Genomic DNA, 71,588 nt, shown 5'->3' with positions numbered 1-71,588 from the left:
TTCTGTTGGTATTTTAAAATCAAGAATAGTGATGCTACCCTGTTTCCTGCAAACATATAGTTAGTTTTCCTCTTTGCTTGATAAAAAGGTCAAGGGAATGGCTGCTCCTTTAAGTACTTTTTAAGAATACCGAGATACACATTCATAAGTACCTCCCTGCTGGCATTTTTTTTTTCCTGGTTCTATGGTAACATTTTCCCCTTAAGCACTTTTGTTAAGAAACATCAAATTATTTTGCTTAATCAATTTCTAGTCATCAGGGCTAAGAGTACATGCAAAGACTTTGAGAATGAGGTTTTTCAGTTGGGAAGAGCTAAAAAACCTACTTTAATTTGTGTGATCCCTTTAGCTAAATGTAGAACATCTAAACCCACATCACAGGAGATGCTATATGCAGCAGAATTCACTGCTGAAGAAAGTCAGTGATTCATAGCATGACAGATTCTTAAAGAAGTGTACTGAATAACACTTGCAATTATCAAGGTAAGCAACTATTTCATGGAGAATCAGGAAGTATTTTTTCCCCTGATTACAATACTGTATAATTTGACAGGTCATTAAGGAGAACATTCACTTTCTTTCTGTGGCTTTATGGAAGCCATTTATGGAACCGATGGATGCAGAATACAGAAAGCAGTGCTTTAGGAAGAATTATACTACTTCACTGCATCACAGTTTCTAGAAATCTACAAAACAGAACAAATGCACATTTTTGTTCTGTGAGAACACAAGGCCATTACATAGAAAAGAACAAAGGTAATAGCTTTATATAGCTAGATCAATCAGTAGTGCTTGAATTCAGGATATTGAATGTAACAGATCTCTAAGAACACTAAATCAATTTCAAATTAGGAATTTGTCAGCATTTAGGATAATATCCTGATACTGCTATATCGTTCCTTGAGTATTGTAGTACTCCAAATTCCAACACTTTTACATTTCAAATGTTTAAGGGAAGTATTCCTCATCCTCCTCAACTTCTTTTTTCTAGCTCCCAGGATGTACAAGCTTTGCCACTGTGTAGGGTGGAATAACTGGTTGAAGAGACCCAGGGCTCCATGCCTGAAATTCCTTTCATGTGTGACCGACTTCTCAATGACAAGGCCAGAGGGCATTTCTACATAAAGAAAAGTAACTTTCCTTTCAGCTGAAAATAGTGACTACATCATCACCTCTGCTGAACTACTACATGAGCAGAGTTATTATTCAGTATTGATCTGCATACATGATATCTGGCTTTCTTGAAGTGCTTTAGAAACAGAAGCATGGTTAATCTGGTGGTAAGCCCATAAAATAAATACAAGTCATTTTACAGGCTAGTGAAGTGAGTTCTGGAAAACTCCAGATACCGCAAAGCAACTTAGTGGTGGATTGAAACATGACCATTTGATAACTATTGCCAGATTTATAGAAGAAAATATTTTTAACCCTGTGGTCTAGAAGACAGCCTTACTTAACCATGTAAACACATAATGAAAAGAGATGCCCCCCTCCCTTGTATTCTCATGCTGTTTCATTGTCTGTAGGAGCTCACCTGTATGTAAGGATGACATGCTTCCTTTTTATTATTGCCCTTCTCTGCAAAGAAATATTGCCAATGCAGCATTTAGAGATGTGAAGCACTTGTTTGACTTCAGAAACTGTAATTTAAAAGGAAGCAATTACCAAATTGCTTAGAATGCTCCAGCTATGTGATTTGCATCTTCATCTGTTAATACAACCTATTTCAAATTAAATTCTCATCATCAAATTGTTCTCAGACTTTGCTCATATAGTTTTATCACTTTCACTCCACACTCTTCTCTCACACACATGAAGTTTTCCCCTGCTTATTTTGAAAATGACAGAGATAATGGGTTTGGCTTAACAAATACCAGGTATGGCTCACAGCATAGTTATGCTTAATTATTAATATAAAATACACCTTCTTGATTTACTAATATAAAATATTTCTTATTGAATTTGTAATATAAAACCTCATCTATCAAAATGGATCACTTATCTCAAGGATGGCAAAACACCAGGTTTCCAACCACCCAAAATAAACTCCAGTGCCTGTAATTGAAGTATTACAATATTATGTTTACAGATGGGGGGGGGGAAGGGGGGGAATAAGCTTCAGGAAAACCCTATCACCACAAACCAATGTCAAGTCTTCACACAAGGACTTCCTCTGACAATCTGCTGCAAACCACCTGGACTTCCCTGTGGCTCTGAAAGGGGAGGTGGTGTTAACCTAAGGGTTGCAATTATACAGTTCAATTATTTAAAATGCAACATGAACTCAAGCCATTATATCAGGAAAAACTAAGCTGACCTCAAATTGTCCTTCAGCACCTGAAACTTCATTTAGAATAACACCTGTGGGAGATAAGACAAAAAAAATAATGCTGTATGGATGGGGACAACCTCAATATTAAACTGCATTTGGTGTCTTTGGGTCAGATGGAGGACAACCTGAACATTCAGCTCCAGAAAGATACTAGCAATTTTACAAGTTTGGTATTACAACATAAAGCAAACTAGCTTGGCATAAAAAGAGGAGGACAACCATGTCATTTATTACTCTGTCTAAATTAAAGGATTTCAGGCAATTTTATTATTTCCAACACTGCCAGGTCCTTCTTATGAAACCAGGGGCCTTATTGTGAGCTTATTCTGATTTAACAGCAATTAGCATGCAACCGAAGAAGCTCAGTTATGATGCAAGACACTGTTTACTGAAGAATTTACAGTACAGTTTTTCCTCTGCGGCTCTTTTCTATTAAACACATTTGATACTACTTATTCACAGAAGTGTTACACCAAATTATTTACTGGAGATGAAGATCAGACCTTGTGCGTAAGCAAGGGGGGATGCTGTGGATACTTGGGTCAGAATAACCAGAACTCATGGAAACACTGAGATGTAGTTCTGTCTCCTGCCAGTAATGACTAGAATAGAGACATGTGATTTAGTCTTTTGATTTCCAAGTGTCAAGTGTCATGTGTTGTTCTTCTAATATCCTACCTTACTCAGTTTGTCCCCAAAACTATCCAAAATAGCAATAAACATTATTTCTCCATCATATAACTCCCTAGACCTAATTCAACTCATTCTTCAATATAAACTCCCACAATCCAAAGCACTAAGTTAATCTTGCAGTTAAGACAAGGAAGGAAGAGAAAAAGCCCATTATGGTCAGAGTGTTGCAAAGAGTTAATATTTCATAATTATACTATAAATATGCAAACAAATACTTAAACGGAAGGCATAACTTCCTTTTGGCTTTGTCCAGATACTGTAAGAAAGATACCTCTTCACTTGCTGTCATAATGCATTAACCACCATCATGCTATTATGTAATTCTTGTTCCAAGTGTCCTCTAAATTTAATAGTTTGCACTGAAAATGTTTCAAGCCGCATTTTCTCCTCTTCTTCCATGTACTAAAGACTGCTTGAAGTAAATTAAGCACAATTTGAAGGTTCGTACATTCAATAAGTTAATTGTTCACAATATTTTTTTAGATCTTTAATTCTTTGTAGTCTAGTGATGCAAACTTTTGCTAGTCCATTAGGGACAATGCTAAGCCAGTAACATACTGCATGTAAGATTGAATTTAGCTCTTGCCAAACTCTTACCTTTTAACTTCTTATAGCTATAAGCAATGTCAGAAGGTCTCATTGGGCAATATACTGCCCACAAGCTGCATGGGTTTGGGGTCTTCTGGTGTAGCCCATTTAGTATGTGCTTAAGCAGGAGACACAGGAAGTTTAGATATAGGGAGGTAACTGTGGACTACTATGAAATAACAAACCACCATGACTGGGGTTGCTTTAGCGTCTATGGTGTTAGTATCTATAGAGCACACAGTGCATACTTACATAATCTTGTTGCCACCACCTTAGAGCCTGCAAACCAGCCATGCAGCTGTCGAGCAGTTCTGTAAGTGACTTTTCTTACCTAAGCAGCCTGAAATACTTCAGAATCAAAGTGGTACTTCTCTGGAGTTCAAAGGAGAAATTGCTGCTTCAGGAGAATAGTTAAGTCTTCAAAACCAAAACTGGAAAAGCAGACATCATACACACAAACACAGTAGTTGTTCAACCACAAGCCTCAGAGCAAAGAGAACAGATGGGTGGTAGACTGCAAACATAGAGCAGAGCAGAGAGGCAGGTACATGAACAGTCTTCAAATTACTCTTTATCCGTAAGTGCATGAAATTTCTGAATTCTAAGTTCAAAGATTTGCACTTTTGGAATGCAGTTTTGTCTTTTTAGCGTTGATTTACAAACAAGTCCAGTTGCATCATTCATGCAGAGGTGCCCTAAGAAGACAGAAGCAGAAAGGATCAAGTCTAAAGCTTTGTTATATGGTGCAAAAGAAATAATGATGGGGAGAGAGTTCCCTCATATTTATTTGAGAAGATTACCACTGCAGACAGGATATTTAACTCTTATGAAATAAACCCCATTAATGACAACTAGTAATTCTACTTCTAGTTGGTGAAACTAATTTTATTTCTGCTGTAGTGGGATAATTTTGTTGTTTTGTTAATTTAGTCTAACATTAAGACTGCTCAAAGGCAAAGGTTGCTCAATGATAGAAATACTGAAAGCATAGAAATTTGAGACTTGTCTCCAGAAAATATGACTTTTAGGAGGGAAAGGGAGAAGAATGTAAATACTGAATATGCTTAGTAAGGCTTGCTGACTGAAACGAAACACTTCCTTTAAGAATGAGAAACCTAGTAAGTAAATCATTTAACAAAGAAAACATTTCTAACTTTAAATAAAAAATATTTGCTTTTTAACATCTTCTGACTGTTGCATTGTAAGTACTTAAGAATATTTTTGTGTGTTGACATTTTTGAAATAGGGAAAAGTATAAACATTGAAAATACAAACTATTAACAGAATTTGAAACATAATTCAAAATCAGACTTTGCAGTGCAAACAGAGAAGAGGCAAAGGAACAGAAAATGGAATCACTGTAAAGATAACAGCACAGTACTGAGAAATGAGAGCAATGGTACTGCCTCACATTAGGGACACGAGTATCAGGTCTTTCAGTACACCAGCGTAAAAACCTTCACCTCACTGTGGTCCTGACCTGCCAAGCACTTTTATTATAGCAACCTGCAACAAGAGCCTGATCCCTACCAGCAAGAGGCTGCGAACAGCAGCAGCTTTCATCAGCTTCAGGCGTACCTAAAGCTGACCTTGTACATACTTAGCACTGTGCCAGACATGGGCTGGCCCCAGAGCAATTGAGTGAGCCACTGAGGTTAGTTTCCACGCTCTGTGCTGGGCTTTAAACTTTTGCTATTATCAAGGGAATGATTTCATATTAAAAGGTTCTGGATTTTTTACAAGACCTCCAAGTGGAACTCACACTTCTCAACCTAACATGCTCAAAGGCAGATATAAAATAGGGCAGTTCAGTTTTGCCCTTTCATCTTATATTATGTTGCCCAAAAATAGAGCCAGTGAGTAAAATAACTGCATCCAAGAAAAGCTTAGATAAGCTTCAGTTCAATGTCTTCAACATTTTTCATGATCTCAATAATTTCTGGGGTAACATTTTACAAAACATCTTAATAGCCTTTCTGGGATGCTACTCTTTTAAATCTGACAAATATGAACAAGCACAAACCTCAAATAGCTAGTTTAAAACAAGCGTATTTACCATTTCTCCTCATCCAGCATGAAAGTTGTTTTTTTCCTTTGACAAAAAAGGTGTGCCTATTTTAACAATAACAACATATAGATAGGAAGCTACTTACTTCTTGTTCTAGGTTATACTCCAGACACTTATGAATACTTTTACACTTATTTATGACAAATTATAAGAAATACAACAACTATTACATAGTTTCAAGCAACTAAATTGTATTTGTATTAACCCATGTTTTTATGTTTAAATACCAGTTATTATCCTCCTGGTTCTGTTTGGTACCATCTTTTACAAGCAACCCAGCCAAATGTCTTCTCTATAACATACAAAAGTAGATAAATGCAGATGCAGAACTGGTTGTTCTAAAAATGAATGTGGCTGTCTTGCTTACCCGGAATTGAGAACTGTGGTATTCACTCAGGAAACAGGCAAAGCTTGAAAAGTCAGCACACATCTTACTTACGCTGGTCTGGTGACTATTTAAATTTCTTCTCAAAGGTTTTGAAGTGAAGCAGGCATGGAGAGTTAGCAGAATACTGTGGCATCTTTGGTAAAAGAGTAACCTAACAGCACAAAATGGTTATTTAAATAATTGCTTGTCTTTAGACACCACAACCTGTTCGAGATTCCATTTAGCCTAGGTTTAATATTTAATTCATTCATACACGATGTTCTGGTTTATACATATTGCATGTATGTGTATTTTATATATCTGCACAAAAATTACAGTTTCTGTTTGTGACTTGAAGGATTCTTAAATTGGTAGATTAACCTGTTCTATTTTCATTATATCCTAAAAGTATGTTTTCAGCCTTAAGTAATTAAAGAATCTGATGTCTGTAACAAAGTAGCAAAACTAAGTTTTTGCATAAAAGCTTAAGGTGTGGTTCAAAGTACAGGTTTGCTCTGAAAAATTACTGTAAAAGCTATGCAAAAAAAAGAAAAACCATGTTTGTTGCACCTTGGTTCTGACACACCAGATACACTTTTTGTAGTTGTTGTCTTTTAGTTTGGGTACCCCCTCCCAGGCCCACAACCCAACCTTGGCTCCTGCTGTCACCCAGCATTATTTCTTACTCACTGTCTCACTTCCTGTAACTAAAGTTCTCCCTGTGAAACTGTCCTCATTACAGTTGTGTAATCCCAGTTTTTAAAAGTGATGCCCTCAGTGACACCTGTGCAAGCTGAGCTGAGGTTGTGTAAGTAACCAACTGGCTCTCTTAAATGGGTGCTAATAAACAAGTCTGCACAAGAAGCTATAATCCAGTTTGCGTGTGCTCGTTCTCTCTTTTTTAGCTGAGCTGGTCGGAATAATTAATAAGTGTACAAAATATCCAGGCATGAATCATCACAAAAGTTACTGGATCTCCTCTTGAATGCTGCAGAAATGTTGAGCAAGACTGTCACTCTTCAGAATTAAATCATGCCTGAAAGCAGAATTGGCCAGTGTATATTTGGAGTGACATCTTCTTGCTTTTATGCCACTTGTACCTTTACTCAGCCTAGACAAAGTAGAAGAGAGACTCTTTCCTTGCATTAACTATAGATTTGTTTACTCTATTTGAAACAGTTTGACTTTTGCTAATACAATTCAAGAAGTCTCATAGAGTTGCATAGGTATCACACATAGGTGTAATTTAGGACATCCTTTAACAATCATGATTATATATGCATGATCATCTTAAAACCCCCTAAAAAGGCAACCCAAACCCCTAGAAATTGCAAATAAACTTTTCTTGTTCATACATCAAATCCAGAATTCTACAATATTAAAGGATTTTTTAGATCAGAACTGTGTATCACATACATAAATACTTGCTTTTTATTCCTTCTAGGTCTCAAAGCTTGAGGTGCCACAACCCTTGGAAGACACAATATGAAGTCCACATAGAGACAAATTTGCTACGAAATCTAAGTAATTCTATGTTCAAGCTATAAAATGCAATGTACATTTAAAGCAATATTATAAATTTCACTTAGCTTAATTTGTTTAAATATTTTCAAATTATATATCCACTTTTCAGTTTGGCTGGTTCTAGTGCTACATCTGGACATACGGAGTCTTACAGTAGCTTACTCTCTAGCTTAATAAAAGTCTGAAAAGTGATATGCTCTACCAAAATCCTGTATACAGCAAGTTATTAAGGACAAACGTCAACAGATTAGATTTGAAGACATATAAGACATGGCTTCAACTGTATTTTATTTAAATGAATTAAATATTACAAACATTTATGTAAAATTTTCACATTTTTCATCTTCCTCATTGTTTTCTAGTAGTTGAATTCCAGTAATGTAGTATTTCTGTAAAATATCACAAATAGAAACTCACCTTATAAAACAACCAACTGCATTCGTAGAGTATAACAGTCCTACAATTTCAAGTGTTGGAGCTGTTACCTGCTCTAGTCACAACATGGCAAAGCTGGTTTTGCCCTAGATCTTTAGGTATATGTACCTTATAGAAAAACATTACTGAATTCCCAGGCTTCTGATTTTCCATTCAGTTAATAGAATTAAACCAAATCTGCTTAATTTGAACAGTTTGTTTCTCTCGCAGTGCTGAGCATCCATAGCTGCCATTGACTGAAGTGGCAGTGTCTGCTCATGAGCTGTAAAAATAAACTGACCAAAAGCAATGGTGATGAAGTCTACAAATAAGATACCATTGATTAGCTTCTCTGAGCAATATGCAGATTTGACACTCTCTTAAAGTAAAGCTCAGCCTGACATTTAAATTCCTGTGTCATTTGTTTCTCCCATTTAACTGCACTTGTATGAAGGAAAGTACGACCCTCATGAAGCTGCATGGCCCTCAGCTTCAAATACTGATGCAAATTAACATCAGACATACACTAACAGGGAAGGAGCACACTTGAAGCAGCGAGCAGCACCAAGCAGCAGCAAGCAGCATAGAGGCTTGATACTGCTGGAAAAGAAGCCTCTCTCTGACTTTCAGTTATCCCATTTGGTCCTTTTTCACAGAGGGTTAACTTTGTTGCTAGAGAAAATTAGAAAGTAGCTCAGAGAAAGCCATTTGTCTTACATGGAGAATGTGCACTTGACATTGAAGAGAATTGTAAAGTAGTGGTTCCTTCAGTAGGAAGCAAAAATAAAAGCATATTTTAATTATACTTTCTAAAGAAGACAAAAAGATCAGAGTGAATGTCTTATTTATATGAATATATGAATATGTTCAACTCTGTATACTGGTGGGAACACTGTAGTAGGTGAAGATAATTTGGGTGTGGGGATAGCAGGGATAAGAGAGTTCTGATAAACATCCATCAGATTTTAGTGTGTTAAAAAATCTGTATCGAAAAGGCATATTTAAACTTTATATTCTATGACATTTCTACATGAAAAAAAACGGACATCAGAAAACTAAGAAAACATGAGTACAAACTAAAAGATCCACATTTGCGCACTTGTGCTTAATATAGACACTGCGCCTTAGTTTTGCAAATTCAACACAAGTGCATAAAAGTGTGAAGTGATTTCCTCTACATGGCTTGTGTATCATCAGTAAAATCCATCAGCATTTACACAATCCCTTTTGGGGGACATATAACACAGAAAAAATAGATCATGACATCAGGCTGAGTTTTCATGAATGATATTTAGCACAGGAAATTATCAATATTTCTATATATATCAAATGGAACGTAAAGACATGTAGAAGTACATTTATCAGGTCTATAAGGACGATACTTGGATCTTGTTTTTACAAGAGAGTAACAATGAAAAGCTCTGTGAAAATTAAATACAGAATCATAGACAATAATGATAAATAATGACTGCTATGTTAAACCAATCAAGTCTCCATCACTAAACAAATGCCCCAACTAAGCAAAAGAGTTTGAGACACACCTTTTCAGAGAAAAGGGAAAGGAGTGAGTAAATCAACAGGTTCTATTAGGTATGTCAAAGAATCTGTATTAACCTACTGTACACAAAAAATAACAATGTACAGAAAAAATATTTAAAGGAAGATTCAATGATCATTCATTTATTTATTTTCAGCAGAAACTATTAAGGCAAGATTTAGAGTAGCTTCAGTAAGAATCTGTTCAAGGCAGACTCATTTAATCGCATATTTTGCAACTGCACCCATTTCACAGCAGAAGTTCAAACATAACCTTCGTTTTCTGGCTTCTGATTAAAGGTTTATAATGGAATTGTATCTAACTTGACTGTTTAACTACTCAATGATGCTGAACTTGGAATTTCACTGTGACATCCAGTACCACTGTCTGTAGTAACTGCTAAGCACTGCTTTTCAGTCAAGTGAACAATTGTTCTTTCAAGGGGAAAAAAAAATGCCTGTCTGCTCTAAAGGAGATTGTGTCTTAAAGAATATCGTGCAGCCTATGGTATAAAAAGACTGAACTTATGCAAATACCAACACTTCATCAGAGAATAACATACAAATGATTGAAAACATTTCCCCTTTATGTAACAGATAATCAATCATCCGACACAGACCTGTGTCATCCCAGATTTCAGAAGGTTCCAAACAAACCATCCACTCAAGAGGGAACAAATGACCTCGCCTTCCAGCTAGACCAAACCAAAATGGCTCACGATGCTTTTAATGAAGACTTCTCATAAAGTCAAAAAAATCAGCAGATGGTTGCTTCTGTAAGAAAATACTTCAAATAAAGATGTCGGTTGTAGCACTTTTAGTTTTTTGGTCTTTCCTAATAATATTCTATGAGAAATTTCCTATTTCATCTCCCAGCAGTGAGAACATTATTTACAACACAGAAATTAACATGATGTTAAAAATAAGCATGGTGAGGCTATGCTGTATGATCAACTGAGGAAAGAGACTGAGACAGTACAGGATTTCTTAGACACAAAGTTATAAAATACTAACAAAACTAAGCAAAGTTGTTTTATAACAGAATTAATTCACTTGCATGTCCCTTTATGCACATCCACTTGAGCTTATTTTAGTAAAACATTTGACCTCTGCCAAGGGCTCTGGTGAATGCCCGTGAGTCCTACCACTGGGCTTTTAAATTTAACAGTGCTTTTTTTGTTCCAGTGTGAGTTCTACCATACAAAATGCAGTCTCTGGACCTCTTATCATCTTTATGTTCTTACAGTTCTTACTCAGTGACTGGGGTATCGAAAAGCAAATGACTACAGATCTGATCTGAAGCCTGCTTCACAGCAGTCTCACCAATACTTTCATGCCCATTAGAATCATAGAATCAACGAGGTTGGAAAAGACCTTTAAGATCATCAAGTCCAACCGTTCCCAAGCACTGCGAAGGCCACTGCTAAACAGTATCACTAAGTGCCTCATCTACAGTTCATGAACACTTGCAGGGACGGTGACCCCACCATTGCCCTGGAAAGCCTGTTTGAATGCTTGAGCACTCTCTCTGTGAAGAAATTTTTCCTAATAGCCAATCTAAACCTCCCCTGGCACAGTCTGAGGCTGTTTCCCATTGTCCCATCACTTGTTGCTTAACTTACTTGTTGGCTCTTATGTATAACTGGAATAAACTTACTGGTAATTTCTTCAGGTATGTTATCCTGAGGAATTAGGATACTAGGTTGCATTTGTATTTTAATAGTTCTTAAGTCGGGTCGCATTTGTACCAGATAAGGCGTCAATACTTGCGCGATATTTTCACACACACATCCAGCCTGGCACCCATCCACGTAAGCTTCCAGTGCCAGGTGAACACCGCACTGGGGACCTGCAGCGGGAAGTGCAGCCTGGCGGGGCTCGCAGGGTGCGCGGCGGTTTCCACTCCGGTTCTGTGAAGGCGGCTGCAGCCTCCGGCGGCTCTCGCTGCGCAACGCCACTCGATAAAATCAACCCTCAGCTAAAACCGAGCAGCAAACGCAAAGGAGAAGGTCGCGGACCTACCTCGCCCCACCACAGCGGTGAGTCAGCCGGCCTACCCAGTGATAAGGCGGGCCGAGACGGAGATCTGGCCGCCGGCGGGCGCCATCACTCTTCTCACCAAAAATCACGACCCCCTCCCTGCACTGCCTACTGAGGAATACAGAACAGGGAAAAAGAAGCACGTCTGTCCTCCGGCACCGCATTTAACGGGGTCCGCCGCGGCCGCACCTCTCCTCAGCAGTAAAGCCCCCTCAAGACACAACGCCCTCTTCCCCATACCACAGCCCGCCAGCGCCCCGCGGCCGCACCCGCCCGCCCCGCGCATGCGCGCCCACCGCCCGCTCGCCCCTTCCTCCCTGGCGGCGAGCCCCACGCCTGCGCAATGCGGCTCCCTGGCCTGCTTGAGGGCCGGTGCCGGTGTCCGTGTGCCTTTTCTCGCCGCCCGCTCTCCCTTTTCTCGGTGCCGACTCCGTCCTCCTCGGCTCCGAATTAACCACTGCTTCCAACCGCGTTTTTGGTGCAGCGGTAACCGCCCAGCATTGAAGGGGAGGAGGCAAAAGCGCGGGGCGGGGGAGGAGGAGGGCGGCCTGGAGCGGTGCGGCTCATCTTTGCCAAAGCTCCGGTCCCTGCGGCCCCTGTCGGGGAAGGGGCGGGAGGGTGAAGAAAGGCAGCAGCTGCCTTGCTGCGGCCTCTGGATGGTCCGTGCCCGGCGGGCACCGCGCTCACCCTGGGGCGGCTTCTACCTCCTTTCCTTGGACTCTGGGCGTGGGGAGTGAGGGAAGGAAGGAGCCTGCGGCGGTTCCTGGACCCGCGAGTCCTTCGCACCCGTGTAAGGCGGGGAGGGGAGAAGGAAACGGTTCCCTTCTCTCTATAAAGGCGTTCTGGTACTGCATCAGGCTGGCCCGCAGGTAAGGCTCCCTGGGGCCCGGAAAAGAAGAGGGCGAGGGCCGGGCGGGGGGGAGGGTGTCATGTACATCTAAACCCGGACGGGGTGGGGAAGCAGGGTGGGAACCCGGTTCTTCGGGTTTAGAGGAGCAGGGAGGGCACGGCGGCTCGGCGGGGACTCCCTCGCCAGGTAGGAGAACAGAAAGCGAAACGGTAACGGCGGCAGCGGCGGTGTGCGGCCGCCTTCCCTGCGGCCGCTGTCAGGACCGGAGAGGCGAAGCCGGGACTGGCCGAGCCCTTCCGGCAAGGTTGTTCCCTCCCGCCTGCCGAGCTCGATTCATCGCCCCCGGCCCGCAGGCCTGTGGGAAGGTGCCATTCACCCTCCGGGACTAAGTGGAAAGGGCGGAATGAGGGGGAGAAAGAGAGGGAAGGAGAGAAAAGCAGATGACCTGAAATCACACCTGTGTGTATTTCGGTGTCTTTCGCACTTCCTTGAAGCGTGTTACCACAGCCTCACGGTTCCCCAGAGCAGCAAGCAGGGCGTGCCCATTCGGTGGAGTTTTGGTATGGTTCAGGCAGGCTTTCTGATGCTTAGTTGGGCTTTTCTATTTTATTTTAGGCCATAGTTTATTTTATTTTGTTTTCTTTGTATGCCCTGCTGCTATGATCGTAAAGAGTGTTAATGATGATAGAGAGATGGACACATTCGTGAAGGAGCCTGGAAAGAGCACTGTGCTGTGATCTGCTCCACGTGTTTTAAGTGATTTCCAGTTTGAATCCTGGCATGATACTTTGAAGTGTTATGTATTTCACCGATAATAAAAACGTTTTGTAAGTGAAGCAGTACTACATTGAATTTGATCTACTCCGTGACTCCCTCATTTTAGAGACACTTGCAGACATTTTTGGCTTGAAATGAGAAAAGTCCAGGATCAGTTTTGCCTCTTTAAAGTATCAGTGTTAGCATCAGACATCTTTGGAGGTCTGTGGGGGTTTGGACACAAATTACCTCTAAAATTAAATCAACACTTCTGTTGTGAGTTCTTTGAGCATTTATTGTCTTGGCTGTAAAGTGCTGTAACTAAATGTATTGGGGCCCAGAAACAGTTATCCGAATATACGTCTGCTTCCATGCTTAATGTAGTTGTTTAGTGATGATATAGGAACAGATGAAAAGCACTCTCGCATTGCATAATATTTTGATGTACGTGACATGCTTTTTCCATTGTTTTGTGTTCCTTGGGTTTGGAGAAGTTTACCTTGGAGTGTCAATCCACTCACCTGAACTGAATTACTGGCTGTAACTGAGAACTTGTGAATAGAAAAAGTGTGAGAAGGGCCATGGAAATGATCAGAGAGCTGGAGCTCCTCTGCTATGGAGACAGGCTGAGAGAGCTGGGTTTATTCAGCTTGGAGAAGAGAAAGCTCTGGGGAGACCTTAATGCAGCTTCCAGTGCCCAAAGGGAGCATACAAGAAATCTGGAGAGGGGCTTTTTACAAGGGCAGGACAAGGGGAAATGGCTTTTTAACCTGACAGAGGGGAGACTGAGATGTAAGGCAGAAAATTTTCCCTGGGAGGGTGCTGAGGCGCTGGCACAGGGTGCCCAGAGAAGCTGTGGCTGCCCCATCCCTGACAGTGTTCAAGGCCAGGTTGGACAGGGCTTGGCGCAACCTGCTCTAGTGGAAGCTGTCCCTGCCCGTGGCAGGGGGTTGGAACTGGATGAGCGTTAAGGTCCCTTCCAACCAAACTATTCTATGCTTCTATGAAATTTGTCATGTGTAAGCTTGTTGCCCTAAATATCAGTACTTCTTGTGAATTGACTCCAAATGAGCTTTCTGTTTTTTCTTTAATGACTCTCATTGTCTCAGAAGATGGCATAATACTTCAACACATGTAAGCGGTAAGAAAGTGCTGTTGACATTGAGCTGCAAGTAGTGAGGATCTGTAGAACATGTTGATGTCTAGACTTTCACATAGCGTTGAAGTCTGCATGTTCATGTAGCCAAAAAAGGAGAGTGGTGTATACAGTTGAATACTTCTGGTATATAATGGCAGCAGAGGGTTAGAAACCAGTAACGGATTTGATACTAAGTGATAGTTTGTAAGAACCTGATTTGAAGGTGCGTGGTGATGGTTATAGATCAGTACAGTCCAGTAGTGATTAAAAAAATTGTTAGAGATGCTTTCTGAGAAAGTAATGAAATTATTCTATGAACTTTCTGAGAAAGTAATCAAAATCTGTTATCTTGAACATCTGAAAAGTGAGTAACACGTTAAGTGTAATGGACACTGTGTTTACGCATTACATGTCATTGAAAAATAGTTTCTGTAAATAGTACTGCCTGCTTGTGAAGATGATAAAGTTACTATTTTTTTTCTTGGGCATGTAGTTAAGAGGTGCTTCCAGGGAAGAGGTGGAGGGGCATCTCCCAAAGGGTCAGTGGGGCCAAGTGTTTCTATGTCTACCAGCCTGCTACTACACCAGAGAATAGTCAGCAGAAGTGGTGCCTGCTGATGGAAGAAACAGCAAGTGGAGAAAGCTCTAAGGGAGTACCCAGGAGAATTTGTCCTGCTCTCTTCAGTAGCTTTTCTTTGTTGTACTGTAGCTGTAGCAGTAGTAGAACAGGGTGTAGGAGTGTATTAAATTGGTAATGGAAAAATACCTTAAATAGTTGCAGCTTGTTACTGAACGTGGGTTGTTACCATGGGGTTCTCTGTTTGTTTCATTAAAAAATAAAAATGGAGCCTCAATATAGTAGCAGTGTTTTGTTGTGGTTTTTTTTTTTTTAATAAGTACTGAATCATTCCTTTGCTAAATGATGGAAAGGATACTCATTTTGAAAAAAGTCAACAGTGCAAAAGTGATGGTTCTTCCATTTCAGAATAAACACTTATTGAAGGTTCTTGTGGCTTTGCTTTTTATCCTGCATTCCATGGTGCTTGTTCTAGTACTGTTATTTCCTTGTATTTTTAAAATCATGTTTGATTTCTTTTTTTTTTTTGTGGGCCTTCAGCATTTGTGGTAGCACTGATTCTAGGAAAGTCCCAACTGTTGCACTGCTTCTCTGAAACATACATATGCTTTACATTGTGCCCTGAGAGATCCTCTGTTGAGTGACCATTGTAAGAGCTCTGCAGATGCATCTTGCCACTGATGCTAATCTCCTGTATGTAATGTTTTATTTTGTGAGGTAATGGTATCTGCAAGTGCAGCTGTTAGCAACTGACTGGCAGAGAACTCATACTTCATAAAATAAGTACCACTGCTTGAAGCTGTATCACTGCATGATGTTGTCTTGGAACTTCAGTAGTTTGCAAAGACTGAGGTAGGTCACCAAAGATAGCTTGGTGTCTCTGGAGGCTACATTGATACAGTTACTGTTTTCCATTACTGTAAGTTTACCAGCCCTAACCAGGCACAGTTATATTTTACAAGCTCCATCAGGCAACACTTCTGTAGACTCCGTAATGGCTTTTTGGTTGTCTTAACTGGTGACTTTCTGTTAATCGCTAGCTTCGTAACACAAACTGAGGATTTCCACCTTCACTAGGGAACTGTCATTCTATAGTTAAATACCAGGAACTCATGAGAAGTTCTATTTCTCAGATTTTAAAATGGCAAACAAACTGCAAATATACTGCATTAAAGGGGAGATTGCGCACTTGTGAGCTGTCAGCTATCCAAAGAATAACTTTTCCTGAAGAAGCTGACACCAGCTTGTCTGTTCAGAGCAGAAACCTTGTGCCAACAGTTTCTGAAGTGGGCTGTGATTAGAGATGAACAGGTTTTTTAAAATGGAAACACTATTCATGAACTGGAATAACTTTGCCTCCATCATAGTGGTAAGCACTGTAATCTTTTGGCAGACAGTAATTACATGCTTTTCTCAGTCTTTGCTTTTTCCCTTTAATATTAGGCACTGTTCCTCATATTAGCAGCTCTTTTTTGCAACAGCTCTGGTTTCAGTTAATCTTTTTCAGAACAAGGTTATTCTAAATGAAAATTCTAAGTGAGTCCTTAAAACTATTGCATTAAAACCCTGTTTATTTCCCTTTCCTGCTCCCCACATGCTCCTTTGTTGGGTCATGATCGCACTGTGATCGTGCAACTCCTTTTCGTTCTCAGGTACTTTTGGGCACATGGACAGACACAGTAATTCCAAAGGGCATACCCTTCTTCTGGGGAAGACTCTTGTGTTAGTCTTGCTTAATTTTAACTGAATTAATGTATTTTTATTCTATGTCCATTTATTTCTGTTGTCTTTAGCATTTGCTTTGACAAATCACTGAAGGTTAAGCAAACAAGATTCTGATTTCCAATGTGAATCTTTCTGCTCTTTCTCAAATATGAATGCTCCTTCTGCTGTTTCACAGTAATAATACCTCTGGGTTGTTTGTAGTTTTGTGTTGCTATAGCTGTAGTTTCATGAGACAGTTCTTTAAAATTGCTGGGTTGGGTTTTCCACTGTTCTTCCAAGCACATAAACTTTTAGAACTTTGCTTTAATTGTAGGTATGGTACTTTTCATACCTTCATTCAGCAGCTGCATTCATGTGAAGTAAAGAGCAAGTGTTCAGTTATGAAGTATATTTAGTTTCTTTAATTTAAACTCCAACATTGTGGCATAGCACTCCTGCTTCTTAGATCTTTCTTTTTAGTTAGCTGTTTGAAAAAGCTTTTGCTCTTTTTACTGTACTTCAAGCATATTTTGAACTATATTTAACATTTGTGGAACTGCCAAAAATCCAAATGAATGACCACTGTTTGTGCTTTATTAGCAAGCTGTGGTTGGTTTGCTGGTGATAAATGTTTTATTTTTTACTCCTGCTTCTTACATTCATCTTCCTTATCTGTTAATGTTTTTCTGACCTTGTTTGTTCAAGTAACTTTCACTGAGCTTTCTCTTTCAAGTTTTTAGACTCTGATTTCAAGAAATTCCTGCCTTCCTCTGCTTTACTGTTCCTCTCTCCTGCTGGCTTCACTGCCTTTCCGTACTTATGAAATAAAAAGTATTTAGCCACTAATTTAAATTGAATCAATTTGAAACTGAAATCAATCACACAGATTATTACTATATGTTCTGTAATATCTTTAAGGTTTGTTCAGAAAATGTTTAGTGCTATGTCGTGTTTCTTAAGAGACACATAAAACCCTAATAAACTTAGGTGTTTATGTACTCATACCGTAGAATTAATCAGATTATATTTCATAATGAACAACTTCCCAGTAGTGTTTATCTGTCTTATCATGTGTCAAAGATAATTACCAGCAGTAGGGTCAGTTACCCCCACTGCAGTATTCTGTAGAACTTCCTTTGTGGTCCACTCAATTCAGATATTTAAAGGTCTGTAGCAGATAAAAACTAACTTTGCAAGCGGACAACTGGGAATGCAATAAACTTTGGATGGATATTATGGATAGAAGGTGCAATTCCTTCTCAGGATTAAAAGAATTTTATTTCCTTAAAGATTTAAACTGCTGTTTGTGGCTATGGACTTGAAATGCAGGGCTGCTGGCTTTTATTCCAATATTAATTAGTAAACTGAGGCTGAGTGGTTCTAGGGCAGGGCTCTTTTCTATGTTGGGTCAAATATACAGAGATTGCTTGTTCGTAGGTGAATTTCAATTACCTCTTAGTTTTACTTGAAAGAGAAAAGGGAACTTTCAGTCTGTCTATTTATAGCCTGCTCACACTGTAGTATCTGAATGCTTTGCATGTATGTGATGCCAAATACACTGGCATAGACCCAGGCATCAGAACAGGTGGTGCCATTGAAGGTGGTGAGTGATAGGACCTTAAATTGTAGTGTAGCTTCTGCTTTGTGTAAGATGGGTCACACTTTTTTCCTAGACAGTGAGAAAGAAACAAAGAGAACATTTAGTTAGAAGGTAATAGGAAGAAGAGTAGACAGCAGAGAGTTGTGGGAGAGATAAAACATACGTATGCCTGAAGTAAAGACAAATGAGAGGGAATTTAAGGGATTTCCTCCCTGGTCTTCTTGTTTGTTTGGTGACTTCATATACTTGTTTGGAATGAAATACAACAGGATGTCACTTTATCAGTCATGTAATACAATATGTGACCCAGCCCGCAGTAAGAAATAAACATGTCATAGGTGTGACTCAGGAATTCTGAACTGTAAATGCTGAAGATTGTAACATACTTTGCTTTTATCATCTTTTATAGTTTAGAAAGGTGTCATGAAATGAGTAGTTACTGAAAGAATAACCCTCAAAGGTATTAGCAAGAGCTATTTCAATATGATTTATAAAGGCACAACTTAGCAGGATTTGATGGCAGGGTTCACTCTATTGCATATTACATGGATTAAGCATACAAATCAAAATCGAGGTAAAATTCAGCTAAAGACAACTGAACAGAGACCAAAGGCACAAAGGGTAAGGGAGACACGTGTTGACTCATGAGGTTCAGATTGGACCCCCTTGCTTTCTAAATTCCTGATGGAGCTTAGATGCAGCTGGTGTCAAGGATGGGATGGATTGTGGTGGTCCATCCTCCCCCATCCTCTGGGCTGCTTCAGGATCTCAGGAATTTCTGACAGGCCTTTCCCTTTGTGTAATGTATTGGGTGCTGAAGTGTCCCTTAACCATACCAGGAGCTTTTGTGAGTCTAAGGAGGGAAGCACTGATTGTACTAGGGGCTCCTGTTGTCTGGCTAAGGTGGAAAGAAAGAGCAGGGGTAATCAGTCATCCCCTGACAGCCCTGGAACACTCCTTCCCTTGATCATAGCCTGAGTGGAATGGTACCATTGTTACTGGAGTTTTGAAAAATTCCTAGCAGTTACTGACTTGGGTCTTGAGTTTGCCTTAGAGGTCTCCAAACTACTTTCTGCATATTTTTATATACACATTTATATATATATATATATATATATATATGTATGTATGTATAAGTCAGTCTGAGTACAAAAGATAAGTTTGCTTGCTTGTTTTTGAGACTAAACAGAGAGACTTTTACCAAATGGATTAACAGTGGGAATACTTGTCTTGGGCCTTATCTCAGAGCCTCTCTTCACCCTGGTTTTGAGCTCTGCTGTCCTACTTCCAAGACCCATCCCAGCCACTGATAAGAGTGGGACTGGAATCTTGTGTTTCTTCCTGAAAGTGTGCTGCTAACACCAGAATAAAGGAAAAACAACAGTAGCAAAAAAACCTCATGTTGTGGGGGAGTAACAAATAAATTGAACCATTAGCTGCAGGCAGATGGCAGAAACACTCCCTGGCTGGTGAGTCCTGTGTGTTGGTCCAAATGCCTCTATTTTATCCAAACACTCTGTACTGCAGAATGAATGAGCAGCCTGTGGAGGAATGGATGGAATCCAGCAGGGGTACTTATGTCCACTCTTCCCCATCAGGAGTGTGTTCATTAATGGATGATAGAAGTGCATCTGTGTTGCTTTCAGATACTGCAGTTTTATTCTTCTGCTACTGATCTACAAACACTGTAAGGTCATCTTTATGGTATTTACACAATGACGGAGTTGTGCACCTGCAATACTGAGTATGTTCAGCTTTGGTCTCAGAATAGCAACTTGGAAATGAATAAGATTATTGCGTAATTGTATCTTTGCTATGCAGGAGCTTTTAAGAAGGAGGGGGATGCATCTAGTTTCAAATCTTTGTTGTCATTTGTCTCATCAGCAAATACCTGTTTCTTCTTGTCTGAGCACATTAAGAACAGTAAAATACCTGCAGAATTTGAAGCAGATAAAAGGCGTCCTGCCTGCAAGGAGAAGAGAGGACTAGTGACATAAAGTTATAAAGGGGGAAGAAGTATGGAAGCTAAAATACATAAAAAGCCATGGTGCTACTTGGTATCTTCGTGTACCAGAAAGTACCCCAATATATTTTGGCTTTGTGATTGCTGTGTAAAAAAAATAATAAACTTAAAGCTTTGCTTGCACAAAAATACCCATCATGTTTCTCCCCCACACACACTTCCTCTCCCTGATTAAACTGTAAGGAATTCGTGAATGTTTGATGATAAGACCTAGTATGAAAGATAGTTCTTGCACTAGTTAGTTTTAAAGGGTAGCAGTTCCCTTTTAGACCTCTTATTTTTGTGAAGAAAATCTTGTTCAAAATAAGGTGTATACCCAAGCCTTATGTGGGATACTTATCTTGTTTATATCAAATAGCTGGACTATCACCAAATTCTGATCTGACTTTTGGAAGTAACTGGATGTCTGGAAGTAGGGCTTCTTTAGGGTATTTGAAAACACTAATTTAGATTATTTGAGTAATATGCTGTTGTCTGTGGCTGTATGCACAATATTTTGCTTTGGTGGTGAATTTTATATCCTTGCCATTAGTAACAGAGGTTTCTGGAAGAAGAGTAAGAGGGCATTTTATGTATTATAGTGGGTATATGATACTAGCATGTTTCTCTTATTTCCCAGATTATGAATCTTCTTAGGCAAAAGAATTTTTGTCTAGAAACATCTTTACTTCTACTATAGTTAATCTTCTACGTTAGTAGAAGACTGCATATCTCATTCAGTTGCAGATGAATGAGAACAGCTGCATTACAATGTCAATAAACCACAGCTACCTGCTTGGATGCTTTGAAGTTTGTCTGCTGAATCTCTCTTTTTTTGGTTTTGAGAGCTATAGTGACTGATCTTGTAAGTTTAGTTCTTGAACCTGTTGTTACCTTTAGGTTTTCTTCACAGCCATAAATTTAAATGGATACTTTTTTTTTTTTTTAGGAGTTGTGAAAAGCAACAGCATATATAGGTATTATCACTGAGCAAGGAGCAGTTGACAGCTGTGCATAACTTTGAACCTGTAGGTAAACTGATGAGTTCTGTCTAGCAGAAAAATGTTGAGTATGTACCTTGTGGGATGTAGTGGTGTTCTGTAAAGCTGCCACAAGGCTTTGTGATAAAGTTTTCCTAGAAATACAGCAGCTGGATAACTTTATGCCAATGTCATGTAGGTTTTTGAGGTATTACATAGCTAAAGAATGGGGAAGCTTATTACAGTTTGTGGTGTGAATTGTTTGTTTTTAATTCTGTATCTGAAAACTGATCTTTTTCCTGTCTGTTTTTGCAAATACAGAACCAGAGAATAAAAATGGGAACTCCTGGGTCAGGACGGAAGAGAACTCCTGTGAAAGACAGGTTTTCTGCAGAAGATGAAGCTCTGAGTAACATTGCCAGAGAGGTTGGTTCATTTCCAATTTCTTAAATTCAGATGAAAGCGGTCTCATTATCCAGAAAAAGTACTTTTTAACATGAGCATTAAGAAGTGTAATTAGCCAAAAATATGCCAACTAATATAAACTAAGAGTATTTTTAATAAGATATTTACTGAAATATTTATATAATGAGATTAATTTTATGATAAGTGCAAATTACCAAGATCACTTTTAAACTTAGCAGATATTTCTACGTATAGTTATGTATTTTAGCTAAAGATAAATGAATAATCCAGTTGCTATCTCAGGTCTAAAACTAAAAAAGAAAGAAAAAAATCCAAATTTATCCCATTGCAGTGTGCAGTATGTGGTGAATATAGTGTATTAGTGTTGGATGAGCAGTTGTCATTATTAAAAGATATCTGTAATGCATTTCTATTTCAAATGTGAAAAGTCACGTTTCTGTCAAAATAAGCCTAGTATGTATACCATACCAGAACTTTCTTAACAGCTTCACCACCTGAAAACAGAGCTGGAGGTAAGCAGTCAAAAATGCAATTATCAAGAAATTCATACAAAGGGGAATTTTGTCCCACCGGATATAGGAAGGAGGCAGACGGAATTTAGGGTCTTACAGATACCTATTTGAAGTTGAGGTTTTCTGGAAGTGCTGCCACTTGAAACAGAAGCCTTAGCACTGTTTGTATACAAGTGGATACAGGAGCTTTAAGCTAGACATCTACAAAGCTGCTTATCATACTTGGCATAAATGAGTGCAAAATGCAGATTCTAATTGGCCTTGTAATGTAAACGGTTGTCTATATATATGTGTGTGTATAGTACATATACTTGTGTTTGTAAAGTGTGTATGTGATAGATCTTTGAAAAATGTTTTCAGATGCAGCCATTGTAGGCTGTAGGCATAGGAAATGGTCTGTCAGCAAAGATAAAATATTTTTATTTAGTTGGTAACTTTCCAGAAAGCTGTTTTCTCACCAAGCCTGGTGGAAGTTCTTGCCCTGTCAGATATGTTCTGTGTGGGGCTTAGGGTCATGTGTTGTCTCACTCTCAAGTTCTATCTCATTTTTTTTGGGGAGAATAGTTAACAAAGGAGAAGGAATTTGGCTTTTAATTTCTTATGAGTATTCTCCACATGGTACCAGTATAATAACATCAGCTTGCAACTTAGCCTAGAAAGAAAGATCTCAATAGAAAGGTGTCATAAGTATTATCTTACCTAAAACTACTTTGGGGCTTTGTTCTCTTACATCTCTAACCCCATCAATTAGAATTTGAGCATAAGTGTAAATTAAACAAAAGTGAACAAATCTGTGCCAGAGAGGTTTAGATTGGATATTAGGAAAAATTTCTTCATAGAAGAGTGCTCAGGCATTGAAACAGGCTTCCCAGGGCAGTGGTAGAATCACTGTCCCTGAAAGTGTTCACACACTGTGTGGATGAGGCCCTCAATGACATGGATTAGTGGTGGCATTGGCAGTGCTGGGGAATGGTTGGACTTGATGATCTTAACGGTCTTTTCCAACCTCATTGATTCTGTGATTCTGTGAAGGTTCCCCCCCACCCCTTAATGCTAAGTTAAACTAATAAGAGGTCTCACAGCTAGAGGTGTTATTTTGCAGAGGTAAGAGTTGAATATGCCTGTTCCAGGGATTAAAGTATATTAAGTCTTCCCTCTTTTTCTGTCAAAAATGAGCTGGTAGACAGCTTGTTGAAAAGTTCATGAAACTCATTCAGTATTCTGATAGTAATCTAAATCTGATTAAAATAACTAAAAATTGTACAGTTATCAGCATACCATTTAAGGGTTAGGCATTTCATATTGTTTTTAACTGCTTTATGTCTATTAATAATTATTAAAACCTATCTGGATTGTTCTAAATATTCCTTCTGATTTTCTTATTGGAGTTATTTTTTCCCTAATATTCTGGCACTTTTGTGGGTTTTGAGGGTCACCTTTCATGGCTTGTTAGGGAGAAGAGAACTCAACATATTTCAGAATTAAATGGTTTGTTGCCTTTGTATACACGTTTTTGAGGCTTTGCATAGCACCATTGCTTCTTTTCTGCTGCCATACCCAGGCTGCACTTTAAGTCTTAAAATTGTACCCCAATTTTAAAATAGAATGTGTAGTTGTATTTCATTATGAATATGGTATTATTACAATATGTACTGCTGTCAGGTTGCTAATCCCTCAGTCTGTGTAGGAGAAGCTGGCCCTCAGATCTGTTGTCAGACAGCAGCTGTTGTCATTGAATTAGTAGCTGTAATTCATCATATTAGCTAACTTACTCTAAAGACGACTTTTAGTTTAAAGGAACAGAATGCATTTCTTGGGCTCTAACAGTAGAGGCTAGCTAAGAAAACTAAGCTCTGTCTTTAAATAACATCTGATTTTACTCTCCTGTGCATATACCTTATCATTTGAGGCTGGGGAAATTTTGAGTTACCCTGCTGACATAAGGCATGCCATTTGTCAGTGCCTGAATATATAGAGTAGATGTACTTTGCTGTTCTGGGGCCATTATCTCTGCAACATGGTTTACTTATCTTTTTATTGTCAAAATGTGTTTTGTTCTTCAGCTTCCTGTTCTGAAATTACCTTTTTAGCAGATGTTGCTTACAGCAGTTGAATTGAGTCCCATAATCCAGAAGTTAGATGTCTTCTGAGGAAAACATTCCTAAAAGGTGTTCTAGGTATTAAGAGAAGCTGAACAGAATATGCTGAACATGTAAGACTGGCACTCGGGATCATCTGCGTGGGAGAACTGCATAGAAGTGCTCTGGTATTCAGAGCAGTCACAAAATGGCACTAGGAATTGTAGGAGTTTGTAATACTAGCAAAAAATCCTTGTGTAGTGTATGAAGCTTCAGGGTTTTTTCCTCCAAATGTTCAGATTTCAGAAAGCACTAATCTGATTCTTTCTCACTGCACTAATTTGATAAAATTGTGATTTCCTTGTTCTATGGGACATGTGAAAAAAAATCTGATCTCTTCCTTTTGGTACCAACAAATACCTGTGTTCTAGAAAACTGTGTAAAAAATTCTTTGGTACTGATCCAATAAATTTGTTTCTGTGTACTGATTTTTTTGCACTGATTGATATGTCTTGAAAATGGAAGGTAAGGGCTCTGTTGTAAGATGTGAAGGGTTTGGTTAAAGTACTTCCTCTTTGTGAGATTTCTTTCATTTTCTCTATCTTTCCTCTCTTCACTCCTTATAGGACTGGCACTGTTCATGGAGAGTTGTAAGTTTTTCTTGCTGTGGGAGTTTGCATTGAGACAAGCTGTCCTGCAGTGCCTCTGCACTAAACAAAGCACATCCACATCAGAGCGAATTACTGCCTTATTCCAAGAGCTTCTGAGTTACCAGACCTCTTTCTTTAGGACACACTTTGTATTCTGTTGTGTGTTATCCTTCCTGTCATTGAATTCCCTGTGCTTTCTGAAACCAAGGAATAGTAAAGGTGATGTACTTATCCAGGGACAGGGATCTGTCTGTCCTTTTTCTGGAAGCAGTGCACTTTCCATATTATTCAGTGTCTCAAGTGAGATATTCTGAAGCTGTTAGCTTTCTTAGATTGACAAAGAGTATAAGCCAACTGGTATAGAAGATGGTTTCTCCTGTCCTGTGGAAAGTTCTGCCTTTCCAAATAACAAATAGAGATTGTCTCGTGAAACTGAAATCAAGACCGTAGTAGTCCGTTGGTAGTTTTCTAGAACTGAAATTTGTTTAATGAAAGTTAAACATTGGAAAGCAATCCTAACTGACTCCCAAACTCCTCATAGCAAGGAATAAGGGTTGTATTTGGAATGTTTTTCAATTCAAAGGCTAATGGAATTAGAATGGCATAGTTACCAAGATTTTTGAGTGTTCTATAAATAACAAGGTCTGCTTTCTTAACAGTTCTGCTGAGAATAAAGAGTTATTGGGTATGAGGGCCTATCAAATGGTAATACAGTTTGTCTCTTGCTCTAGGGTTTGGTGAACTAAGCCCAAGAGCTGTGCTTTCAGTTAATTTGCTGGCTTCTTTATCTTTTTAAAATTGTGTACTTTTTTGAGAAATATGGTTGCTCAGATTAATAATTAACACCAAACCATTTTTTACTAAAAAATTTCTCTGAAAAGATGAGATGGTTTGATTTTGATGGCGATTTTTTTTTTTTTTTTTTTTTTTTTTTAGAATTCCCCTGTATTTTATCAAGGGTTTAGTAAATTGGAAAAAAATGAAATTTCTGCTTCTGCTATAGGATTGTAAAAGTTAGGTCTCTGGCTGTAGGAGTGAGGGAGAGTGGTGAAATGTGAATTGTTTTTTTAGTATGGATCAGTAAACAAATGAGCTTTCTGTCTTGATTAAATACTAGTGTTCATAGATGTTAAAGCCTTGCCAAAGTCTAAAGGCTAGATGTGCATATCTGCTGAGCTACAGACAGAACTAAACCTAGACATGTCAGCTGTTTGAGTTCTTTCTCTCTCTGTGCCACATAAATGCCTATGTGGAAGTTTATGTGCCACAGAACTGTGATTACAGTCAATTTAGAGAGTAGGGCTGCAAGTGAGAAAGGACTTCCTGTTGCATGGGAATTCCCTTACTCTTCTTGTGTGCTGTCATCAGGTAGGAAGAAGAGTAGCTTTATGCTGCTTGGAAAAAGGATTGCATCGTGGCAGTCAAGAGTGCTGACACAGACTTGGAATAATTTCATCTATGTGTGCACAATATAGAAAAGGTCTTAATGAGAGTCATTTGAAGTTAAAGCAAACTGTTTTAAGTAATCAAGATGCAATGTGTTTGCATTCTTTCTTGTCATTATTTGATATTTTTGTACCTGTAGTTTAGTCACCATGTAAAGTAGAACTGTGTTAAATATCCCCTCCTTTTTCCTGAAGCACAGTAGAAGACAGTTACTTGCAATTGTCACAAATTTCATAGGTTTCTTATGTTTTACATAAATTATGCTGTGATAGTGACAAAATCAGGAAAGATGTATCCTTAACCAAAAGCAAAACACTATTTGAAACTAATTGAAGTTTACAGTTTTAAGAAGTTGTGTAAAATTAAATGTTTTGGGTGTTAGGAGTTCTGAAGGGTTTTTTTCTGAATTTCATTGAGAACCGATTTCTTTCTAACATCACAATATATATAAATAGTAATCCTAATGTGGTTTTATGAAGATATTATTAAGTACTCAAACCATTATGCAAAAAAAACCTGTCTGTAACTTTCAGTATTTCCAATTTACTTGTAGGCAGAAGCCAGGCTTGCAGCCAAACGGGCAGCTCGAGCAGAAGCAAGAGATATACGTATGAGAGAGCTGGAGCGGCAGCAAAAAGAGGTAATGTAAATAATCAGAAATTGTTGCAAACCTTTAGCACAACTCTAAATGCAACTTGCATCAGGTTTTGTCTTTTGGTGCAATTCAGCTGCATACTGAGTATTTTCAGCATCAGGCAACTGCCAGCTGCTCTCTCCTGCCCCATCCCTTCCTCTTCCCTCTTGGGGTATATATTTGAAAGGATGATTTGCTTTTTATCTACCTATGGATAGCACTTAACAAAACCTTCATGTGACCATTGTTTTTCAACTTTCTTACTAGTTTCACTCATGTTGTAGAAAAAACATGCTATATGAAATAGGCTTTTGCTGCTCTTCTTTCATATGAAAAATGAAACATTTTTCATGTGATTTTTAAATTCTAACTTTAGAGGCACAATCAAATGTTTGGATGTTTTACCTTTAACAAATATAGTAAGTTCAATGCTAGCAATCAAAATTGGACAAAGATTAATCTAAATGTTTATCTTTAGATATTTAAAGGGCTGAGGCTTTCCTATTACTGCTTATTTGATTGAAATAAGCAGAAGAGAGAGCATGGTAATAGTGTCGGAACTTGGGCTTGCATAAGTAATTCTGCATAGAGAGGAACAGTTTTCAAGTTCTAATGTGAAGTTTAATATTGTCTGGATTTGAATTACAATATTTGTGTCTGAGTTAGCTGGTGACTCCTGTGCTTTTATAAGAGCAGTTACTTAAGGCAGTTTCTTTGCTGCTTGTTGCTGTGCAAAAGGTCCATGTAAATATGGATAACTGGCAGCACAGGATAGATAGTAAATGTGACCTTTTCACATGTGACCACTGCTTAATGTATAGGATAAACTACTGTGAAAAAAAGAGAATTTTTAATGCGTTTATAATGTACTTAGTAACGCTAATTTGGATATGTGACTTTGGATATGCAGTTTTCAGTCAATTTCTTCCCATATGGATTATACCAAAAGTATTTACAACAAATAGCTATTGCCAGGATCTGTATTACGAAAAAAAAACAAAACAAAAAAACAACCAAAACCAAAGAGCTAATATTTACACTTGTAGTTCTGTATTTCTCCTAAAAAGAAGAAGTTTGATTTTCTTGAGCAAAAAACCCCTAGGAACTAGGTTTTCAGCAGTCTGATTATTTCATGGTTCAGGTTTTGACATAGATGCAAAAAATTGAGAATTTATTATTTATCATGATTATATTCAAATCCATGTAAATACTGATTTTATTATTTTTTTCCTGTGATAATAACAAGTGCCGTTCACTAACCATGATTTTGCCTCAATTTTTGACATGGTTGTCATTATTCTGTACTGTCACTCTTCGAACTGTTGTAGGTATCTGATATTATACTGACTATTCCTTAGCAATTAACTTGGGTGTTTTTCAACTTTTTGATTTAAGAATCTAGTCTCATGTCCAATCTATATTGTAAATGGTTTGTTTGTTTTTTGTTTTTACATTCTGTAGCTTTCTCAGCATTTATATGATAGAAAATGGGCTCATATTCAGAAATGGATGGTAGGCTAAAACCACCTGTTGTGCATGGGTTTGTTGCTCAGAGAGCTAACACAAGAGTTGGAGGAAGTAATTTACTAATGTTTTGTGGTGTGTCTTTTCCAAATGCTTTATTACTGGAAAAAGTTACATCTAAACTATATGTGAAAGGGGAGATGCAATGTACCTTATGGCAGCAAAAGGCAAACTATGTAATGAGATGCTTTTCTTAAAAATCAAGTGGGCTTTTTGTTTCCACCATGTGCTGGCTTGAAGTCATGAATATTGAAAATCAAATCACCTTAGTTTCAATCTAGCTAAACATCTTTTCAACAGTGAAATGTTTTTATTGTACTTAACTTGTGAGGCTTGGGGTTTTTACTTGTTTTTCTTAGTGGACTTTCATTTATTTGTTTCCTCTTTGGGTAACATGGCAATGCTGGTCTTTTCACTTATGACTGAGTATCTTCTGTGATTTACAAAAATAATTCTAAAAGATTTAAAAAGAAGGGGGGGTGGGGGGATGACAGTAACCCTGCCACCCCATGCATCACTTCCATCCTTTTACTCTTAACTGTCTTATTCAGTGAATAGTGAAAAAGTATTTGACTGTTCATTTATTTAGATTAAATCCACAAAGTAGGAAGGAGTGGAGATAGTTGAGTTAGTGTATGAGAAAGCTGCTGTTCAGTTTGTAGTAATTTAGTGCAATGTTTCCTTAGAGAGTTCCTTTCTAGGCACATGGGAGATGAGCCTCTTTTTATGTTTACAAGGAAGCGTTTGTGCTGTGGATATTTTGAATCAAGAAGATTTAAATAATACAAGCAGAGACTAACCATAATTTCAAGTAGTTAAAACTACCATGACAGTTAATCAGCACTTCTGTTGGGAGATCCTAGAACTGTCATTAGAATTTCATATATACAACAAAAGTTATACTGACTTTATATTGTTTCTTTGTCTAGCTGACATCTGTGTATATATTAGTTCTCATGTCACTTATAAAGAGTGACATAGGTTCCTGTTATCCCTTGGTGGAATGCACATTTGAATGCTTTTTTCCTGGAGAGTGAGGGTTCCCAAACTATGGAAGACAGATTACATCTGTGAGCAATCTCACTTCAAAATTAATGCCACCTTCTTTTTGCATTCTCAAGAGGCAGCTGCACAACTGCAGGAGGTTTCTGAGCACTCCTTTCCTGGATCAGGAGACCTAAGCTCTGTTTTATATGAAGTGCATTTTTTAAACTTTGAATTCTTTGAAATCAAGCTTGATCGCTAGCAGCAGCAGCTGTGTTTGCAATATGTGCTATAGTACTTCCTTTATCCTTTAGCCTGAATATGCTGAACACTGGCTTTCTATTTTCTAATTGTATTTCAGGAAGAGACTTTTTACCTTATGTAAATTACCTACAGAAAATTGTATCAGAAGCTAAAGTTCTGCATTATTAGGACCATATTATTACCTGGGGTGTTACACCATCACTTAAGAGGAACCTTATATAAATAGCAAACTGCTTGAAAGCCGCAGATGTTATTAACAAGTATTTGTCCATTCAGACCACAGGCACAAACTGTATTTAAAACTGGCAGTGATTTGCTTATGATGCGTTGAAAGGTTATAGAGCATAAATGTTCATTTTAAACCTCAAAATAGACACCGTAGAGAGGAAGACTAAAATGTCTTGAAATGAACCTCTCTTCCCCCCACTGCTTTGGGGAAATTATCTGCTTGTGGAGTATTAAATAGGCCTCTTGAATAGTTACAAAATAATATTAAACGTGTGTCCAGTGATATTGTAGAAAATAACCAAGGGACCATAAGCAGTATGAAAGCCAGACTTTAGGTATCCAGCTGTCATCTGGAGATTGAGCTTTGAACCCTAGACATAATTGGGTTACAGTCTTTAGAATAGTTTGCATGTTGAAAACTGTAGGAAGTGAGTCATTTAAAGAAGGGTTTTTCGTTCTAGAGCCCAAGTGGAATAGTTTAAAATTAAGGTTATTGTAGAAAATAACCAAGGGACCATAAGCAGTATGAAAGCCAGACTTTAGGTATCCAGCTGTCATCTGGAGATTGAGCTTTGAACCCTAGACATAATTGGGTTACAGTCTTTAGAATAGTTTGCATGTTGAAAACTGTAGGAAGTGAGTCATTTAAAGAAGGGTTTTTCGTTCTAGAGCCCAAGTGGAATAGTTTAAAATTAAGGTTATTCATAACATGCTTACATACTGTAACTAAAAATTTGAGAAGCTTATGGCACGTGAAACGTTTTGATGTTTAAATTACTTGTATTTTTGTCCTGCTTTATTATGTTCCTTTTGTGAACCAAAATTAGCATTCTCTGATCTTTCAACAGAACAAAAGGTATTGAGGTGCCTTAGCTAGTTGTCCTCCCCCAAATTTCATAAGTTGGGTTTGTTATTTTCACTGTCATTGTAGAGCAGAACTACCTATAGAACTTAATTGATCTATTTGCTTAAGAAGCTTTGTTCCTAGAATAGAGGAGAAAATCTGAAATATGTATGAAGGAACTGGGAAAGATAATCTCTTAGGGCTTAAACGACTTTGTAAAATGTTCACAATCTGACTCTAGTAATAGTATAGTAGATTTCTTACTAATGTAATTTTGTAATGCTTTTAAATTCTTTAATTTTTACTTTGGTGTCATAATTTTAAAAATCTTGTACTTTTTCCTGCATTAATATAGTAATCAGAAGAAAGATTGACTACTGGACACTAATTATTAACTATATTAACCCCCCTTATTTACATCACCTGAGGTAGTATGTTGGCATACCTATCCTCATAAGGTGAAATCACAATTCTTCTGACTTGAATAGGTTCACTTGCCACAGTGTTTTATTCAAAATAATACACAGCATTACAGGTGCTAACAGCATGTTGCCCTTGCTTGTTTTTACTTTGTCATCTTCTTTTTTATTAAATGAAATAATTCTGCATTTCTTCTTTCTCAGGAAGATTCAGAGAGGGCCAGGTATTCTCAGCGGTCCAGTCGACATTCATATTTGGTTTGTGTTCAAACTGTATGCTTTCCCATCATGGCCTTTAAAAAAGTTTTTTGTTTTGGTTTCATTTTCTTAAGGATGGGTGATGCTTTTTTACTCTTCCAAGTTTTAGCAGTTTTAGAGTTAACGTTTTGTCACACGTAATGTTAAAGTTCATCTGGTGTTTATTTCTATCAGTGTTAAGGTAGTTTATTTTTATATATGAGCATCTTTACATTTCAAAAGAATCTGGTGTCACGTTTTAATTGACTGTTTTTACTGTGAGTACCTTGTGCTTCTTTTTCCTTTACTGCACATATTTATTTACAGTATAGTTTTGTTGCTGAAAATAATTGAATAAGTTTTTGGAAATATATGTAGTTCAACAATCAGTTATTTGGTATAACGTATATTTAATGTTGAGGTTTAAGTGTCATCTTTCAGTGTTGTTCCAGTCTAATGTGTTTCATTTCTTTCTTTAAAAACTGGGTAATAGTAATGACTTAGGCTTCGGATATTGCCAATTAGTAAGAATTAATTGGCTTGTTTTGGAAGGGTAGGAGATTAAGATTTCTATCTAAGTTTTTAACTGTCTTATGATTGCTGCTACACGTTAAATCTCACTGTCAGATGTGAAGGTGCTATTAATGGTCAAACACTGGTCTTGATAGATAAGTCTAATGAGAAAAAAAAAAATCTCTTTTCCATTTTTCCCTATGTCAGAAATTCCATGAACAGAAAATGGTATTTGATAAAGTAAATACTTCTACTGACTCGGGGATCCTGAATCAGTGCCACCTACTAAAGATAAGGAATACTAATCTGTAACATGGGCTTTCGTTCTAAACTGATGCTGATGCTCATCTGCTCATTATTGTGTCCTTTCTTGCTCTTTAAGTATTGCTGGGTTTCTGTAATATTTCTGGAAGAAAAAAGTACACAATTTGAAAAAGAGTTTGGTAGGATGCCATTTTTTACTTCTTTGAGAATGTGAGAATACATTATTCATTGGTGACAAAGACTTAACTGAATGATGCCAGGTATTCTGAAAGCTGCTAACAGAAATATTTATTGGCTCAGCTCTTATAATCTCTCTAGGTCATATATGATGCTAAAGAATGGTTTTACTGAGCATTTGTAAACAATTACCTGTTTTTAGAAGCTGCCTAAAAATCAGCTTGTCTTTGATCTGGATATGTAGGCCAGGAGGGGGACAAACCACTAAAATAAAAGGCTTGGGTTTGTTTATTTTAGAAGGTGGAACAAGCTGTTCCCTTATGTGACTTCAGAAAACCCCAGGTGATTGTCACTTACTGAGAAGTTTTGGCAATCAGGTGTTATCTTTGATGAACTGAATTGCACATCTTGCAAGTGTTAAGGATTCCTATCATTTATCACACAAATATGTTCACCAAATCATTTAAATCCAGTAGTGTTGACTGCTTTGCAAACAGTAAATGGTTTATGGAAAAAGCATATAAAATATGCTGTGTGATATCACTTACAAACTTCTTAGCTGGTGCTCAGCTGCTCTTGCCTTGGTTAACATAAAAAATTTGCTAAGGTGGAGATTAAGTAATTCACCCTTGACTGAGCTCATTTTTGGGGGATTTACCTGGAATATCTTTGACTGCCTTGGTTATTTTGTGCCTTTCAGTGAAGATTTAGGGCTTTTTAAAATTACATATTTACGTATTTTTATAATTTCATTCTTAAGAGTCCTTTGGATGTCAGTGGCTCTCACAGGAGCAGAGCAAGTACCTCCAGGAGGAGAGATCTTGTGGTGTGTAGCCTGGAATGAGCGTGCTTTGATGTGTTCATATAACATTTTCTGTGTCTACTTACCAAAGCAGTGTTTTGGTGAAAGCATGCTTCTTAATAGAAGATGTAATTAATTGGTAATTAACTGCTGCAGTGGTGTGTAGAATCATAGAATGGTTTGGGTTGCAGAGGACCTTGAGATCATCCAGTTCCAACCTCCTGCCATGGGTAGGGATGCCTCACCCTAGACCCTGTCACCTGATGCTCTGTCCAGCCTGGCCTTGAACACTGCCAGGGATGGAGCATTTACTGCTTCTTTGGGCAACCCATTCCAGTGCCTCACCACCCTCACAGGGAAGAACTTCTTCCTTCTATCTAACCTGAACCTCCCATGTTTAAGTTTGAACCCATTGCCTCTTGTCCTGTTGCTACAATCCCTGATGAAGTGTCCCTCTCCAGCATCCTTGTAGGCCCCTTTCAGATACTGGAAGGCTGCTATGAAGTCTCCATGCAGCCTTTTCTTCTCCAGGCTGATTAACCACAACTTTCTCAGCCTGTCTTTATATGGCAGGTGTTCCAGCCACCTTACTGTTCTTGGTGCCCTCCTCTGGATATGCTCCAACAGCTCCATGTCCTTCTTATGTTGAGGACACCAGAACTGCATACAGTACTCCAAATAGGGTCTCCCGAGAGCAGCCTGGAGGGGCAGGATCATCTCTTTTGATCTGCTGGTCATGCTTCCTTTGATGCAGCCCAGGATACAGTTGGTTTCTGGGCTGCGAGCTCACACTGAAGCTGGCTCATGTTCATTTTCTCATCGACCGACACCCCTAAGTCCTTCTCTGCAGGGCTGCTCTGAATCTCTTCTCTGCCCAACCTGTAGCTGTGCCTGGGATTGCTCCGACCCAGGTGTAGGACCTTGCACTTGGCATGGTTAAACTTCATGAGGTTGGCATCAGCCCACCTCACAAGCATGTCAAGGTCCCTCTGGATGGCATTCCTTCCCTCCAGTGTATCAACTGAACTGCACGGCTCGGTGTCATCGGCAAACTTGCTGAGGTCATGTCACCAACAAAGTTGTTGAACAGGATCGGTCCCAACACCGATCCCTGAGGGACACTACTCGTTAGTTTCCAGCTGGACGTTGAGCCATTGACCACAACTCTTTGTGTGCGGCCATCCAGGCAGTTCTTTATCCACCGCGTGGTCCATCCGTCAAATTGATGTCTCTTCAGTTCAGAGACAAGGATGTCGTATGGGACAGTGTTGAACGCTTTGCACAAGTCCAGGTAGATGACGTCTGTTTTACCCCGTCCATCAGTTCTGTAGCCCCATCGTAGAAGGCCACCAAGTTGGTCAGGCAGGATTTCCCCTTAGTGAAGCCATGCTGGCTGTCATCAGTCACCTTGTTTTTTTTTTCATGTGCCTTAGCCTGGATTCCAGGAAAATCTGCTCCGTGATCCTGCCAGGCACAGAGGTGAGAGTGACTGGTCTGTAGTTCCCTGGATCTTCCATTTTCCCCCTCTTAAAAATGGGTGTTATTTTCCTTTTTCTGGTCATCGGGAACTTCACCTGAAGTCATTTTTCATGTAGTCCAACAGTGATTGCAAGTTCGAGGGCTTAGAAAAAATTTTAAGTGATAAGTGTTCTGTCTTGAAGGTAACTTAAACTTTGAAGGGAATTAGTTTCTCAAGTCTCTTCTAATGGCCCCAAAAGAGAAGTAGAAAGTGAAATGGCACAGCTTTTGCATCAGCCTTGCTAGATACAAAGATGTTGCTGAAAGTTATGGCAGGAGACTTTTTTTCTCAGTTACGTTGCAATTGTAGTACTGTAGTTAAGGCTGGAATACAAACAAATTTTACTTTTTCAGAAATGGGTATTTCTGTGTATTTTGTGGTATTCCTAGTTTAGGCAACCTAAATATCTGTTAGTAAACTGTTAAGCCGTTACTAGTGAAGTAAAGGTATTACAGCTACAAGTCAAGCATTGTGATGATGATAATCATCTGATACGTATTCTGTTTCCATTCTCCAGTATGAAGGTTGCTTATTGGTAGGTAAAAAGTGAAGAGTAAAACTCTTTAAAGAAAAGAAGAAATTGTTAAGTTGGTTAAAGCTGCTACACTGACCTATGGGTTCCATGTGGTACTACTTTAAGTAACACAAAAAGGTGTAATAGTCTATAAATTGCATTCATAATATTAAATTAATATAGTATGAATATTGGATATATTTGAACTATTAAGATAATATAAACCCAATGTGAAATCATAAGAACTAAACCTGGTCTATATTAATGTAAAAACAAATTAAGAAATCTAAAATCAGGGAATTTTTGGTGTTAATTTGATCTCTAGAGGAATTTTCAGATGTATCAACAGACAAGAAGAGATTACCTTTCTTGTAATCCACTCAGTGGTTCTCATGTTGCAAATTACACTGGGTAATGCTCTAACATGCTGTTAGGACATCGTGTAATTTTCTCAAGCTGCCTTCAATTTGTTTTGTTTTGTGCATTTATTAAAGTATTCCAGCCTCAGAATGCCCTTTAGATTGAATAAATGACAATCATTAATGTACAAGTTTTTGTCATTAGTAGAATATGTATTCTTATAATTTCCTCTGAGGTCTTTTTTATACTTATTTGGGAAAACAAAAAATCTGTGGGTTTGGGGGTTTTTGGTTGGTTGGTTCCTTTCAAACCTTGAATTTTGGTATCGTTTTCTTTCACTTCGGTGTGACAGTGCTAAGGATAGATCTGCAAGATACTTGGCCCCTGTATGTTGACACTTTGCATGTCTTTGAGTGAAGACTGCTTTTGTGCTTTGTTTTGAAGGTGTAATGACACTAACTAGCTTCTTGGAATTACTGGTTTGAAGAAGTATATACATTTATACTATCACACTTTCAGACCGAGAATACAGTATGTTTCTAACACTTTCCATAGAATGCATGTATAAACTACTTCTGGGAGAAAATCTAATGAAGTGATATGTTACAGACAGCTGTCTCACAGTAAGCACTCTAGTGTTTACCTGTTACTTCTAAACTTTGTAGTGAAGTGACTTGTACAGATTAGACTGGAGAATACACTGAAAGCGTATGCATGTATTTGTATTCTTCATTTCCATATAGAAACTTTAACGGAAAATTATTTTAGTCTTGAGAAAAAGCAGGTGGTTTGTATACGTTTACTTTAAAAAACAATCTGTATAGTTATGAAGTGATAGTAGAGTGCATCACATTCTTATTGGCATGCCCAATAAGATCTCTGTGTGTTGCCTTAAGCAAAGACAAGCACCACTGAAAGGGACATGGTAAGCAACTTAAAAAGCTGAATTTAAACAGCAGTGTTATCTGATTTCGCTACAGATAAGCAGACACAATATAGTGCTTAAAATAATCTGTCATGTTAAGCTTTTGGGGTTTGTTTATTGGTTTTACATTTTCTGTGAAATGTGACCACTGCCTTAAGCCAAGTCTCTGTTAATGAGAGATAAGGTTGGCTATAGCCAACTTACCAGTTCCTTTTTACACAGCAATAGAAATATGGCTTATTATTCTAATCCTGTAGTTAGAATTTTCTGTTTGTTTTTTTTTTTCCATTGTAGGCAACAAAAATCTTAAATCCTCATGTTTAACTTGTTTGTATTTTAAAATTGATCATGTTATGTAGTGGTATTAATTTTCTAAACTTTATTCTTAGAGTTATGCTTACAGTGAATCTCACAGTTCAAAGAAGAAAGTTGGTCACTCGCATAGAGATTTATTGGTTAGTTTTCTACTATACTTATTGGTTTTCTATAATGTTTATTATAAATACATTGTGTGGAGTTATATGCTGATACAGTTATGGATAAATTTATTAGCTAGCTGGCATATGCATAAATGAGTTCAGGAAAAACAAACCTCTAGTATTGACCAAATTCTGCCCTGAAGTTGAGCGTTCGAAACTCTTCATGGCAGTAGAATACCATGAATGGAATTAGCTGGATAGAAGTCATGTTTTCCTGGAGGCCTGGGGAAGGCTTTTGGAACTACCTAAAAGTGCGCTTCTCTGGATTAAATTTTGTTCTGTCAGCATAGAGACACGTGTTCTGTTATTTACACTTTGTCCCCTATCAAGCAGATATATTTTAAATGTAGGCGCAAAATGGATTGAATTTACGATAAACCTTGACGTTAACCCAGTAAACTCCTGAGAGAGGCACATGGATGATTGTGATCTTCCAAAAACTATTCTAGAAAGTTCAGTGTATAACGTAATGAATACATATTTTGAATGCAATTTTTCAGAGGGTTTTGGCACTGATGGATTAGCAGTTGTGTCAGGTTGAGGGAATCGGAGCAGCAGTAGGTGTCTGTGTTGAGACAAGGCTGAAATGATTTTTGTTTACTTGTTATTTGTATTACATTTCTCAGTGCACTTTTGAGGTGCTATTTTCCTGTTCCCTTAGTTCTTTAAATGAGTAATATGAATCTTTCTGCCTCCTGTGGCCTACTGCGATACAAAACACTGCATTCTGAAAGTGCTACTTTTTGCCATATCTTCAACTCTTATTTTTTTCCTCCTGCTTTATATGTGTATACATACATTTTTATTTTTTTTCCTCACATACGCATATGCTTATATGCAGGTTGTGTAGAAAATGTCAAAACCCAACAGAAATCAGCCAAAGTATAAATGCTAGGCTTTCATGCATGCTTGGTGTAAGGAGCAGTGCTAGGGTACAGATTAATGCTGATAATACAAACATCCTTCTTTTGTTAAACTACATTAACTTAGGGATTTGACCTTCTCTCTCCAAAAATGCTCTGATTTACTATGCTGCCTAATGGGAAAAGAAAAAGATCAAATTATTAGCAGGTTTTGGCAAATGTCTTTGAAGTATTTCATGCTGCACTTGTCAGGGTTAGGTAAATGTTTTGGGGCTTTCATACTGGGGAGAAAAAACGCAAAGATGTTTACTATTTTTGGTTGGGCATGGTATTAAACCACAGGTAATACTGATATGCAGAGTACACAAGTGGTTTGGGGAAATTTTTACACTTTATTTGCTTCAGAAAGTTATATGGTTCTGGGGTCAACCACAGGGAACATTTTTACAGCGTTCTGTACCAGTTCTAAGCTTGGGAACATTGAGCAATGTTAAGTTAGAAATTTTATTTACAAGATCTACAAATGCAATCTTTGTTTTCTCTTTCTTTTCCTCCCCTCACAGAGTGGAATTTACTACGATCAAAGAAATTATAGCAGCCTTAGATATAGTAAACCAGTTTCTTCCTACCATACTCGGGTCTGTCTCCTCTTCCTACATTAATTTCTTAATGCATATAAAATACATATACTTAGGTTTGCTTATACTATATGAAGCAAACTTTTCTCTCCTTCTATAACATTGCAAATGATTACAGCTAGTAGTTACAATTATTTTTCTTGTTTCTAGGGTTGCCTTTTACAAAATGAATGGATAACATGCAAGTTTCAGATTCCAGATTCTGTTTCCTGATTGCATGATATAAAGAAAAAACATAGCTGTGACACTTGCTTTTTCTAAGTCCTATTTTTAAAACAGCAACAGAAAGTGTTAAAAGTTTAGCATCAATGTACTAGTTTGTTTTGTAGTAATATACATAAGCCCATGGTCTGTTCTGAGATGGGTGGTATCTTCCAGTTCCTGCGCCTCCTGTTGTGGTCAGGTTTAAATAAGCAACTAGAGGAAATTGATGTGTCTTTTGAAAACTACTTAATTTTCTGTCATTCTCTTCTATAAATCTGATAAAAATACCACATTTCTTTAATGTTTGAAAATATGATCTCAAAGATAATGGTTTTTCTTGGAGTGTTTGTCCAAGCATGTCTCTAATAGATGTAAAATTAAGTATTTTCTTTAGAACTTTCGTGGAATATAGAGCAATATATGTTAATGTACACAGAAAAGGTTTCTGACTTTTTCTTTCACACTACAGTCATCTTCTCTATGCAGTGATCCAGTGGCAACAACTAGGAGTTACAGGGTTAGTACGATGCAAAACAATCTTTCTTATCTTTAGATGTTTGAATGGCCAACAGAATTATAAAATACACTTCTCTTCATAGGTGTCTCCTTCTGTAAACACTGGTTTGATAAGAAGTATCAGTTTGGTTCGTAAGCACCATTTGCATGGTTGCCTTAAATTTGTATTATATAGCCATGAGGCTTGACAGTATTACATGTGCTTTTTTTCCTTGTTAAAGCTGCAGCTTGTGTGTCATTTTGTGGAGTTATTTGGTTTAGTGTCTTTAACATTGCTAAAGTGCCTCTTCAAAGCATTTTAGTAGTTGCTGGTTTACTGACCTTACAGACAGGCATAAAATTTATGAATACAACAATGATGTTGAAGAATACTGGATTAGAACAAGTTAATCCAAGCATACTAATTAACAGCTGCATGTACTAAAAAGCTATTTAAAGAAGTAAAGCATTTGCACAGGAAAAAATATTGTCAGGAGATTACAGAAATTTGTGGTAAAATACACTTTATACTTTCAAATAAAATGCCTTATTTAAATGTAATAGGATGAAAACATAATTTGCATCTTTGCAAAACAAAAAGTAGATGAAAGTGCTATAAAAATGGCTAAGGTTGCCTTACAGAAAGTTGTCTTTAAAAAGTGACATGCATGCCTGAAACCTCATGGCTCTTGCTGCCCCAGCAGTTCAAATTCAACTTACACTGCCATCTAGTGACATGCTAAACCTCTGTAGAAAATCATCAGGTACTCATGTAGGTTTGTTTTTTTTTTTATACAGCTACTGGGGTCTTGTGCTGTGCTTGAATTGCAAGTAGATAATTTACTCTTTCGACTTTGTGCATGTTCTTGAGAAAACATTAGAAGATACTCTGAAAGAACAAGACCATAATGACTGCTGTTACGTACAATTCTGATATGCATGTAATTCTGCATACAGTTTCTACTAGACCTCTCTTCACTGGTAGGAGGAAAGCAGCCTGGGACTGTATTTTATTATTATTATATTTCACAGAGCTGCTTTTATTATTCAATGCATAAATAGATTTCAGCCTTTTACCCTGAAACATTGTCATTCAGGAAAAGCTGCATGGCTGAGCTCAAAGCAAAACTGATAAGTGTACAATATAACTTCAGTTTCCAGGATGGATTAAAACTTATGAAGACTTCAGAACAGTGAAAAACAAATTGAAATTTAAGAGATTGATGTAATTTTATTCTGAAAATAAAGTTTTGGGGTTTATATTTTTCTTTTTTCAAGGAAATTCTTAGATTTGTATCTGGAAATAGACATCCCTGACAGTAGGAGGAAATACTGTTGGAAATGTAAAAAAAATTTGTCCTTTCATAAAGGAGTGTATTACAGCGTATGAGTGTGGTGTAATGATTTCTGAGACTGAATGTAAAGAGCATCTTATTTCCTTTTTCTCAGGCATCATTGAGTGGTGATGGATTATATAGCTCATATAGTTCTCGCACTGTAAGTGTAGTAGGCTTTTGGTTGTTTCTTTCATTATCTTTGTTTTCTGGAGACAAAAATCTATGAGAATGAAAAATGTATTCATCGTTTCTCTTCAGCCATCTGAATACAGTTATTCCTCAAGAGCAAGCTCTGTTCAAAGTAGTCCTGTGGTGAGCATTCCTCTTGCATGGTTTCCTGAATGCTTTACTAATGAGCAATGATTATGAGTATTTATACAAGGGTTTGTTTTACTAACCAAATCATAGATGTGATTGTTCAATTCTGCATCAAAAAAAAAAAAGTAATTTGTTAGACATGCCATTTTTAGCAAGATGTAAAATTTTAGCAGCAGGACAATAAAGTGTAGAAGCAACAAGGATTTTTTTTTTTTTCCTAAACATCTCTTAAATATCTCGAATGTATATAATTGGAAGCAGTTGGAAACCGGAGTACAGGACATTCTTGGGGTTGCCACCTTATGTCATAGCTGTAGCAGGCACATGAATCTGTTACTACAATACCTCTTTGGGGAAGAGGGCTACTGCAGACTTTGTTATATGATCCAGTAAGAAATAACTGGCTCATTTTTATGGGGACTAGTATTCAAAACCAAGAGAAATTTGTTCCTTTATTTTTGTGTTAAAAATGTCATTCTAAAGATGGCTTTTCTTGCTGCAAAGTGATTTTTAAATAGTTCTGCTCTGTTTCTGCTGCAGAACAGCTGTCCTAGTTTCATTGGTACAGCTGCCCATTTGTCATGTTACACAAAAAAGTGTTCTGGTATGGGTTTAATTGAAATGTTGGGTCCTTTTTTCACTTTTCACATATTCCTAACAATGGTGTAGAGACTAAACAAACCAGAACAGATTTGTCAGAAACTGGGTGCTTTTAGCTATAACAGATGTCAGAATGAATTTCTGAGGGTGTAGGAAAGGGAACTTTGCTGTTGTTTTATGAAGTTCTAAAACATAAGAGGTATTAATGTCTATCTCTGAGGTCTCTTGAACAGTGAAAATAGCATTAAGAGAAACTAAGGAGAAAAGTACTAAGATTCATTTCTTTGTACTTTAACCTTATATAGATATATCAGATCTCAGTATGTATATGTAAGTTTGATATATTTTTGCCTTTTTCTAGTGTAGTATTAGCATTTTTTCCTTTCCTTTTTAGGTGCTTGTCTGACATATAGCTTTGGGGCATAAGCATGTCTTCTATTGTAAGGCCTCTGAAAATTGTGAATGAGAGGAAGCCCAGATCATACCCATAATTAGTAGTAGTGGGATTGTGTTAATTTGAAGGAAAGACATTTGTAGAGAAAAATACTAACTTTTATTTCTCAGCTTCTGATTATCTAATCTGTTTTTACAACTTAAACTTTTTTTTTTTTACAGTTAATTTTCGTAGCTTGTATTTGCCACTAAACACTTTGGTGTCTCTGTATTTTTTTATTTATATTGCTCCAAATGAAGACATGAATTGGCAATAGATGTTAGTTGCTTTTAGTCTTAGATACTATATAAGACTAATAAGCATGTGAAGGGAGTGTATAAAAACAATGCATATGCTGACTAAAGAAGTCACATTAGTGTAGTACATGTTTTATTCATGTAGACACATTTAAAGGAAATCTAGGAAAGTAAGATTTTTAGAACTGTTAAACTGTTAGAAAAGCAAGACTAAATTGCACTAATGGAGACTTAAGTTTGGATTTCCTGTTTGGGTTTTGTTTGTTTTGGTTTTCTTTTTTAAATATTTGTTCATTTTGTGATACCATCTTCAGTTCTTTCACCCTTCTTATCTTTTGAAGTCCTCTGATTTTTCTGATCAAAGTGAAACTGCTGCTGACTATTTCAGTCGTTCCAACCGCAGGGGAAGCATTGTTTCCGATGCAGATGATGTCCAAGGTTTGAATAGTGTGAGTGTAACGCTTGTTGTTATACTGTGATGAATACTATGGATTTTATTTTAATACTCTGAAAGAGTAAATACTGCAAAAGCATTCAGAGTTATTTAATGGCAGATAGGTTTGTTGAGGGGATGGGGCAGGTTTTGTCATATAGAAGTGTCTGGAATCTGAATTTTTAAAAAGCATGCTGCTTTATTTGAAAAGGGATTTTGCCTGTTGCTGGAAGCATGTGAAACACGTTAACACTTCATGGGGTTTGTGTGTGCTAAGTTTAATCAGCTCTTCAGTGTAAAATATTGGGGGTTTCCTACGGAAATTAACAATGTCTAGGGTTTGTATATTTTTGGAGTACTACTACTTGGTTTAGTGACAAAAATAAGTACTTACAACTGTTCCCTCTTCATTTTAGTGTTCATTCATCCAAGATGAGATTTTGTCAGGGTCATTAATGGAGCACTCATTGCTGGCTATGCTCTTGTTCCAAATCTCAAGTCAACAGAGCATGTTACATATAATGATGGTTTTCTTGTAAATCCCTTTAATACAGACTTTAGGCTTTACACCAGACCTAGCTGCCTTCCCGGTTGCTGCTATATGTTCTAGAATCTCTTGTTACTTGCTGTGTTTTAATAGTGGAAAAAAACAGGGAAATTTCTGTTCTTAGGCATATGTCTTTGAAGTAACAGTGTTAGGATATGCAGTAGGAGGAGGGGTTGAGAACAGGGCTTATTTAGATGGGCAAACGGGGATGCTGATGCCACATGATGATCCAGCAGTGATCCTGCAATTGCTTCATTGGGTAAGAGCCTAAGAGACTGCTAGAGTACCCCTACAATCATTGTTTCTGTGAATCTGCACTTATAACAAACCTGTTTTCCTGAAATTAATGCTTTGTTGAAAGAAAATGTGGAGGCTGAGGCTACCCTCTCAGTTGCTTCTATTATCATCATCACCATTATGTATTATTAGATTCAAAATTTATATCCATAAATTATTCTAAACTGATACTTCAGATCAGTTGTGTTCTTCACATCATTTTATCATTACAGTGGTGACAAATATTTGCAATTTATGGCCTCAGTACATCATTGGAGATGGTGAATTTGCCATGGAAATTCAATGTTACTTCTACAGAAACCACAATAGAAAGAAAAGGAAAGATCTCCTGAAGTAACACTTGTTTCTACTGTAACTGTAGCAGGCTTCCAAATCTCCTTCTCTGGGCTGGGAAAAAAACAAGTGTTCTTAAAGAAACAAAATGTTTGAGATACCATGCTCAGTATGTATTATTTCTTAAAAATATGGCTACATGTTCAGGTCTTCATTTAATTCCACATAGCTTGATTTATGGAAATGTAGAAAATATGGAAATCTACAATATGATTTTCCACTATTGGTGTTTCCTAAAGAAGGAGGGGATGTGGTAGTTATTCTGCTTAGGTTTCAGTGCATAGAATATGAATTTACCTTATTTTGTAGGTTGCTATTCATGAGTACACTTCATTTATGGGCTTTTACCTGAATTAGTTTTGTTCTGATGTAATTGCAGGTTTCACCAAAGAGATTGAAGGGACAAGTACGTTTTCTAATAACTCGGATGTTCACACTGAAGTGCACTTGCATGAAGCTTTGTGTCTGTTATGCCACCAAGTGTTGTGGTCACTACCTGATTGAAAATTAAAATAGTGAAACATGTTTTGTTGTTCAGTATTTCAGTATTGGTAATGAATGTCTTAAGTTTAAAAAAAAATTCTAGCTTTTTCTTTACAAGCATTAATTTATTTTTCAGACTTTTTTTTTTTTTTTTCCTATCTTGATCTGTGCTCACTCAGCATCTTTGAAAAGAAGAGGGTGAATCAGTAGTCCCTAATTACGAAATATGTTTAGTGATCACTTTCCCTTTTCTCTTTCAGCTGGAAGAAAAGAATGAAAAGGCCCATTCAGAAATCTTTTCAAGGGTAAGAGGTTTTAATTAAAAAATTATTGAAAGTCAGTGTTGATCTACAAATTTACAAGTATTGTAATAGTTCCAAAAGTATAAATGCTGTTTGGTTTTAAGAGCTTGCAAAGAGGTGGTTTTAGACATAGTTTTTGCCTTCAAAATTAATGCTTTGTATCTTTTGTTTCCCAAAGAAATAATTTTATTCTTTAGTTGATTTTTTTTGTACTTTATCCTTTTAGCAAGGATGAGTTTCTTACAGAATTCATTTTCTGTGTGAGAAACACTTAGCATGAAAGGTTGAATTTTAAGAGGCTAGGGCTATAAAAATTCATGTGCTAGTTTCCACTGGAGACTGCCATCTGAATCCAGGGTGGCAGATACCAGAGTTTTTAGAAATATTTTCAACTCCTACGGTTTTCTAGCACTAGCATCCTCCTTATGAAATCCTTCTGTACAGATGACTTAAAACTGTAATGTTACGATAACTGATCAAAGAGAAACCAACAGTTCACCAATAAGTGCTGGGAAATAACCAGTGGAAAAATATTGTCTGTAAGCTAATTCTAGGAAATGGTAAAAAGAAGAGAGAAAAGTATTCCATGACTGTGAAGGAATTATTAAGGTCACAAATGCCAAAATGATGGGATGATTCCTGACAGATTTTTTTTTTTTCCTTTTTTAAGCCATCATCTCGCAATTCAGTAAGTGCAACTCCTCTGAGTGGCAACTCATCTAGGAGAGGAAGTGGAGACACAAGCAGTTGGGTGGATCCTGATGCATCTCTCAGTGAATTACGGGTAAACTACATTTTCAGAGAATTTGGAGATAGTTTAAAATTGTATTTATGGTTAGGAGGAATTTGTTGCAGAACTTCTGGTTTCTTAATAGTAAGAAAAAGTTACAAGGATGTAATTTTCAATCACAGAAAATTTATCTTGGTAATTTGTTGTGTTCATAAATATTTCTGGTGCTAACACTTTAGCTTACCTTACAGTTAAACTTCACGTCAAATTTTGAAACAGTTCTGTCTTGTTTGAGATGGCTTGGATTCAGGATATAAACCAAATCTTTCCATCACATTGTTTTGAATTCATTATAATTTCTGTGAGTTATTGCAGGCTTTGCCAATTGACAGAAATGCACGTACACCTTTTAATGCTTTTTTTTCAACTATAAATTATTTCCCCATACTTCTCATGCAATGGTTCATTCCTATGTCCTGCAGGATATCTATGATCTTAAGGACCAGATACACGATGTAGAAGGGAGATACATGCAGGGACTTAAAGAACTAAAGGTATCAGGGCTCTTCCCAAGCATGCATTCTGTATGGGTATTTTTGGGTAATGGAGGTATCACTGGTTCCACTAACTACATAAGGCTTTACTAACAAGTTTTTGAATTTCTTCTTCAAAGCATGTAACTAACTTTTAGTGCATAGAGAGCATCAGCTTAAATATGTCATGCAAGGCAATTAAGGCATGATTTAAATGTATATGAGAGAGTATATGTTCGTTACTTGGTTTGTTAAAATACTGTTAAACTTCTGTATTTTTACCATGTGTTTTCTGGGGACATAATGAGCAGTTCAGTTTATATCTTTTAGAGTTTTATTAGCAAATAAATGGGTATTCGAAATAATTGCCATGTATTGAATGGGAAGGAAAGAAGTGGGCTATAGTTATGACAAAGAACTTAAGCATTAGTCTTCCAAGCTTCAGCAAATACTACATCTTAAAAAGCAAAGCTGAAGTAATAATTGTAAAAGATGTGCTGAAATGAATTTGGACAGGCATACTGCTTGCAGGAGAAGGTGATTTGGCTTAATCCTTTTCCATTAAGAAAGGTGTATTTTTTTTTATACTTTTGGTTTATATTCCCATTATCTGTGAAGGTTGGTGTTTTCAGCATTAGGTGAATGAGATTTGTCTGTATTTTGACTTGTTTAAATTAGTATGTATGCTTTTCTTTTGTAAGTTTTCACGCAAATAACAGTTTGCAGTTAAAGTATGATTATTTTCCCCTCTTCTGTGTTGAAGGGAAACTGAATACAGCAAATAATGTAGCTTTCAATTTTTTTCAAGATTTGTTCTCTTAACAAATTGTCAATGGCTCCATGTAAAAGTAGGGAACTTCCCATATGTTTTGTATCCACATAGAGACTGAACTTAATGAATGCTGCTTGTATTAGAGCATTGTGACAGTGATGAGTGTAACAGCTTCCTTGAATTTAATTGATTAAACAACATACTAGATTGCATAGTAAAGAGAACATGTGTAATTTGAGCTGTTCATTGTAGCAAAAATTATTTCCTCTTTCAAGAATAAATAACTTGAATCTGATAGCCATAGGCTCAGATGAAATACATCTTGTTCTAATCACACTGTCAAATGAATATTAAAAGGACTTGAAAGAGCAGTAGATTACAAGATTATTAGACATAGCTCTGATTGTACTAAGTTTGAATAAAACATGAGATTGCTTCACATTTTCAGAATAGATCTCTTAAACTTTTGCATGTTTGACAGCATCTTATGACGATTGCTCTGAATCATTAGTAATGCTCTGTTATTGATTATAATCCATTACACTTACTGAAGATCACAGGTGTGCAGTAGTGAGATCTTGATCTGCCCTTGGCTTGCAAAATTGAATTGCATTTTTTTATGCTATTGTAAATACTGCATAATATGATTCCAAGTTAATTTGCCTTCCATAGACATTCTTTTGGGACTCTTTCTCCCTAATTAGGAAGATAATGCCTTTTTTTTTTCAACCTCTGCTTTAGCAGATTTGTCTTGTGTACATTTCGAAGAGTTAGTAGGGCATCTGTTTTTACATTACTTTTAAGTGGAGTTTTTTTCAGTGGCTGAGTAACAGCTATTTGTAATCACACTACTTTCCTATCTCTGTGGTTGACCAAGAGCTGTGGTCTTAACTAGACTAAAAATCTAATGTCAATAGAATAACTTTAATGTGGATAGTTCTGATTTAACTAGGCCTTCAAATCTTTTCATGTCTCAGTTTGATGCAGTTTTGTTGATTGCTTCTGTGTTTCTTGCATCAACTAGAAAGGGATCCTTTTTCTTTTCTCAAAATTTCGCTTATGCAGTTAACAGAACGTTCTCTTGATGTCTGCGGTGTTTAATTGTCTTGTTCTAGCCAAGCAGGCTAATTTGCATAGCCCTTTGCCATTACTGAAGAACTGTGGGTGGCATTTCTTCATAGCTTTCAGTTGTGTGCAGAGCCTTATTATCCATTTTCATTCCAGCATGTTCCCACTGCTTCATCTTTAGGCATCCCACAGCCTCTTTCCAGTGCATCATAAATTCTTCCAGATCTTCCCACCAAACTAGAAGATAACTGAAAGTACATGGAATTCTTGAACCATAGGGGACATGTGGAATACTTTACTGGAAACAAGGAACAGTTCCAAAGAACTCTTAGCAATGCTCCAGTTTTCTTAACCAGTTGGAGACTTATAGTTTGGTTTCTTTCTTGGAAGCAATTCTCACTCTTCCATCCCAGATCAATTTATTCCACTTCAATGACTGCATATTTCTCCCCTGTTAACTTGTTGATTAATGACATTCTAATTCAGTCTTTTAAACCACAATCTGGTCTCCTCTTTAAGGCTACAGTCCTGGAGGACATGGTATAAAATAAGGGGTTGAGACAACTGGATTTGATAAGTCTTGGGGGGGTGGGCAGCAACAGCATTGCTGTTCCCAACTGCCTGATAGGAGGCTATAGAAAATACAGGGCAGACTCCTTTCAAAGGTGCACAGTGACAGGGCAGGATGCAACAGACATAAGTTGCATTGTAAGGGCAGAAATTCCAGTTAGACCTCAAGAAAAAGACTTTTTCACAGGAAAGGCAGTTAAACACTGGTGCAGGTTCTGCAGTCTGCATCCCTGGAGATGAGCTGTGAGGAGCTTGATCTTGTTTGCCCCTGTTTAATTAGGAGATTGGACAGATGGCATCCAGAGATCTTTACCAACCTGAATTACTGCATGACTCTACCCACCACGTTCATAGAATTGATAAAATTGGAATTTTTTTCCTAGTTGTACTTTCTGTTACATTTTGTATCCCTTCATAAAAGGACTCATTTTAATCCTAGTATTTTCATGTTTTCCTCTAAATTGAATTATTCTTCAAAAGCCTTCAGAAGTTTTGCCGTTTCTGGTGTTTTGTTCTACCAGTCTTTACAGGATTTGTCATGTTTACACCATCACTAAGAGATCTTTTCTGTGGTGTTAATTTGAGATTTACTTGAATGCACTTTATTTTTCATTATGTTGTTCCCTCTATCTTCAGTCTGCTATTTACTGCTTCCCAGATGATAATGGCACCTTTTATTTTCACTAATTATACTGTCTTGTCTTTTCTGATCTGTAGTCTATCAGGCTATATCTTAAGTTATTTTTTCTGGGGTTTGTAAAATACTGTATTTCTCCAACACAAAACTCCAGAATTCAGTGAATGGAACAGAGAGGTATAAATACATATGATTAAGATAAAAATTATAAAGGGTAAAATATGTACTTGAAGGACAGCTTTCTCAAAATGGAGATTTGGAACATGGAATAGTGTTTGAGGGTTGGGCTTTTTTGGATTTCTTATAATGTGACTTGATATCTATAAAGAGCAGAAACAAGGTCATGAGATTTTTACGGTATCACAGATGGCACTCTTCAGCTTTTTCTAAGGAAACTGAGATAGTTGCCACCTTCTCCCCTGATATTTTAGCCCTTAGTCCTATTGTTCTGTTTTCTGGAAAACCCAAACCTGGGGCCCTTCCTGTTCTAGTACTTCTACTGTCATAATATAAATGATGAAAAATTGAGGTTAAGCTACTTAGGCTTTCAAAGAACAGATTACTTGAAATACTAGGGGATTTGTAGGAGAGCACAAATGTACTTTGGAGAGGGAATGGCGTAATAGTTCTTTTTCAATTCTAAAATTAGGACTCTGTGCAACTCATTTTTTGTAACAATGCAGATTGAAATCGCTGCATGTTTAAAAGTGCCTGGAGTGATAGTTTTTCCAGTATATGAATAGTCCACATTTGTTATAGTACTGAAAAGGATAATAGGATAAATCATTTTGGTAACTGTCAGAATTGTGCAAGACAGTATAAAGCAAGGCATATGTGCACCTTCAGGTAGAGAATCAAGCACGTGAGTCTTTACATGCCTTATGATAAAAAAAGTCTTAGTAAGAAATAGACAAAATCTCTGCTTAAGCAGGGAATCATCATTACTGAAACAGTGTGACTACCTTAAAACTTTGAGGTAATACAACACTACTTTAATGAGTATTAAGTTAAAGCTACTCTTAGAGTTATTTCTGTGATCTTTTTTAGTCATTTCATTGTCTGACTTCCCTGCTAAACTTGTTGCCTCATTCTGGAGTGTTTCCTCATGCATGTGTTGAAAATACGATAAGGCTGTGATATTGCTACTTTACCCCTGTGAGTTAAGTTGTGAAGGTGGCAGAGTAACAAAATGCAAATGGAATATTATCTTGTAGTTTTCATACTTGTGGAATGATGGTTTTTCATTGCTGTGTATGACCTAACCTGAATAACGGAAACTGAGCTGTGACTTGGTGTCGCTAAAGGGAAGACACAAATACAATTCAGAAAGAAAAATGGTGTCGGAATTTTACTGTATAACAGCACCCTTCAGTGTTGTGGTGATATTTTAACAATATAACAATGCATAAAAAAATGTGATTAATGTAAGCCTTTCTACTGTGTGTAGGATTCGCTAGCTGAAGTTGAAGAGAAGTACAAAAAAGCTATGGTTTCCAATGCTCAACTAGACAATGAGAAAAACAACTTGGTTTACCAAGTGGATACCCTAAAAGATGTCATTGAGGAGAAAGAAGAACAGATAGCAGAGTTCTATAGGGAGAATGAAGAGAAGTCAAAGGTACTGATTTTTAAGACTTTTTCTAATTGTAAATGTAACCCATAGAAACCTTGGACTACTTAGAATGAACAGCTGAAAACTTCTGGATTAGTAGAAAAGTCTATCTCAGTGGCCTGAGATGTTTTGAGTATTGTGCTGGTTTATAAGAAAAACTAAATCACCACTAACACCCCCACTGCCAGGAAAAAAAAAAAGCACATTAATGTAATACACTGACTGAAGATAAAATATGAATTTAAATTGAATAGGTTATGTTCAGCCCCACTTTCTTAAAAAGGAAAGATCTATGACATTAGATCAGGGAAGTTCTATGACAGTATTATTCTTCCAGCAATATTCAGATAAATTCAGTATCTGAGTTTTCTTGTTAATATTGTGCTTAAGCCTTTATGGCATCTTTCTGCTTAACATTTTATTAAATAAAATCTTCTATATAGTTATTATCTGGAGAACTTAACCTAAAACTCTGATTCTGTGATTTTTTTTTTTTTTTTTTTTTAGCTACTCTGTAGAATTTCCCCAATGGTTGCAGTAATTTCTTAGCTACTGTTAAGTGTTATTACTAATTTTTCTAAAACTTAAACTATATTGATACAGGAATTGGAAAGACAGAAACACACATGCAGTGTTTTGCAGCATAAGCTGGATGAACTTAAAGAGGGCCTTCGACAGAGAGATGAATTGATAGAGGTATGTATGTATGAAAGTGTACGACAGAACATGTGTAAGCAATATGGTGTAAGATTTGTGTGGCAACAGCCATCATACACAAAACAAATATCATCTTGCATTTTTTAGGAAAGAGCTTATCTTGTTCTTGTGGGTGGATCTCTCTAAATTTACAAAGTTCAAAATGTCTCTGCACAATTTTCAGATGAATTGCATCATTTGAAATGCTTAATTCCTATGAGAATTGTGATGTTCCCATGAACGTTCTTTATATCTTTTCTTCCCTTTGAAGGCAGAACTAATGTTTGCATGGCCAAAATCTTTTTGCATAGCCAGAAGTTCTGGTGCATGGATAATACTAAATGTTATCCTTGACTTTCCCAAAAGTTTTCATTTCAGTTGTTCCAGATTTTTGTGAGCATCAGCCACTGAAGTTTGTGTTAGTGAGTGTTTGTTTGCTTACTAGTCAAGTATAAATATAGCAACACTGGTCAGCATGTTACTGTATCATAACCATTTTGCTGTGTGTGTTCCTTTCCCCTCACCCTGTTCTTTTTCCCTTTCTTCTAGAAACAAACCTGATTTTCAAAAACTATATAACGCTGCACTTCATTGATCAATTTCTTTCCCCATTAAGTTCTTATGCTCTCCAGGTAGTGGTACAGTAACTCCAAAAGGCTTCTGAAAAGTCCCAGATCTGTTATGATTACTGAGAAAATAATACGATCCCTGAACTGGAGTTGGTATGAAGAAAAGGAATAAGATTAGCCAAAGTAACAGCATTTTGCAGCAGATTAATGCTGGCAAACAGAAAAAGTTAGCAAATTCTGGTCGTAGCTCCGTTGCTTGCTCTGGATTCTCTTTGAATTCACTGTAAATTTAAAAAAACCCCACACCTATATACTTTGGTTTTGGGGGGTTCTGTTTTTTTGTTCTTTGCCTTTTAAAGTATGTGAATCATGAATATGAAATAGATTTGTCTGGAGTGTTTGGTAGAATGTAGCTTGTGTTGAATTTTCATCAAATGTGTGGATTCCCTTGGTCATTTATTTGAGTAACTTCTTCATCTGTTAAATAGAAGATCTTTCTGCAGAAAGCTAAATGGCTTCAGCTAGACATTGTCTTCATTCCCAGAAGTAAAATCAAGTTCACTCATTAGGAGGGCAAAAAATTGTCCCTAGCCCTAAAAATTCATGTCATCTTCATACGTAATTTTATGAGCCTAGAAGAGAATTCTAATTAAGTGTGCAGCACATAGCAAAATGCAGTGTTAGATTAAAAAAAATGGGACTACACTTGATATGTATTAATTTAGTATCAGAAAGCAGTCAGAAGCTGTATTTCAGTTCCTGGGTGCTTGATTCAAGCTTCTTTCTTTATATTTTAAAGAAGATTTTCTATTTTATCAAATATTAATAAAAATACTTATTACACTAGTGTTCACTTTCAAACAGGACTTTAAGGTATCGGACATGACAACAGTGTAGTTATTTTTCTATAAGAAAGGACGTTATCCCCAGTCTGCAGTGGGAACTGTTACTAAAAAAAGAATGCAGCTCTATCTGTGCTAAATTTCCCATCAACGTTGAATAAAACTAATTACCATTCTCTTGCATGAATTCATACGGAATATATTAAGTTGCACCCTTTTTCTTTAATTTCATGCTCATAAACTCTTTGGTTGACTTTTATTACTTAATTTCCTTTATCTTTATTTAAATGTGGTTTGTTGTTTTTTTTTTTCATGTTTTCTTACTTCTCTTTCCTCTTTTATTCTTTCCTCCATCCTATTTACTACAGGAGAATCAACGCATGCAGCAGAATATAGACTCCATAACCAAAGAGGTGTTTGATCTCCAGGAGACAATTAAATGGAAAGATAAAAAAATAGGGGTATGAATCAAATAGAGGGGGGAGGCATTTTTTCATTTTAGAGGTAGATGGATGCCCCCTCACTCCAAGGAATGCTGTGTACTCCAAAGAAATGAAGGCTGCTCCTGATTTAAATACTTTAAATGGTTTGCAGTCTTTAGAAAATGAGCTCCACTTCATTTTTACTTGCATTATAATGAATACTAATAAAATCTATAATATAATAAACTGTTAGGCAGTCAAATGTATAATATTTATACAAAATATTCTTTGCCTGTATTCAGGGCTTGAAAAGTTATATTTTCCTTATGACTTGGGTCTGTATATTGGTCCTTGTGACACAGCAATAATATACTTTTAAACAAATTTGAAATTGGTTTTAAAGCTTTTAATCTCCTTAAAGGTAAACACAATTTTCAAAGCCTTCTGCCCTCTCTTGTCAGCTTAATAATTTGCATAAGAAGTAGTGGGTTTTAAAAGGGCTTGTTTTGCAATACCTGGGATAAGAGAGACAAAATACCCCAAATACTAGAAAATCGAGAGAGCAGCAAGAGCAAAGTGTCAAAATGTAGAGAAACCTCAGTGAGTATTTGTACATTTTGATTGCATTTGGCAGTGTTCAAGGCCAAGTTGGACAGGGCCTTGAGAAACCTGGTCTAGTGGAAGTTGTCCCTGCCCATGGCAGGGGTTGGAACTGGATGAGCTTTAAGGTCCCTTCCAACCCAAACCGTTCTGTGATTGTATACCTAGTGCTAAAAAATACAATCTTGAATTGACTTCTGCAGCCAACTTGCAGATTCCTGTGTTGCACTTCTGAACCTCCCAGGGCTGGTTAGCTTGAATGCAACACTGAACCAAGCTGTTTTTTTGGTAACACACACAAAATACCAAGGTTACCATCTATTGTAATTGAGAGCTGGAATCAGTGGTTGTGTGGGACCTTTCGAAGAGTATCTGTAGGGTTCCTGGTTAGGAAGGAAGGTGGTACAGGAAGAATATTCACTATGCAGCTAATATAAGTCAGACAGGGTTTGTCACCTTTGCTTCTGGGCAGCAGGAAGTGGTAAAACTAAGTCAGCCTGAGTCTTGGGGATAACTGCTTGGCTGAGAACTTGGTGGCTGTTCTGTGCCACACGTAAATTGCCTGGTGGTGAGGAGTTAACTGGAAAGTCTTTAGAAAGGAATTCTCTGCCTCCCACTAACAGTAGGGTCATTTATCTTCAATTGAATTTTACACCAGATTTTGACATACGCAGATTGCTTTGAAGATTGCTGCATTTGCTGGAGTTCAAGTCACTGTGAAAAGTTACCTTTTAACCGATGGTGCCCAGTTAAAAAAGCACTGTTACGCTGTCTTTTTTCAGTCTATACTTTAGTGTTTCAGTCCTTCAGTCCAATTCTCCTCACCACAAAGTAACATTTTAACATGTTTAAGTTTATGAACATTCTTCTGAAAAGTTTTTTTATCTTTAACCATATTCTTTCCATACTTTTTCTTCACCATTGTGCGCTTTGTGCAAGCACATTTTGCTTTCAGAGATGTTGCCACAGTTAGTACAGAGCATATCATTTATCTAATGTTCAAACAAAAATAGCTACCAGCCAGATGGACAAAACAGGTTTTTTTTCCTTCAGCCATAATTTTCTTGCCAGTTTGTGTTCCTTTAAACAGCGTAACTGGATTTTTTCTTAGTTTTTGTTTTCACCATCCTGAGATTGAAACCTCTTAGTTGTTACAGTGTTAACATGCTGCTGTCTTTTCTGTGTGATTTCTGTTATCTAGAGACCCATTTCTGAGCTCAGTTTGAGCTTCTCAGTGCTGAGAAGCTTTGCTTATTGTTACTCTATTCCAGCTTCAGAAATCTCTGAGAAGGTCCACAAAAGACTAGTTTATAACTAGAGTTGTAATGTAGTTTTACAATGTGTGCTTTAGAGTGAGGCAAGCAGGATAGAGATAGCATGAGTTTGGTTTACACCTGCCTTCTTAAATTGCCATGTTTCTACAAAGCAGTTGAAATTTACAGTTGTAGTTGGTCTTTAGTTAGACCAATTTGAGGACAGAACCACGGAACTATAACTCCCAGGTTATACTGCTGGAATACACAGCTGTTTCACTGTTTGGTGGCTCCAAATGGTACATGCACTGCCAGTTTGGAATTAGCAGTGGAGTGTGTGAGCTTGGTACAGATTTTATACAGGTTTCTTGGAATATTTAGAAAATAAGACCATAGACAAATCTGCTTTCTGCCAGATGATCATGTTTTAATTATACTGGTCTGTTAAAACATGCCTGCAGAGCTTGTGCTGATTTCTGCCTCCCCCCCAAAAGAACTGCAAAAGTAGCTTTATTACAAAATTCATGTCATGTATTTTAATTCCTGAGCATACGAACAGTGGCAGCTTTGCTAAAGTTTCTCAACATCTCTCCAAAGGCAGAGATACATGGCTATATCGGTTTCACTTCCCATCAAATTTTCCTGATTTCTATGCACGTAACACTTGTGCATAGCGTTGCAGATAGGAAGCATGTTTTGGGAAGGTTAGCAGCATCACAGGGCACTGCCAAGCACATGGTGTCTGTGTCTGCAGTGTAATTCTGGGCCTCTGTGTCCATTCTCTTTGGTGCGTGAGTTTACTTCCCTTTCTGTTTTTGCTGCTGTTCTTCAAATATGGGAAAGGTGTATCTTTAAGCGGAACACTGAATGATGCAATGATTAAGGAGCTCTGCAGTGTTTATAATGTAGTTAGAAAATGTGTGTTAGGAAATAAAAGGATATCTTATGAGTTCTTTTTGATGCGACAGCTAATGTTTTCACACATGTTGAATTATTTGTATTTTAAATGTCACATTTACATATTAGTAAATCAGTTTTCTGTTGAAAGTAAGAGTAATCCATTAAAACATTCCAGATGATGATTAAAATTCTGCATACTGCAATTGTTATGTGGGGCAATTACAGTACAAAAGGTATACACCTTCATTTCTTTCTTGGTATCAGTCCATTCCTAAACATTTACACATGACATAAGATTTAGTGGATAATTTTCTTGGCAAAATGTACACTTTTGCAGTTGCTGTAGGGTTAGGATTATTTGTAATGCTTGCAGTATTGAATTTGAATGAATAATGGAATGGGATGCTGCAAGTGAAAGTATCTGATTAACTGCCAGGTAACACAGCTCCAGCATAGGTAGGCAAATCCATCTGCATCCATATTGCTTCAGTCCTTGTTTGTGCTAGTAGTGCTGCTTTTTTCTCCCCCTCTCAAACTGACTGCTTTGGGTTTAGTAAAGGGTGGTTGTAGTAATTAAGCAGCTAGTAAAAAAACTAGTATTTCTAAGTGGACAAGCTTATATATCCAAGGTCTTCTATGAAGTATGTTTGCTACTTCTGTACCCTGTAAGAGATAAATTAGTTCAATGGATGTAATGCTTTAGGATCTTTGTCAGTTGAGTTCCAACAAATTTTGTTTCTGGCCACAGAATGCTTGTAATAAGACAAATCACTCTTTTGGTATTTGATTTAGTTTTTCAAAATCTACCAAAAATAGAATCAACTAAATAAAAATCTATAATAGAAACTACTGAGACTTTCCTGGGAAAAAACTGGCATGACAAACATGCGGCAATGAGGCTAGATATGACTTGTAGAAAGTAGTTATCAGAGATGTACATTAATATACATTAAATACCCCTTTTAATTTCTTTACTTTTGTTGAGCTCTTTGTATTTACTTGTAGAAAATCTCTCTGCTATCTGTCATATGCTTTTTCTCTGTGCCATTCTTTTTCTTGCCATCTGCCTGAACCCAGGCCCTAGAAAGACAGAAAAATTACTTTGACTGCATTAAGAATGAGCGAGATGAGCTCAGAGAGGAGTTGGCTGACCTGAAGGAAACAATGAAGAGAGGAGAGGTATGTTTGTAGTAGTTACTTTGCAGTAACAGAAATCCAGGAGTGGGGCATGAAATCAAGGTCAATGAAAAAGAGGAACAATGGTTACTACTCTTGTGCAGTCTCAAAACCTGACCTTAGGGTAGGATAAATGGCGCAATAGTTGTAACTTTCTCAATCAACTTGAAAAGCTTTTTATGAACTCTTCTGTCTGATTATATTTTAGCATATATATATTTTATATTTTATGCTCTTGTATGAGTAGGTTGTTTTTTTTTTCTTTTGTGATTTTAGAAACATGGATTGGTTATAATCCCAGATGGCACACCAAACGGTGATGTAAACCATGAATCAGTGGTTGGTGCTATAACGGTTGTATCACAGGAAGCTGCTCAAGTCTTGGAATCTGCAGGAGAAGGACCACTAGGTAAAAATACCCTACTGTACTTTGTTATAGAGTGTTTGAAGTCTTTGTTTCCCTCCTGTTCACAGTGATTTACAACCACAGAAAGATACCTGTGATGTTTCTGGAATACACAGCTTTCAAGGTTGTTATTTTTTATGCTGAATGAGAAAGCAAATTTATCTGAGTAAAAAAATAGTATATGCTTGGATCTTTGTAATTGATTAGATCTTAGTCCCGATTTTGTTACTGTCAGAAAATATCTTGCCTGAAAGTGTAGTCTTTCAGATTAGTCTGTTCTCTATTGTTTCATGGAAAAAAAATCTTTATATATAATCAGTGAAAGAACTTCTGTTGAAGAAAGCAAAGCCCTGTATATTCTTTCCCCTTCCTTGAAATATTTCTGCCATTTAGTGTAAAGCAAATGCAGTATTTCATCACAATCATTAGAAAGCCGAGTTTTAATAACATTCAAAAGGCATGGACAGCAGAAAGAAGTTTTGGGGGCCTTTATTTTAACTTGCTTTTATCCTTAGGCTGAACAAGTTACTGCATGCATAGTCTACTGTAAAACTCAGTCAACATGCAAAGATATATCTCTATAGGCTTGGATTATATTTGTAAATAATATATAAGTTACATGTCTTTGATTTGGCAGAGATTAGACTTTATACATGTTCTGCTGTGGCTGCATCATTGTGGACTACAGATCTTTATTGTGTTGTTTCTGTCTAGAGTTAGCATTTCCAAGGAAACTGCTTTACTTAGCAGTGTGTTGCTTGACAGAATGCTTTGTGGCCACTACCAGTCTCCTGACCTTCAGACATTGCAACATTCTTGTGGGTCCTCTCCCAAGTACTTTTTTTGGTGATTTAAGAACACTTTCTACAAACTTTCTTGGTGCCTTCCCTGAATAGATAACAGTCCTTAAGAATGAGACAGGGAAAAGCATATACAGTCAGAAGAAAGTTTTGTTGGAAATGGCTGTTCTAGATACCGGGACAAAACTGTGTTTTTATTATGAAAAAAAATCATGAGTTGTTAATTTACTCTGAAGAATTACTAAACTCTGAGGTCTTGCTTTAAAATTATTCTAAGAAACAGTGTGAATTAAATATTTACCCCTTTTTTCTGCTATTAACTGAAGGCTGATACGTTATTAGATACCAGAGTTTTATGGTCCCAGTGCTATTTGCCTTAAGTTTAAAGAGCATTTTATTTGAAAACAAACAAAAAGTTATGAAAAATGTTTTTAGTTACAGATTTCTCTGTTTTTTTAATTGGGTTCTTTGGTTTTAGATATCCGGCTAAGAAAACTGGCTGGAGAAAAAGAGGAATTACTGTCACAGGTAACACAAGCTATTAATTTTTAAAAATAGACCTTTGTATATCCTTTTGCAAACTTTTAATATATTGGCAATAATCAAATATAAAGTACCAAAGGTGCTTAATCAAGTACTTAAGCACTAAAGCAAAATAAAATACTCCTTACCTGGCTGGCTACCAGGAATTATCATCTCCTCTCACTAGTTTCCTTATCCATGTGACTTTGATCTTGGTGGGTTAAGAACCCTCATTTCACTAACTGGTTAGTTGAAATCTAAGTTGTTGCTGATCTACTATCAGTGCATGTATTTAGAATTGTTATTCCTTTCATTTTTGTTTTGTGTAGAAATACTAAAGTCAGTAAAATTACTTACTCATAAATTTAAGTAGCCCTTCTTCTGAATTACTGAGCGGTACTGTTTCTGTGATCATTTCAGTTACTCAACTAGAAAATGAGTATTATCAAAGTAGTTGTATTTTAACACAGTTCAATATTGAGAAGAGAGTACTGAAGAAAACATAGAGCCATTAAACGATTGTTAGGAATACCATAGTTTTTGTTTTCCTATTCGAACACATTCCAAATTTAAAGTGGTGTTGTCAACATTTGCATTTGCTGGGAATGTACCCTAATTTTAGTATTGATACTTGGTTTAGAATGCAAATAAATTCTAGTATTAAATACAAGCATATAAAAATGTATATGCATATTTATCACCACATAGTTGTCAAATATTTTAATGCTGTTTTTTACATGAATGAAAGTTTTGCAAGTATACAACAGTACCATGCAGCTAATGGTATTTTGAGAGTCAAAAGAAGTAGTTCCCACTTCTTGTAAATTCCAGTCACAGAGGACATAGCTGAGGAATCTGTGTTGACATGCACTCACCCAGCAATGGGGAGGGGGAGTTTTAGCCACAGGTCTCGGGGACTGGTTTTCCTGCCTTGTCTTCATCGAGACACTTACAGAGCCATCTCAGCCAGTGGCATCTCGGGACTGCTTTGCCTTTTTCCCATTGAACATTTAGATACACAACTACTGAACTTGCGGGAGTCTTTTTCACAGAAGAACACTTCTTTTTCAGGTTAGAAAACTGAAGATGCAGTTGGAAGAAGAGCGACAGAAATATTCTAAAAGTGATGGCATGAATCCAGACATTATAGGCTTAGAGAATGGTTCTGACTTGCAACTAATTGAAATGCAGAGTAGGTATATGGTTACTGTTCAAAAGTATTCTTACTGGGGGGAGGAAACAGACTTTTCTGGCTCCTTTTCCTATATTGTGGTGTGGTAGCAGTATTGTGAATGAATATATTATTGTGCACCTAGTTTTTCATAGACATTTCTCACTGCAAAGTAGCTTAAAAGTCTGCCTCTTCCAGTGTTGAATAACAGTATTCTGGGAAGTTATTTTCCAGTTGATGACCTTGACTAGAATGGGGGCTGCTACTCAAATAAGTTCTGTTTTTAGGTGATGCAATTTCAGCTGGAATATTCTGTTAATGTAGTCTACCTGATTTTTTTTTTATTTATTTTGTTGAATCTTTGATAATCTAGAAGACTTATTCTCTGAAGTAAAACATGAAAAATTGTTTGAGTTTAACACAATATTATTCAGTGTTGCTTCATAGAAGCACGAAGTGACTTTCCACTTCAAGCAAGCTATTCCTCCAGCTAAGAACTTTACTGGTTTGACAAACATTCATTTAATATGGTTGTGGCAGTGAACGTGAACAGAGTACTGGCAATATCAGGGCTAAAATACAGCACCAAAATAATGCACCATGTTCCTTGGAGTATGTCAGACAGGTTCAAGCCTTGTGCTGCATAGCATTCAAATGTTATTACAGATGTCTATGCTAAATGATGCTGGTATTATTTCTGTTGTGCTTTGACCCATCTTAGTGTGTACTGGTTATTGTGTTTTCTTTTTTTTGAGAGAGGAGTTTGCTGATCTAAATGTGTTTTAAAAGATGTGTATCTCAGACAGCTGAGAGATAATGAGTATTGTTACAGAGACAGTAATTGTGTTGTCTAAATAACAGGGAAATTATTTCCTTCTCATACTCAGAAACTAAGATCTCTGAAAGCACATTTACCTCTTTCATCCTATATACGGCTTACTCAATAAAATGGTCTTTTTAGTGGTTTCTAGAGAAAAAGGGAAACTGCCAGTTTATCGAGTTGCTTTAAGTGATATATTCCTGTCAATTTTTATCTAGGAGATGCCAACAGACAAATTAGTGAATACAAATTTAAGCTTTCAAAAGCTGAACAAGATATTACTACCTTGGAACAAAATGTAAGTGCGTCTTAATATTTATTGTTATCATTACGTTTGCTCTGTACAGTTGCACAATACTTTTTTCAACAAAACTATGAAAACGTATTTCCTTACTTGATTTACTGCTTGTTCTTTACTTTGCACATAATGCCGCTATATTTGTATTTCTATCCAGAATTCCTTCGATACGTGTGCATAGTCTAAACATAAGAGAAAATCTGGAGTGAATTTACTCAGATGTCAGTGTACAGCAGAATATAAAGAGGAAGCTACTAGTTCAAGGAAATCAGTTTATGTAGCTTAATTACTTGCAAAAAATGTGTATAGACTTTGGAAGGTATATAATTTACTCTCTGAAATTCAGGAGTCTTTTTGTAAGTATAGGTATACATACTCTCACTGATTTACGCTTCGTGATTGTAACTCAGAACATGGTATTAAAAGTCCAGCATCTCTATAGGTCATCTCAAAATCTTATAAATGATTGCAGTTTGAATCAGAGATGCACAGTTGTTCTGTCCTGCACAGCAGCAGGCTAGTAGCCTGTCCTATGGGTTTGAGGGTAGCAAAAAAGCACAATCCAGGAAGTGGGCTTTAACACTGGCAGATTGCAGCAGGACTTGTCTCAAGCCCTCTCGTCACTGCTGAACTCTGTGCTTGATTTTAAGACCTCTTGCATCATCCCCTGATAAGTCTCCAACTTCTCATATGGTCTCTGCTTTCCAACTTTCCAGCTTTTGTTTTTAAGCCCCTGTATTCCCCAACTCTTGATTATTTTTTCTTTTCTTTTTCCAACTCTTCACTCTGTGTAGTTCCTCAGCCTTCTTTATCTTCCCAGCTGTGTCTTATGCTATGTTGTGTTCTCTGCTGTTTCTTGTGACCCTCACCAGGGAGGGACAGGCAGTGAATGGTATTCCAAATTTCTGCCCACAAGTTGTTTTACTGTTTTATTAGTTCTTTTAAACGTTCTTTGCAATTACGGCTGATGCGAACACAAACATCCTTTTCCCAGAGGGTGATTGTATGGGTAATTCACAGGTTGCCTTGTGTTATGGTGGCTTTTCAGAAAATTAAAAACAGCTGGTGGCAGGTAAGCTTGGGGTGGAACACCTCAGTAATTGTTCCTTTTACCTTGTTTGGGTCTGCAGATTGCACGACTTGAAGGACAGGTTACAAGGTATAAAAATGCAGCAGAAAATGCAGAAAAAGTAGAAGATGAACTCAAAGCTGAGAAGAGGAAGCTTCAGCGAGAGGTAACTGACGATTTCCTTTTCAGCTGTATGCTCCATGCTCCTTTCAGTCTTGAACTGCTCTGTCTTTTGCTTCCAAGCTCTGTGTTGTTTGTAGTCTTTGGTTACAGCTTTTAAGTGTTTTTTGAAGAGACAGTCAAGTCTGTCAGTGTTGCATTCAAAAGACAACGCATATAAAAGTAATACTAATTACAATTCAGTGCAGTACTATCTTGAAAAGAAGGTTCTAAATTTGTATTTTCTTCTAAATATGATAACTTTTACTGTTTTATACTAATCCTTACATAAAAATTACTGGAAAGCTGAATGTTCCCTGTGTCAAGTGCCAGACTGGGAAGTTTCCATTGTGCACTGTATTTGACTGAGCTGTTCATCACACCTGCTTAAGAGCTGCTGTGTGACTATCATGATACTTGCTAGCCATGGGGATATATATCCATGAGCAAGTGAGAATGGAGGAGAGGATTTCACCTTTAAATAGCATGTGATAGGAAGTTGCAGGCATCTAGTTCTTTTGGAATTAGTACATGTTTTATGTTTCAATTGCTTCCTGATTTAGTATTTTAGCAGTTGAATTCCAGTTCATCTGACTGCAGTAATGAGTATTGTGTCTTAGCTTATATGGTACTCTTACAAAGCATGTAATACTTGTATTGCTGTTTGTTTCCTCTGTCAAAGCTCAAGAACAGTAAAAAGTCGAAGTGAACTTCAAGGGATAATAACTTTTGCTTTCATTTTATAGTTAAGAACAGCACTGGATAAGATAGAAGAAATGGAGATGACCAATAGCCACTTAATGAAAAGGCTGGAGAAGATGAAGGCGAATAGGACTGCGCTTTTATCTCAACAGTGAAGTGGAAATTGAAAATATGATGCACTGCTCCTTGAATAACTAGCCCCTAGCTTGTTTTTAAATACAGACTTTCATTGGCACAAATTATTTGAACACTGAGCTGTTCACTGGTGTTTTAGTTTCATAATTAAATGGCATACTTCTTTTTGTAACTTATGAGAGAATGAAATATAGTTTGAATTCCCATGTGAATGACAGCAATTTTTCTGTAGCGTTTGATTCCAGAGTCAGAGCTGGAGCACAATGCTGTTATGTGCAACTTTGCAATAGAAAATGGTTTTACAGCTGTGGAATCCAGTTTACTCACTATCTCTTTTGGCTGCTTTAATGATGCTTGATGCTCAGAGACAACTGCATGAATTCAAGAAAACACTGTATTATAAACTAACGTGTATTTGCTCAAGACATCACACAGCACAAGTGCCTTTTATCTGGTGCAATTTAGACTTCATTGTTGAAATAACCTTTGAAATCAGATAACATTTTATTTTAAAATACATCTGGGGTATTCACTAAACTTTATACATTTTGAAAATGCATTTTTGTAAAATATTTAAATTTATAAGAAAATAATAGGGAGTGTATATAAAAATCTGCTTTTTTTTTTGCATGGGCACATCTGAGTTCTAGGTAATTTTGTCAAATACTAGGCCCTGATACTCTTAGTATTAAGAGTACAGATTTTGAAACTTTTGCTGTACACCATCAAATTATGTCATCTGCTTAAGTGTGAATTGAAATTTGAGGGTGGGAGGAAGGGGTGGGAAATGTGGCTAAGGAGTTTATTAAATGGACACTTTACTGACCAAAATCAGACATTCTGTGTTTTCTTTAAAAACAGAGATAAATCTGTGCAGAATAGGAAATTCTGATCTTTCTCTTCTTTTTCAGAAGTATCCTTTTGGGTTTGAAATAGACTGTCATTGGGGATTTTTCTTTCTTTTTCTGATTTCTTATCCTGGCCTGTTACTCTTTGACAATGCTGTCATGAAGAAGGGCAGGCAGTACAAGGAAGAAGGTGCTTTCTGCAATGGTGTGGGTTTGTCTGTGGTAGTATGGTTTTTGTCCTATGCTCTGTGGACAGTGAATTGGTGTTAAGAACTTGCACTCTTCAAGCTGGCACATCACAAGTGGGAAATGAACAGCACCTGCGGTGGCAGTTGTGGAGCATTTGAAGTGGCACTGCCCCCATGTTGGACTTCCCTTGAGGCCAGCAGGAGCCCACCATTTGATCTAAGAGAAATCATTCTTTCAGATTTGTATCAGATGCTTTCCTATTGCAAATTCCTGTTTCCCTGTTTCTCAAAGCAAGGCATATTCTAGAGCCATTGCGATGCAGAGGGTTTGTACTCCTGCTTGTAACAGAGCTACCTTCCAGAAACAGCGTGGTCTTAAACAGTGTGGCACCAAAGCTTTCTGTCTCTTTCGGTTTAGGATACCTCTTTGACTTGGAAAATAAAATGCTTTCCTTATTGAGAAACCTCTGTGTAAGTAGCAAATCTCCCTATAGGCTTACTCATGAAATGGGAGACAGTTGTAGTTTGGTGATGATGTAGATCATTGTGCTGTTAAGTTTCTGATTCCTGGTGTGTACTTGCTCAGAAGAAACTGTCAGGGTAGTGATTAATTGTTGTGTATCCTGAAGATAAAGGGATACTTCGGGGGTTTGGAAAGTTTTCTCATGTGCAAAACTCAGCTAAAGCCTCATTTGGCAAATAGTGGGGAGCGCCTCTCCTAGTTCACTTTGCTTACACCATCCTGTTGAAGTGGGATGTTTTATGGCACAGGGAAAACTGATTTCAATACTAAACCATTGCAATCAGATAAGGGGTTCCTAACTCAGTTACCAGCCTACTGCAAAACTTTGTCTGGAGCACCAGTGCATCCTTTCTAAAGATTAAGATTTGTAGTAACCAGAACGTAGAGATTGCCAACATGTAGACTTAACTGGATACTACTGGATTCTGTGATCCAGTATGACTTGTAAGGCAATTGAAAGAACTAAGAGGGAACAGCCCTAGGAAGAATTAATTGCAAACCTTTCATCTTTTTCTGCAACAACAACTCTTACCACAGGGAAATGTAATTATATTAATCAGATAATTTTAGAGATGCTTGCAAGGGGACAGAGATGGTTTTAGTACCTCTTGTGTGCAGCATTATGCCCAATTACTACCCACAGAAAGGTGCAGAATTAGTGGGTGTAAGGGTGGTTGTAACATGGCATAATAACAGGTTTTGGTTTTTTTATTGAGGACAGTTTTTAACACCCAGCACTGTTTGGTCCCTCGAGCTTGTGGTGGCTTGGTTTGTTGTATGGGCAGTTGTTGGGGCAGCACTGAAAGAGTTGGTGTTTGTTCAGGGAAAAGACAGCAGCACCAGAAAGGTAATGAGAAACTGTGGTTTCCCCGTTTGTCTTTTGCGGGCTCCTAAATCACAGCATCTTTCTCTGCCACGCTCCACCAAGACCATGAGTCCCGTGTGTCGGAAAAGAGCTGCTCACTGAAAACCAGGAGTCCCTAGCTGCATACTCTTGATTTGCGTGCACACACACACACACACACACACACACAGAGTAAAAAGCGATACAGGGGAGTTAAGTCAGGTCGAGCAGAACTAACACCACCCGCTCCCCGTGGCAGCCCCTCAGGCCCTGCCGCGCGGGCCCAGCGGTGGTTACGGCGGTTAGAGCCGCCTGGCGGGGCTCTGGGCTAGGCCGTGCGGCAGGCCGGGGATCCTGGGCCTACCCCGCCCCCGTGCGGCTCCGGCAGCGTTCGCAGCCTGCCTGCAGCTCTGTGCCGCGCCCGGTGCGGGCGGTCTCTTCGCCTCTGTTGTTTGTTTAGGTAGGAGCTGGCCATGTCCGAGCGGAAGATGCATAGAAGGAGTCAGGCCAGCTTGAAAGAGCGAGTAAGAAAGAGAAACATGGAAAGGACAGGGCTGGGGAAAGCCTATGAGCCGTTGTCTGCAGGTGCTAATGGCACAAGTAAGATGCTTCTGTTGCCTATGTAGCAGTTTGGTGCTGGTTGCTGTCGATTTCCAATGTGTGACAATGGATGGTTCTCTTCCAGGCAGTCACAGTGTGCAACTGAAGAGCATCCTAGCCAACAACAGAGCTCTAGCTCGGGCTTTGCAGGAGGAGAAGCTCAGAGTGAGACGAGCCAAAGATGCCTTTCTGTGTTTGAAGGGGGAGAATCAATGCCTGAAGTTTGAGATCTTTTATTTAGAGATGCTGCTTCAGTCATGGCAAATGTGGGCATCCGCTGAGGTATTTTGAATGCTGTCTTTGTTTTGCAGTGATGGGGAGTGTCGGAATTGTCTCCAGATAAACCTGAGGTCTCTTTCTGAACTTCAGTGGCTCCTGACAAGTCAGCTACACAGGAGATATCTTGTTGGGTTTCCCATGGTTCTAGTCATTAATAGCTTCCATTTTTTTTGCTTCTCTTGCTTCTGCAAGGAGAGTTCTTTTAATGGACAGTCACAGAATCATGGAGTCATAGAATAGTTAGGGCTGGAAAGGATGTTAGAATCAGGTCATGAAGAACAGTCTGTGACACCTGATTTACACAAAGTTTGATTTTCTCATAACACGATTGCAAAACAGGTATGTGTGGAGCTGAGAATAACTGCAACAACATGGTTTGCACTGTGCCTCCATTAGAGAAGTGTGTCAGCCTTATTTGGGCTTCCATTTTCAGAAGCTGCTTGAAAACTAATATAGTCAGTTGCTGGGCCAGAAAGGTCAGGAGGGTTGTGATGTGGGGGCATCCTACCTTCCCTTCTTTGTCTGGAACTTTACTGCTCTCTGCCAGGGAGGCTTCTGCTTTCTTCGTTTTCCCCTCCATTGCTTTCTTCTTGCAGACATCCACACAGTTCACCCGTGTAGGGAAAGAGAAGGGCTGGCTTTAAATGTGGCGGAATTTGGGTTTCTTTTCTGTCCTGCTGCCAGTAATCTGGAGCCTTGCTCTCTGGGGGACCACCAGTCTTGTTCCAGCTGCTTACACGGAAACCTTTCTTGTTGGCAGAATGCGAGAATGTTTCCTCCAGTGCCTCTAATGATTCCTGTTGTCACTGGACAGGACCATTGTGTGTAAGTAGCTCTGATTAATTTGTCTTGTCACTTCTCTTACAGTTTTCTTACAGTGAAGGCAGGGGAGGCAGATGTAATACAGCAGAAATAATTCCTTGTCCTAAAAGCGATGTGTTTTTCCCCTCCCTAGGGGAGTTCCACAGCATATTGTGGAATATGAAGAATTCCCTGAGAGTGAGATGAAAGCCACAGCAGATGACAGTAAGCCAGCTGGCTGCTTTTCAGAGGACTTCTGTGAATCTGCCAGTGCTGATGCTGTAAAGGAAACAGACCCGGAGAGTGGTAAGGAAATCTGTTGGGCATTGCTGCCTCCCGAAGTAAGGAGGACTGTGTGCCTCTACCTGCATCATGAATACTGCTTTGCAGTAATGGTGAAATAATACACGAGAATGGAGGTTTTTTTGTATTGTGGTAGCTGTGGTTGTACTAACTGTAGTGAAGAGTAAGCTTGAATATCGGCAAAGACTAAAAAGTTTTGAGTGAAGATGCCTGGCAGAATGGGAAAGTTGAAAGGTCTGACTTTTGTATCCCTGCCTCCCAGTGACCTGATCTACTGAACAGCTGACTAGAGAAATCTCCTTTTCTGTGGTCTGCTAGTGTTTATGATGAGCTACTTTTTCAAAGGCCAATATTTGAAAAGTCTTAATTGGACAATGAGTGTAAGCTGCTGCTCGAGATTCCTGGAGTTCTGCTGTTAGGACTCATGTTTTCCTGTGAGGTGAATACCTAAACTGTAGCCTATTTCAAGATGCTTTCTAGAAACTATATTCACCCGAGCTTACCTTGGTGACCACACACTGGATCTTGCAAATCTTTTTAGAAAGTTAGTCTGGCTGATGGATTTAGAAAGTAAGCAAATCTCTTGGTTGTTAATCTGCTTTTCAGTAGGACTCATTGTTCTGATTTGGTTGTTGATTTCCCTTCCCACACTCCCTTGTTAACATAGTGCCAGAGCTGGAAACTGTTTTTTCAAATGAAGAGTGTGGACTATCTGGCGATGTGTTCCACAAAAGTATGTCCATTGGGCAGTGCTATTCAGAGATAAGGGTTCATGCTTTGTGTTCTCAGGGCTTTGCCCTTCCAGAGATATCTCATTCATAAAGAGCCTTTTCCAAACAGGAGGAAGTTAGACTTGGGGACAGTCTAGAAGAGCAATGTTGAAAACCCAAATCCTAGTATTTCTCAATAAAATGAGAGCAGAGAACCGAAGCTAGTGTTGAGCAGATGCTCAGGTGAATTCAATTGGCTGACTTAAGAGAAGCTGTAAGTTAAAGGTTCTGGAGTAAGGAGACTGCAGTATCAGGAGAGAAAGCTGGGAGATGCTGAAGAAGCCTCCAGACCAAGCCTAGCAAAGGGGAAGATTTTACAGGGAAAGCCACAGATGCTGGCTGAGTTGTCATGGTGAGGGTGTATCTGAAACCTGACCACAGGTTGGGCAGTGTTGGTGAGGATTCAGATGGTGGCCTTCAGGTGCCTCATCGCCATAAACTGTCCAGCAAGAGCAGCTCGGTGGCCAGAACGGGAGCATGGGGAGAGTATATAAGATCTGTGCTTGAGATGCGTCTGGCAGCTCCCAAGCAGGCATTCCAGAATGAAAGAGAGGTGGAGCATCCTACAGCAAAGGCAAAGCTGGTTGGTAAGGGGAGTTTGGAAAGGGTTGTGTCCTGATCAATTTCTGTTCTCTTTTGACTGTTTCAAGCTAGCTTCTCTTTAGAAATGCTCATGAAATGGTGCTGGAAACCTGATAGTGCAGTGCCCATTTATGTAACCACTTGTTTTGTCAGCAAAAGAGGTAACCGAAGCTGGATACTGTGTGAAAAACTGCTTTAAAACCAAACTATACTGTGGTGGTGTCTCTTTGAACAGGGGAATCTTTCATGCCTTCTTGTCAATGTCTTCAGAGTGTTAACTGCATGGCATGCTTCTGCCTGAGCATTGGGATGCAGGTGTTCACTCAGCACATGAAAGGCCACCTCTGAAATGCAGGCAGTTTGATCCCAGGAACTGTGCGTGTGTCTCCTGCTTCTCAGCTTAATGCAGTGAAGTGCTATGGTCTTAAAAAGCAGGAGGTATTTGGGGCAGAAAGTTCCAGGATGGCCTTTGAAGAAGGGTCTGGTATTAGTAGTACAAAACAGTTCAGAGCAGGATCAAATGTGGTAGTTGGGAGTTGAACTGTTGTTGTAAATAGAGGAGGGAGTGGAAGATGAAATAAAATCCAAACTTAGTTTTGCTGCATTATTTTTGCAGGAGTCGTAGAGGAGATGCGTTTGCAGATGAGTATTATCTGATAGCTCCAATTTTCCAGGAGGAAAAAGACTCTCTTGAAATAAAGGAGAAATGTTTTCATTATCAGTGATGTGTCCTGTCATTCTTAACACCGAGGCAGTTCATGATGGGTGAAAATGTCTCCTACAAATACTGTCACATCTGTGCATCTGATACTAGGGACACAGGCAAAAGGTTCTCTTTTTTTCCTTAGTCCAAGGAGTGACTTGCTTTTAAGGAGATGGCTTTTGTGTGTAAGGCATAAGGTGACTTTGTAGCAGAGGTGATTCTATTTGAACTCTTCTGGGACAAATAATGTTCATTATTTCTCATCTTTGTAAAATCCTAGACAGGTTGCAAGAAAGGCAGCCTCACTTGTCAATCAAACTTGTATAAGTTACATATAGAAAACATTCTCCAGTACACTGTCACATTTGTAGAATTTATTCTCAGTGTAGCTTGTGAAAAGTCACTGAAAAAAAATGCTATGAATAATCTGAGACACGTAATAGCTACAGGCGCTTAAAAATGCACTAACACTTTGTTGAAGATATGTTTCAGGATGTGGTGCAGATAAAGGAAAGGAGGGAGATGCTGGACTGAATATGGTCTGAGCAACCTTAACTTGGCTGCCCTGTGTGCATGCACCTCATTAAGAGCTTGTTAATGGTATAGTTGCATTTTTTTGTCAGGAAGTCCCTGGTGGTTTGGGAGTGGGAACCCTGCAGAAGATGCTATTTGAGGAGTTAATGATCTTGAACATACCATGTCTGTTCTGTTGCACCTTGTACTTAAGGCTTGAGAAGCCCCTATGTTCTTAATGCAATCTCTAATATCTTGGAGAATGGTAAATTGCATGTGGATCAAGGATTTGAAGTAATTATGCCACCTGTGTGACTTCCTCTATCTAAAAATATAGGAAGAAGTTTTTCTCTGAACATCCTTTATGAATAGGTGTTTTCTTGTAAGAAAATCCTAGCTCAAATAACCAAAATGGAAGAATCTCTATTAACAGGGTCTGTCCAGCATGTTGCATGTGGATGGGAGGCCTGTTCAAAGCTGTCGCACCCAGAGTTCCCACCATCATTTATAATATTCTCTACTCATAGTGTTGCTCTAGTAAATAACATCTGAAAAGATAGCTTACTGAGCCTGATTGCCTCTCTTACTGGCTTGTAATGGACTTGCACCACTTGGTGCAAAACAGAGGTTGTTTACCCTGTTGGCAAGTGAGCTAGCATTTATTTTCCAAACTTAAATGAAGGTGAGCAGGTATGCTCTATACCTACAAGGAACTGGAGCATATTTAAGAGAGATGTTATAAGCTGTCTCAGGAGGAGTTAAAACTCGACGAAACAATAAGAAGCCTTGCACTATCTCCGCATAAGAAATGACTTAGAGCTCCGTCTAGGGGTAATGAAGCATCAGAACAATAGAGTATAATGCTGCACTGTGCCAGCGCACTCACTGCAGATTAAAGTCTGGTTTTGACACAGTAGACACTAAGGAGGGGAAAAAACTTGGGTTTCAGGAATGCAGGTCATGAATGACAGCAGCAAGCTGCTGCTTGAGCCTCAGTAACAACTTGTGCCCTTTCTTTCTGCTCATCTGCCCCAGTTGTCAAGCAAACAGTGTTGATTAAACCACCCTTTATGAGTATGGGAAATAAAATTACATTAGATTGTGTGAAAATGGTTAGAAACTTCATATTAAAGGTAAAGGGACTAGGCATGAAGTCTCAGTTGCTGAGTAATCATTCTGCTAGTGGCATGTACAAACTAGCCTGGAGACAGTTTATTCCTATTGTTATTTTACCATTTGAGTCTCAGAATGATTGGCAGTTAGGCTATCCAAGGAAAGGAAAGGTAAGGGAAAGGGAAAGGAAAAGTATCCCTGAAATGACTGATCCTGCAATGCAGTGGCTCCCACAGGAGCTCTCTCTGGGCATGTTGCCCTGTCACCACCTAACACTTCTTTTGAGAGCCTTTGAGCACTCTGTCACAGTAGAGACCTGTATCTTTTTGTAGTGTGTTTTGGTTGAATATGAGAGATGATTTCCTCATATTTTGGGAATGACTTCATTTAATGACTTAATTTAATGAAGTCATTCCCAAAAAATGGAATGACTTTTGGGAATGACCTCATTAATCCTTCAGAGGATTATCTTGCCCAGTGCATTCACTTTCCCACACATGGCAAAGCTCCAGCTGGGGGAGGAATGAAATCGTCTTGAGAAGCTGTAGCTT

General features: G+C 37.8%; 2 protein-coding genes across 21 annotated transcripts in view; both read left to right on the top strand.

Moving 5' to 3' along the window:
* Positions 1-12,366: 12,366 nt before the first annotated feature.
* LRRFIP2 (LRR binding FLII interacting protein 2) lies at positions 12,367-63,083 on the top strand. Of its 19 annotated transcripts, none has more exons than XM_057431289.1 (28): positions 12,367-12,431; positions 21,491-21,595; positions 26,835-26,921; positions 28,377-28,427; positions 31,383-31,436; positions 33,130-33,195; positions 35,909-35,950; positions 36,879-36,944; positions 38,395-38,469; positions 39,143-39,190; positions 39,273-39,317; positions 40,618-40,665; positions 40,764-40,817; positions 42,455-42,562; positions 44,103-44,129; positions 44,467-44,511; positions 45,179-45,292; positions 45,721-45,792; positions 50,266-50,436; positions 51,034-51,126; positions 52,906-52,998; positions 56,790-56,891; positions 57,165-57,297; positions 58,573-58,622; positions 59,688-59,808; positions 60,826-60,905; positions 62,036-62,140; positions 62,880-63,083. In XM_057431289.1, exons 2-28 carry the CDS (start codon positions 21,506-21,508, stop codon positions 62,988-62,990), a joined length of 2,151 nt encoding a protein of 716 aa, XP_057287272.1. In that variant the 5' UTR covers positions 12,367-12,431; positions 21,491-21,505; the 3' UTR covers positions 62,991-63,083. The 19 variants fall into 19 exon arrangements, with proteins under 19 accessions (XP_057287272.1, XP_057287276.1, XP_057287277.1 ...); XM_057431290.1 differs by lacking the exon at positions 12,367-12,431 and adding an exon at positions 12,550-12,598; XM_057431291.1 differs by lacking the exon at positions 12,367-12,431 and adding an exon at positions 12,700-12,972.
* Positions 63,084-65,821: 2,738 nt separating this feature from the next.
* The window catches only part of LOC130611061 (shugoshin 1-like), an 8,477-nt gene continuing 2,710 nt past the window's right edge, over positions 65,822-71,588 (top strand). The window contains exons 1-5 of one of the 2 annotated variants that reach the window (XM_057431440.1): positions 65,822-65,973; positions 66,059-66,255; positions 67,013-67,077; positions 67,208-67,359; positions 69,325-69,583. In XM_057431440.1, coding sequence (XP_057287423.1) covers positions 65,847-65,973; positions 66,059-66,255; positions 67,013-67,077; positions 67,208-67,359; positions 69,325-69,365 — 582 coding nt within the window. In that variant the 5' untranslated portion in view covers positions 65,822-65,846 and the 3' untranslated portion in view covers positions 69,366-69,583. Of the gene's footprint in view, positions 65,974-66,058; positions 66,256-67,012; positions 67,078-67,207; positions 67,360-69,324; positions 69,584-71,588 lie in introns of those variants that run through there. The other variant, XM_057431441.1, reaches the window with a different exon arrangement.

This window comes from Pezoporus wallicus, unplaced genomic scaffold (assembly GCF_028554395.1).
Source record: "Pezoporus wallicus isolate ANWC-B61680 ecotype Strahan unplaced genomic scaffold, APGP_CSIRO_Pwel_v1 scaffold_11491, whole genome shotgun sequence".
Lineage (NCBI taxonomy): Eukaryota > Metazoa > Chordata > Aves > Psittaciformes > Psittacidae > Pezoporus > Pezoporus wallicus.
Note: the sequence above shows the minus strand (reverse complement) of the source record. Positions and strands in the feature narration are given on the sequence as shown.

Coding starts and splice junctions, on each gene's coding strand:
- LRRFIP2 (XM_057431289.1), top strand. CDS start 21,506: ATGGGAACTCCTGGGTCAGGACGGAAGAGAACTCCTGTGAAAGACAGG. Junction 38,470..39,142: donor TTTCTTCCTACCATACTCGG/GTCTGTCTCCTC, acceptor TTCACACTACAG/TCATCTTCTCTATGCAGTGA. Junction 51,127..52,905: donor AGAGAGATGAATTGATAGAG/GTATGTATGTAT, acceptor TATTTACTACAG/GAGAATCAACGCATGCAGCA.